A 60,948-nucleotide genomic window follows, 5' to 3' on the forward strand; every position below is an offset into this window, starting at 1 on the left:
AGGGCTCTGGGAGTGGTCGATCTGGAGATATTCAGCCCAAAAGTTGGTCTCTGGTGTTGATTAAGTCAGGCCAGGGCTTCTAGCCCTTGATCAGTGAGGTATAGAGATTTCCCGGTTGTTACACTGTCTTCTATTGAGTTCAGCTTCCAGGTGATAATTGCTGCCTGCTTCCATGTTACACAGTCAATCACTGATTCACTCACTCTTTCAGAGGCCAGCCTGATACAGGGAAGGGCAGTTTGATTCCTGCCTTTGTTAACAATGTTACAATGTATAACTTACTAAAACACATTTAGTTGAAAGTTGAAAGGTGAGGAGTATAAAATATAAGCTACAAATGCCATGGCACACAAATAGATAAAAATACCAAACTACAAGGGGAGATACAAAATGCACACATACAAATTTTAAAATACAATTCCTTATCTTAAAGTGAAAGAGAGAGGAAGGAAGAAAAGGTAGAAAAAGAGAAACATATCCAAGGAGGGGAGAGCAAATGCAGGCAAGAGGAAAAGGGGGCTTTCTGCTACATTAGAGGAAAAGGGGGATTTCTGTTACACTGTGAGAGGGTGAGGACCCTGCCCCAGACCTAACTGGGTCTGTGAGCCGCCCTGTGACACCCTCCACACCCTCTGAGACTGGATTCTGTGGAGGCAACATTGCACCCATGTGGGAAGTATGGCCCACTCATGGCTGTCAGGGACTGCCATCACCAGGAAGCCTGGTTTTCCCCGAAAAAAAAAAAATTCACAAATTTTCTGATAAAAACACCCAAATCTGTGATTAAAATTAAAGGCCCCCACAGCCCACCAGGCCCTGCTGGTGCCCTTCTTTCCCCTTTACAGCCCCCCCGAGCCGTGCTGGTGTCCCTCACCCCCCATCCACCGCTCCCTGTCCCCCCAGCTGCCAGGGTTATGGGGCCAGGGATCTGGGTCCACAGCTCCCTGCCCCAGCAGGAGGTGGCAGCTGCTGCGGAGGAGGAGGAGCCCAGCTCTACCCACTGCTGCCTGCCTGCTGCAGGCTTGGGCAGTGGGGGGTGGCTCCCCACCACTGTGCACGCGCCCAGGGGAGCAGGGGGGACCCTTGCCTCCAGATCTGTCTGTGGGACAGAGGCAGGGTGGGCTGTAGGGCCAAACAGATATCTCCTAGCTGCTGCAAGCTCTGTGCTTCTCTGGCAATGCATCCCTCATGCAAGGGACACAGACCTGAGCAGCCACCCCTGCTGCTGCCACACATTCAGGGGACGTGTCAGCAAAGCAGCATGGAGTTCAGTGTCAAGAAGCTTTCCTGTGCTGTTCCACTCTTCCCTGCAGTGCTAGGCTGCACCTGCCACGCTGTGCAGCTGCTGAAGGAGGGGAGCAGGGTGGGAGCCCGAGCCTGTAGTGGGCAGCCCATGCCCACCCCTGCCCCACACACAAATGTGGGGAGCACATCCCCCTGGTTCCCCAGGCATACATGCCTCTCTCCCCAACCCCTTGTATGAGTCTCTCATGGCCCTGTCCCACTCCTTGCTGAGGCCCTGCAGCCACGCATTGTGGCCCCAAGTCCCAAGCACCGCCCAACTCCCTCCCTCTGGGGGTCTCAGTCCCCCCCTCACCCTCTTACACGCAGGAGATGCTCTCCAGGCTTCCTGGCACCTGTGTCCATATAGATGCACATGGTACCTCCTGCCTAACAGCCCTCCTCCTGCTCCCCACAACCCTTGGCAGGATGGACCTCTGCCAGGCGGTAGAGACCTCTTTGCAAAACTGCAAAATCCATGGGTTTCTCAGCTCAAATGAGAAATACAGATTTCCCTTCGGTAACAGGGGAAATCTACGTTTTACTCTGTTTTCCTGTGGGAAACGGAAAAGCTGGATCCCAACCCAGACTGCCAATCATATAGGCCTAGTCTCCTACCCCAACTCAGACTGCCCCCTTCTCCAGGGCACTGAACTCTCTATGAATTAGGGAATGGATCTCACACTAACACAGTCACAGCCAATAGCCCAAGGCCTTGGGCTGTTTCCCCTTCAAGCCTGGTGGAATCCAGGTCTCCTGGTGCTACTGGTGCAGGAAAGAAGAGGCAGCCTCCCTCCTTCTCTCTCTCGCTACCCCTCTCCCTCTTCCACACACTTCTACTCCCTTAAAATTCAAAGAGGGGCACCTCTGCCTCCAGGCACAGCCTCGAGAGCCTAGTGCATTTGCAAGGGAGGACACAGACTGAGGAGATGCCTGGTGTTACTGCAGGAAAGGGCATGTGGGACCTGGCAGCCTGGGTGGAAGGCACCTGGTTACACAGTCACCCCAATTCTGATTCGGCTTCAAAAAGGGGTAGCCATTCCCAAACCAGGCAGCCGAGGCAAAGATGGAAACAGGTAGCTGTGCAATTCCAGATCAGTTTCTCTAGTGGGTTATGGAATAGAGAAGATCCCACACAACTTACTGATTCGTTTGATGCACTGGCTGGGGAAATTTTTAGCTACTTGCACGATTTCACAATGATTACACATTTAATTCATATAACACAATTTTATTTTAAAATTCTTTGCTACGCATATAACACTGCTTAGCTTTCAGAAATACCACAAACATTAAGAATACAATAACTACATATATCAGAAACAATGCTCCAAATGCACTTCTTTCCCAAACAATTACAACTAAAAGTTAAATTTGAATCAATACTGTTATTTTCATGATATACTTACAATCCTAGAATTCCGAGAAGCCAAACACCTAGATATGCTTGCATTCCTCAGTAGTACAATTTAATGGGCTCGCCTCAGCAGTACGGTTCAATGGGCTGGCCTCAATACTGATAGGACTAAGTCCCCTTCCTTCAGTCCCTTTCGGGCACTCTGCGGCTTCAGCGTGAACTAAGAGATTCGTGTTCACGGAGGGGGTGGTTCAGGTGATCAGTCTGATCCGGCCTACACTTGTGATTCTTCCTTTGTTGTTCTGCAAGTGAGGTCACCTCCAAATTGGGACAGTAGGTTACAGTTTTTATTGAGTGAGTTGCCTTCTTGGGTCCCTCCTACCCAAACCTGTTATTACTCCCAAATTTGGGCTTGGATCTTACTCAACAGATTCTTTTGCTTGGTAATCAGTTTATTTTCTTGACCATTTTAATTACTTTGGGGAATTTCGATATCACTGAATTGACTTTTATTTCCAATCTTGTCAAAGGCCCTAGGGTTTGATCTCTCAGAATGTGGGATGTTTGCTTAAGGGTCATTTTTATGTTAACTTTGTTAAAGGCCTCTAAAGATAAAATTCAAGAGTTAAGACTTTGAGGAAAGTCAGGACCTTCCGCACGTAGACCAAAACAATGGCCTAGATAAGAAGATGAATCTTGTCTTCTTCCTGAACTGGCTAATGGGCAACTATTACAAACATTCAAACTATTACATTCAATATGACAATAAGCAGGTGCATTTCAGACTGGGGTCTAACCCTGGCAGCGGCTCCTTTGCTACACAAAGCCCCTTGGGACCTGCAGGGCATAGGTTGCTCCACGGCTAAAGAAGCCCCACTGTGCCCCACTAGGAAACAAGGGGTAGAGGCCACAACAACCACCACATGAGACAGAAATAAAGAGAGAGGGAAGGGGAACCGTCAACAAATAGCACCTGGTCCTGGGCACTGGTAACCAGCTTACAAGTTAGCAAGGATTTAAAGGGAAATCTAATGTCTTCTGCCATCCAGGTTCCCCATCAGCATCTGTATTAAAACCCCTGGAGAGTAGGTTGTGGGATATGGGATATAGTGGCATCTGATACTGCCCCGTTCAGCCAGGACAATCCAGCACATCCGCACGCTCCCAACGCTGCCTCTGGAGATGAGGAGGCAGGAGAGAGGCCACTTCCCTATCACTGCTCTACCAGCCTCACTCCCCTAGGGCTGCCCTGGCAGTGACCATAACAGGAAAACCTGCTGGGGCTGCTCATGGTCTGACCCCCTCCACAGGGGAAACTGAGGCATCCTGTGCACTAGCCCTGCAAGGGAACAAGCTGGGATCCACCAATGGGGGGTGCAAAGGCTTTCTTATCCCCAGACAGCCCTGCCCAGCCCTGAGACTTTCCAGAGACAGTGGCAGACTCCCTGGCATTGCTGGAGGAAACAATGTATCACATTGTAAGGGGCTTTTCTGGGGCCTAATGGCAAATCCCCCAGCTACACCTGGAACCGGGCACCTGCACCCAGAGACATGACAGTTGTGGGAAACAACTGGAAACAACACATCGCTTTTCCTCTGCAGTGGTAACTGTGGTGGAAATGCCTTCTGCAGAGTCTGCAATGAAACCTTCAAGGGCCCGTTAGCTCCTGTCTCCAGCTGGGGGTGAACAATTATGGGGACTACATGGGATTTGGATTGAACTGAAATGACAGGGCTCAGTCTGCTTTTGTTGTGGGCTGCTTGCTCAGGCAAGTGCTGGAGACTTACAGACCTCTGGTTAGAACAGACACCATCTCAGGAGACTTGCAGACACCCCATCAGGAGATTCACACACTGAGGATCCCTCGGTTCCCTCCCAGGGAAAAGAGGAAGAGAATTGGAGTTCTCTCCAAATAATGAGGCAAAGAGCTACAACTCTCTGCCTGCTGTTTTCCCTCACTATTCCACTGCTTTACTCTTCATAATAACCTCTAGCAGGCCTTTGACTTGTCTTTGTATACAAGGTACTTAATTATTAATGGCCCACACTTGCTATGTACACACCTTGCATGACTTAACTGTTTTCCTTATCTTTTTCTCTCTTTCCTTTTTTCTTTTCCTTCTGTCACAACCCAAGGGTGTGATTTTTGTTTGTGTGTGCTTTGGCACTGCTGAATTATTTCCCGCCACTTGTAGCTTTCTTTGCAGGGTGCATTTCTTAGTTGCAGAAAGGAGATGCACGCTGCAAGGAGTTCCCACCATTTGTATTCAGATTCGTGCCCCACTATTGGCCAGTTCTAAATTATTCCTACGTGGCAGCTAGCGATTGGCTTGCTAGCCGTATAAGAGGCTTGAGTGGTTTCCGTCCAAGTTGGAGGACTCCACGACTATCAGGAGGAGGAGAACTTCACATCTCATGAAGATCTCTAAGCGCTGAGGAGCCTATCAGACCCAGCGTATATCTCAAGAAGGCTATAGGGGTCTGATCAGCCTCTCGCCTCTCCTCGTCACCGCCTGATCCCTCGACATACCCTTCCCTGAGCGCAAAGTTCCACGGAGCCTAGCAAACTTCGTGTGAGTGAATCCAGAGCTCTACCCGGGGTTCGAATCCTGCAGTTTTTTTCTTCCCGTCGCCGAAACCCCATTGCGACATACTCCTGAGGTTTTTGTTCATCTCCCGTCGCCAAAACCCCATTGCAACGTACCCTCATGTTCTGCAGGTTCGAGTTTTTGTTTTGTTTTGTAACCGCAACTCAAGCAAGTCTTCCTGCCTGCACCGCGACCATCTTCGGCGTAAATAAAATAATCTTAAATCAACCACTAAGCGTCCGTGCCTAATTCTAGCGTGCCGCTTGTCTTCCCCGACCCGGCGTGTCCAGGCTGCTGGCCACAGCCCGCCGCGCGAAAAAAGGGCCTCGGACCGCTACCGGCCCACACACCTTCTGGTTTACAGACATGAACTTGGGTGTTATCTGCATGTCTTGCATCCAGGGGCAAAAACTGGTGTTATTTCCAGCCTGCATTACAAAGTCCTCATTTTAATTTGCCATTGCTGGAAATTGGTTCTAGTTAGTTACAAAGGTAATAACTTCTAACTTGATTACGTATGTTACAAAATGGGAATGGGAAAAGCCGTACAAAACCAATCTTGTCCTATGTTGGAAGCCAAAGCCAGTATCCCTGCACAGCACCAAAAGAATTCGCTGTGGAGTTCCCCAAATACAAACTCTTATGTCCCATAAAAGATATCAAATTCACCCAAGGAACCTTGTCTGCCATGAATTGAGCAATGCATTGATGTAAAAAGCGGACCTGTCACATTGCAAAATAGCAGAATTATATCTAATGTCAAAGAGTACTGGTAAAGAGTATTCAATCAGGTTTGTCCAGCTAACAAAGGATGACAGCCTGAAACACCCTTCCTGATGCTTACAAAACTTACAGAAGGACAAAACTCCTTTCCACTGCATCTCAGATGCAAAAAACAAACAAATGAAAAAACAAACAAACCTGGCTAAGTATCCCAAAAGAATAAGTTACAAGATCTGAAGGACTTGGCAAAGAGAGAGATGAGTTTAGTCCTTCAAATCTTCAACCATTGGGAGTAGACCAGGGATTATAAAAAAAGCTCATTGTCAGCAGCCTCTTGGATTCAGGCAAGACCCAACCAAGGCATCCAAGGCCCATCTCAGCCTGAGGAGGTGTCAAAGGGCTCCTACTGATATAATGAGGGCACAAATTACTCAGCCAATCTGTGTCCATGAGTTAATATTAAAGAACTGTTTAAAGAGTCCACCACAATCATAGTAGGAGCTTTCAGTATAAAATATAAACCTGGTTTGTATACTTGCTTTTCATAAGCATAACTCCATGGTCAAGAGAAGAGAGAAAGACGATGAGACAGGTGAAGTCTTACCCCATTCTGCCTTTGAAGGAGAGGGCCCTCTCAGCATGCCTTAATTTCTGCCTGCCCTTCGCAGCTGCCCCCAGCTAGATTCCCCCCCCCGCGTGTGTGGGGCTGGGGGGCTGTTGTGAGGGGAGTACGAGGCGCAAGCAGGACTGGGGAGGCTGTAGCAGGGAGTGAAGGGCACTAGAAGGGCCATGGGGGCCTTTAATTTTTATCACAGATTTTGGACTTTTCCTCAAAGAATTTTCAATTTTTAAATCAGAGAACTTGTGATTTTTTTTTTTTTTTATCAGAGAAAACCAGGATCCCTGATCATCACTGCACCCCCCTGAAGTGGGGACCTGTTGCACGGAACACTTGATATGTGGAACTGAGGTGCAGGATGAGACTCAGGGGCAGAGCCAAAAGAAAGAGACCTTGGGCATCTAAAGTGGGGCTTAGGTTGCAAGCTGGGACCCCGGATCCAATACTGTTACCTGAAAACCCTGACTCAGCTGCTGCCCAACCCAGGAGGTGACCAGACATTACAGCCACCTCTCTCTCTCTGACCTTAAGGCTTCCCACATGGCAAAAATTGCATCTCAGTAAAGGCTGAAAAGTTTCCCAATCTTACTATGGCTCACCAGCCAGGCACCTGTCATAACCCAGTGAGTTTGGTGCCTCGGCACTATGGAATTTTCTTGACACATGAGAGCCTCTTGCACAGCGAGGGTTTCTGCTGCATAGAGAACCTGCGTGCAGGAGAGAGTTCCTGCCAATTTGCAGCTGTCTTTGCAGGATGCATTTCTCTTTGCAGCACAGAAATGCAAGGTGCAAAGAGTTCCCGCCATTCGGATGTAAATTCGTGCCCCGTAATTGGCTAGTGCTAAATTATTCACACGTGGCAGCCGGTAATTGGCTTGCTGGCCGTTTAAAAACTAGCGCGACTTCCGCCCAAGTCAAAGAGCTTTGAGCACGCTGCAGAGTGCCTCTTAGAGATCTGACTTGCGGCTAGCTGATCGATAGACTGATCACCTATCGATCCCTCTTCCCATCGCCAAACGCAGTCCCAGACGTACCCTTTTCCCGCCGGCTTGAATTACGGACGGATTTACTGGCATTGGCCTCGCCAGCTGGAGCAACTCACATTGTTGTCCAGACGACCGAACCGTTTCCGTCGCAGCCATCCACGACGTAAGTAAAGTTTTTTACAACCATTAAACCTCGTCTGCCTCTCCATTCACCAGCCCACCCTGACGAACGGGTAAATTCTTAATCACCTCGAGTCGGCTCAGCCCGGCCGAGACAGCACCCAACTCACCTAAACCCCAGTGAGCATTCAGAATATAAGCCTATTCCAACAGCCAGCCCTACCACCCCGTTGGAGCAGCACCGGCTCACACCACCCCACATCTCTTCTCCGGCCCTGCAAACACTGCATCCTGCAGGTTGGGCCCGCCACCGCTGCCAAGCCCTGCAGCTCCCAGCTCAGCCCCGCCCTGAGCAGAGTTTGCTTTCCATGGCTTCACCTGCAGGCCGCAATACAGAGCAGGCGACCCGGAACAACAGCACCGAGCGGGGGGGGTGTCTTTGGTTTTTTTAATGCTGTGTGCAGAGGCAGAACATCCCTGTTGCACATTCACTGCACAGATCAGTGTACAGGGATATGCAAAGTAATGCTAGAGGAAGGCCTGGATCCACTTCCCCCTGTACAGACAGTCCTGGGTTCCCTCTGTGCATTGCGGTCTGGACTACACATGCTGTGCACACACACGTGCTCCTTACACCTGCACAGATTCACATGCTTCACAGTGAGCACCAGGAGAAGCAGGGTCACTCCGGCATGCCCTGGTGGCACCACCACACTGTTTTCATAGAATCATAGAAGTAGGGTTGGAAGGGACCTTGTAGATCTTCCAGTCTGACCCCCTGCCTGGAGTTTTACAGCAAGGAGCCCAGTCTTGCCTCCAGGACCCAAAGGGTTTCTTGCAGTATTTACTGAACAGCAACAGGTTCTTCTTTTCTCATCCCTCCAAGAGAAATCCAACGCAGATTGTGTTGCTAACACCAACCTCAAGAGCACCTGCCAGGCACCATGGGCAACGTAGTGTCCCATATGACCCGTCACGGCACCAGAAGAGCTGCCGCAGCTCTCCAGGACCACCCGGGTGCCTGGGCCAGCAGCAGGAGGCGGGTTCCAGGTACACTGGACCCAGCAGCAGACAGACAAACAGCTGCACAAGGCTGCTGAGGATCAGAGTCGGACCAATCAGCACACAGAAGAGGGCACACACCCACCATGCCCTGGCAGCCAATCAGAATGTGAACAAGGAAAAGGAGCACCTTGGCCCACCTCCTCCAGCAGAGGCCAATCAGAGCAAAGATGGGTGGAATGGCCCTGACCCCGCCCATGCGGCCAGTCCACCCAATCACCTCACGCCTCAAATTGACCAATGGAAACGCGAGACTGCGATCCAGGCCCTGCTGCGATCCATGTTCGTGAATCGTGTGTCTGCCCTGAGCAGCGCGATCCCTGTCCGGTCCCAGCTCCATGGCTCTGAGCCACTTTCTCTCTCTCTCTCCGCCCTCGTCTCCTGGCCCCAAGGTCCTGTCTGTGCCACAGGACGGCAGCACTGGGCAGGTTCTTATTTCTCTGGCAGCATTTCCTGGCTACCCTGCCCAGTGCAAAGCTCAGGATTGTGGCACTGGCCGGGTTTTGCCAGGATCTCCAGGCCCCAAAGCCCGGTGAGAACCATGCCTAGGCAGCACTGAGCTATTTCCCTTATCTGCCCTTCTCTCCTGGCTGCAATGCACAGGGTGAGGCACTGGAGGGCAGCACTGAGGGTTTTTTAATACTACATGTATGCATAAGGTGCCACTTGCATATCTATTAACTGCACATATTAATATATACTAGATGCCCAGTGCAGCGTTGCTTGCATGAAAATCCAATGAGCCAATTTTTGCTTGAGATCATATTTTATTGCACTTCAACAGCTTCACAACACTTCCGCATACATAAAATCCTCAAACATATGACACTTCCTTACTGTAAGAGATTTACAACACTTCTGTACACACAACATTCCTGGTTTGTTACTCGAGTCAGCAGTCACTTCAAATCGAATGATTTCTGGGTGGGAGATTCTGGAAGCAGCCACATATAGTTGTCCATGAGTGAAGACAAGATCCAGAAGGAACACTCCTACTCTTTTTAATGTTTGCCCTAAGGCTTTATTGATGGTCATGCTGAATGCCACCTGCACAGGGAACTGTAGACGTGTCCACATGAATGGAAAGGTGTCGTCAGACAGCTTCAGTGCTACCCGAGGAATTAGTACTGTTCTTTCTGATCCAACAATTTTTGCCTCATGTAGTCTGCTGTTGATGATGGATTGCACCAACAGCCACGTTCCACTGCACAGACCTTAGGGGCAAGGTTTCGCAGAAGCATGATGAGCATCCCAGGCTTAAGGTGGAGCTGATGTGGAGGCAAACCTGACACCTCCATGGAATTCAGGTACTCAGTTGGCACAGCCATAACACGTTCATCCTCTGAAAGAGCACCTGCGCTTATACAAATCCATTCTTGGCCTGGAAATTTTGCCCCAGTAGCACTGATGATCTCCTGTACAATGGAATAATGCGGTGCCAAAATAGCTCTTTCAGATGTCCATCCTGGATTTTGATAGTTATCCAATAGATTTGGAAATGTCCATTCTATCTTTGCTGAGCGTATTTTGCACTTCGTGCATCAAAACCTTCCTTACATAGTTGCATGTTCTCACCAAGTTGGAAAACCTGGAAGTGGCTCCACAACTCAGATCACTTGAAGCATGCCTCTACTATTTGTAGCCTTGAGGCATTTTTCACAACAGGCAGGATTTGCTGAATATCATCCCCAAACACTATATCACCTTGCCACTAAAAGGTAAATTGGTCTGCAGTAAATCTCACAGCATCCGATCTAGTCTCCAGCATGTACCGATGAGCCATTGGTGCTTCATCACAGATGATGATAGGTGCTTCTCGAATCAGCTCAGCAAAGTCAGACTGGGCTGATATGCTGCAGGTGCTGGTTTTCAACACGTTCAGGGGTACCCTGAACCTTCGGTGCACAGTCCTGCCTCCCGTAAGCACGGTAGCAGCAATTCCACTGGATGCCACAGCCGATGCAATCTTCCCTTCCCAGTGCACTGCTGAAACAATCGTGTAGAAGCAGAATGTTTTTCCTGTACCACCAGGTGCATCAACAAATGCACAAAGTGGCTTTTGATTCTTCACTGCTTTCAAGATTGCACCTACCATTTGTCACTAAGCTGGAAGCATACATGGCAGTGAATCTTGAGCAATTTGGCGTTGCTCCTGCCGGTTATAGTACGGCTCCTCAGCTAATGCATTTGACATACATTTGCAGGGCTATGCCCTGCTATTATGTTCAGTACCGTAACAGCCTGAAGGGTAACGCTGCATGCAAGCCTAGCTGGCAGGCAGCGCCTCACCTACACAAACACATCAGTGAACTCGGTTCTCTCACCCAACTCCCTCTCCGAACAATTTCATCTATCGCAGTGAGGCTTCTTACTTACTAGGGCTGTGCGAGGATTTGGACAGAGCTTCGGATCCAGAAAACTTCGGATGCTTCGGGGTCGGAATCAGCACATCCAGGTCGAAGCGCTGGCCTCCTTAGGCTTCCCAAAGCGGTTTGGAACTACCGAAGAGCTTCAGAGCCGCCTCGGAGATCTGGCCGTAGGGTATAATGGGGAAACAATAAAATATAATTTTGTTGGGTTTTGTCCGATTTGGATGAGATTTTCCTGGGTGGTAGACTCCGCAGAGAGGATGAAGCCTGCCGAGTTTCAAGATCAGTGTAGGGGTTTGGCAGTAACAGCACCCCAAATTCTTGAAAACAAAACTCATGTCACATGTAGGCGTTACAACATAGCGGGGTGAAAACTGCAGGGGTGGTAGCTCTTACTGAGGCCACAAAGCTTGCCAAGTTTCAAGAACGGTGCAGGGGTTTGGGGGGGAACTGTCACCCCGCTGTGCCTTAATACACGCAGTGTCACCCGTGGCACGAGTTTTGCTTGTCGGCAGCTTGAGGTGCACTTCCCCCCAAACCCCTGCACCAATCTCCTTGAAACTTGGCCGGCTTTGTGGCCTCAGTAAGAGCTACCAGCCCTGCAGTTTTCACCCCCCTGTGGTGTGACATACAGTCGCGACATGAGTTTGGCTTTCAAGAATTTGGGGTACAGTTCCCCTCAAACCGCTGCACCGATATTCTTGAAACTTGGCAGGTTTCACGCTCTCATCAGAGGCTACCATCCCTGCAAGTTTCATCCAGATTGGACAAGAAACAACAAAGTTATAGATATTTCACTGATTCCTCATTATACCCTATGGCCGGATCTCCGAGGCAGCTCCAAAATTTCAGAGCCGCTTTGGCTGGATCGAGGCGGAAACCCAGTCCAGCACTCCAGATTGGATCACGGCCATCTGAAGCAGCCGGATCGGATCACTGCCGACTCGTACAGCCCTAATACTTACTAACGGAGACGGCACGCAGTCGACGTAACATTATAGATTGAGACCCAACTGTAGTGATATTTGAATACCTAAAGCGCTGTTATTTTAGAGAGAGAACGAGACTGCAGTTGGACCACTGTTTATTCTGGCAGGTAGTGTGTTCTACGCACACCCCGTTATTAGATGCATACCTGCGCAGTTTCAAATTCGTCGAGGCCTGTATACAAAGAATAACACTGTCACATCAACCTCTACTCTGAACAGTTTCCTATTTTACAACAAGGACCCCCAGCTCTCCCCTAGAACCGAACTGAAGTGACGTCTTGCAGTGCTTCCCGAACAGCGGGGGAGGCTTTCCTTGTAAAAAAGGGAAATTCCGTTCAAATGTGGGTAGCAAGGCACCGGATAGGCAGATTCGAGCAAAGGACCCGCTCTCCCGTCCCTGGCCCGCACCCTGCCAGCCGAATGGGGCTGCTGGGCATCGGAGTCGGACCAATCGCCACACAAGAGGATCCCAACAGCCAATCAGACTGCGGAGCAGCGGGACTGTCTCCTGGACCCCCCCCCCCCGGCAAGTCACAGCGAGGACTAGCGGCATGGCCCTGACCACGCCCACGCAGCCCTCCCCGCCAATCGTCACGCGCCTCCTGGCAGCCAATCGAAACGCGCGCTTGGCATCCCGGCTCTCGGGTCAACCCGATACGCTTCATTAGATTAGACCAGCCCCGGGAGTTGGCGAAACTCTTCCGTGCGAGTTTTGGGGCGCTCTTCCTGCGCATCTGCGGCTGCCCCCACAAAAGCTTGCAAGGCACGTCCCCCCACCCGCCCAAAAAGCACTCAGGCGGTCGAATAAAGGATGCCACACGTACCCGCAGACACCTGTGCGCACACATCCTCGCCACACACGTCCCTGCATCGCTCCTCAGGGGAAGTGCGGCACTGCCCCTTCACCCCCACCCCCCAACTGCTCTGCAGCAAGGACGACAAGCTCCCCTAGAACCGCACCTTTCTCATGTCTTTTTCTTTTGAAACAAAGAGACACCTCAGTTTTTACAAGCAAACGGCCCCGGCACACGGCGGTTGGAGCGCCGTTTGCCCACATGCTGCGCATGTCCCTCAAGGATGGGGCGCATTCGCACTGCTCCCCGGCGCGGGTTCTACTGAGCATGCGCCTGCCGCCGCGCATGCGTAGAGCGAGGCAGGAGGCTCGGCGGAGTGCGCAGGTGCGCGCCGGGCGCTCCGCGCGGACCGGGCTGCGGCCGGGGCCATGAGCAAGCGCAAGGCGCCGCGGGAGGGGCCCAACGAGGGCATCACCGACTTCCTCACCGGTGCGCGGGGCGGGGCAGGGTCGGGTGGGAGGGCGCGGGGCCGGGCGGCGCCGTGACGGTGCCGCTCGGTCCCGCAGAGCTGGCCAACTACGAGCGCAACGTGAGCCGCGCCGTGCACAAGTACAACGCGTACCGGTGAGTGCGGCCGGGCCGGGCTGGACCGGGGTGGGGTGGGCTGCGGGGGCCGGGCCGCTCCCCAGCAATCTGCTTCCCTGCAGGAAGGCGGCCTCCGCCATCGCCAAGTACCCCAGCAAGATCCGCAGTGGCGCCGAGGCCAAGAAACTGGTAGGTGTCTGCGCCCTGGGGCGGCCGCCCCACCTGCCGTGCTCGCGCGCTGCACAAAGACCCATACCTGCGCGTGCCCCTCGCCTGTGCTGCGCTCTTTGGTGCCTCTTCGCTCCAGGCGCGCTGCAGCGGCTGATGGTCATATCGCAACTCCCGCTGCCTGGCACCGCTGGGAGGCTTTGACGCCTGCCGGACCCTTCTGTCGCCCGCCACCACTAAAATCAAAACAGGCCTTCTTTCCTTCCCCCTGCCCCTTGCTTTGCAGGAAGGAGTCGGGGCCAAAATAGCGGAGAAGATAGATGAGTTTTTAGCCACTGGAAAGCTACGCAAGCTGGAAAAGGTCAGCCCTTTTGGTTTATTCTGTCTGACGCTTATTTTCTCTCCTCCGCCCCTGGAGAGAACGAGACTAGGAAGGGAATGGGTAAAAAGAGCAGGCAGAGAGAACCTAGCGTCCCTGGGACCACCATGGGGTGTGATCAGCTTTTACTGCCACCAAATGCGTGAGGCATTTGTCTGACGTAGACGCTTCCTGCGATACCTTTGTCACCCTAGTCCTGAGATGAAATGAACCAGGCAACTGCTTTGTTCCAGACTTGGGCTGTCCCAAATCTTCCAGTGCACTTAAAACCTAATTCCATCTATCCATGTATGTAGTAATGCACATTATGAAGCCTGAGAGTTTGCCAAATAATAAAATATTATAAGGCTAAGTATTTTGCCAGTACAGGGCACAGCAAAAATTAACAACCTATTGCCCTTCTTCCCCTGTACCAAACTAAAACTGTTGTCAGATTTTCCATCTCTAGCTAAGGCTTTACACAGTCCCCCAATTTTTGATAAATTCATTGTCAAGCCCAAGAAGGAAGTATATTCTGACATAAGGGCTCTCCCCTCTGAACACTGTGTTGAGGTCCCTTCCATGTAGATCTGAGTGAACTGCAGCACGCTTGTAGGTAATGTTGTCTTTTTGCTCTGAACTGTAACAAACCTTGAGTGCAGTAACTTGCTGAGGTACCTTGGCTTACCATGGCCTTGCAAGTGAATGAGAAATATCTGTCTGTAGATCCGACAAGATGACACAAGCTCTTCTATCAATTTCCTGACCCGAGTTAGTGGCATTGGGTAAGGATTTTTTCCTTGTGTACTTCTTTCTGTATGTTTTATGGAACTGACCTACCCATATGAAATGGTTCATATCCAGGATATCCTTTTCCCATGAGTTTCTTAGCTAGCATAGGTAAAATGTTAACTCCTAGAGAGCCACCTGCTTTTGGAAGCACAGCATTGCAGACAGGCATTATGTGCCAAAATCTGACTGAGGGGTGGTTTCGATACTGGCTTGGGCGGACACAGAGGCAAACAGCAAGCTCAGGCATGCTGCATCAGTCTCGCATATGCTGTGTGTGCTTTGCTGTCCTCTCTCTCTTCAGTCCTGCGGCTGCCAGGAAGTTTGTGGATGAAGGAATTAAGACACTAGAAGGTGAGTCTGTACTACGCATCTCCCTGATTGCGTGGTAGATACTTTGGAAAGACCTGCAATTTATGATGTGAACAACCTGCCCTCTGCAGAGTGATAAGTGATAGCAACAGCGTGGCTAGAGAGAGACATTCGGATGCTTAAGTCGGTACATAGAAGATGCGCTCTGCATATGTAGTATCAAGGGGGAGATAATACATTCGTGCAGGGGGTCACGCTAGGTGGTCCAAGAGGTCCCTTCCAGCCCCAACAATTCTGTGAAGTTTTCCAAGCAATGCACCCAGGCCTGAAATCTTGTTTGAGAGGCCAGGGCAGTGCATGTACCAACCAACCTGCTTCAGGAACCAGGTAAGTCTGAGACCAGTCAGGCAGACAGGTGACTTGAGCACCCCTTTTGCTTCAGCAAGTGCAGCGCAGGGTGTGGTAATGCAAAGATGGGTCAGGGTGCCTTAGGAAGTGCCTTACTTAAGGCTGATGGCTTAAGCTGCTGACATTTAGCAGCTTTGTACTTGCCAGGATGTGTTGTTTTGAGGAGTAGAGCTGTGTCCCCAATCCATGCCCTTGCAGGGAAGAGGGGTATTTCAGGGCACATAAGAGCGAAGGAGCTCTGAGCCAGGAGAGAACTGTCTCTGAAGCTAGCTTCGTGCTTCCCTCCATGTACTGCTGCTGGGGGTGAGGGGGCTGCCATGGCTTGTTAACACAATGCAGAATCTTATCCTTTACGTCGCTCTCTAAAGCTGCTATTCTTTAAACAATCTCTAAATGAACCTCCCTTACCATGCAGCTTTCTGTTTCCTCAAGTACTTTCCTTTGCAAGTGATCTTTGTGTCCGGCTTCTTCTAGATCTAAGGAAAAATGAACACAAGCTGAACCATCATCAGCGAATTGGGCTAAAGTAAGCATCATTTCTTGGACATAGTTGCTTGCCTTCCATATACACATCCCAAGGCCAGTTTCTTCTTTTAAGCAGCAGTGGCTATCTACCACAAAAATCCCCAGTTCCTGCCTCTTCCCAGCTTTAATTTGTGTTGTATGCAAAGGATAGCAAGGGCAACTTCTAAGGAGCATGAGACCAGCCGAGGGAATCCTGCAGTCATTAGTCTGCCACTGTCTATACCGTTGCGGGGGGGCAACTTGAACAATAGGAAGGCAAGATTTAAAAATAGATCGTGCATAGCTACCATTCTAATAGCTTCCTGCTATACAAAACACTTATCCTTTGTACATGCAGGTATTTTGAGGACTTTGAGAAAAGAATCCCCAGAGAAGAAATGTTACAAATGCAGGTAAAACATCCTTCCCCAAAGAAGCAGTGCAAAAAATAGCCAAAGAGGGCCATTCAGATGACTTAATCCTGTTTTTCTTTTTTAAATAGGAAATCGTACTTATAGAGGTAAAGAAACTGGACCCTAGATATATTGCTACAGTCTGTGGCAGTTTCAGGCGAGGTTAGTGCTCCACACTCCTTTTTTTTCCCCCAGTGGTAGGGGCTGGAGCTTACTGACTGTGACCTGTAGACTATTTCTCCATGTAAAGTTCACGACACTTCTACAATGTTATGAAAGAAGCACTTTAGCTAGTTGATCACATGCTACAAACCATCATGGCTGGTTTATGCTGAATGCTCTTGGCTCAGTACCCAGTAAAAAAGTATCCGTGTAGTGCAGGTAACTGCCACAGTTGGCACTAACTGGGCAGTCATTTCAAAAGGGCCCAGGACACAATCTGCTGTGCTCCAGCAATAATCCTTCCACATTAGGGTGGATACAAAACAGAGGCTGCACTGTTAATAACTATTCTGTGAACAAAAGGGATATGCTCTTCCTTTCATTTGCTCTTGGATTCAAGTGCAAAGCTTCCATTGGTTCCCACAGTCCATTCTTACCTGCTGCCAACACTTACAAGCAAGTACTTTCCTTCACTCTTTATTTTCCCAGGTGCAGAATCAAGTGGGGATATGGACATTCTCCTGACTCATCCAGACTTCACTTCTGAATCAGCAAAACAGGTGCCAGTTTTTCTCCAAAACAAGCATATTTGACCATCAGTCCTTTGTCCATGGGAACCACATACAAACTAACGTGACTTAACTCTAAGTAAGAAGAATGAATAAGACTAATATTGGGAAGAATTTTGCCACTATGTGCCAGACTAGGGATTGGTACAGATTACTTAAATGGTGGAGTCTTCACCATTGTAGGTTTTAACATTCCTGTCAGTGTCTTACCCCCCAGAGCACCAGTAAAATAATGGTCAGTCCCTGTCTGTCAGCAGGAAAATTCCCTCTCGCCTAATATTGCAGAACTGCTTCACAGTGCTTACAGTCCTTTGCTGGAAGGACATGGCATGGCCAAAGCCTAGAGGAGAAAGGATAACCAGGCAGCTGCTTGTTCAGTGCAACGTGCATGGTAATTTTTTGTTGTTTTTTAAAAACCAGTTGGATGTTACTAGAGCACTTAAAAGTAATCCTGATTTGTTTTCTTGCAGCTAGTCTGCTGCAAGTGTTTCACCCACCTTAAAACTAAATCTGCTAGCTGAAGAGACCGGCTTTTGTAGTTTTTCCACCAAAAATAGCCACCTTTGCACAAAGCGTTTGGGATGTTAAAATGGAAAACTCATGTCTGCCAAGATGCTTACAGCGGATGGTATCTGAAACTACAAGCCTTTTAAAAGGGCAGACTAAAAATCAAATAACTTACCTACCAGCAGCATCATGATACCTTGTCACTGAGACTAATTGTACAGAACCCAAGACACTTGGTTCCAGAGATACTAATTTCTACAGACAGGTTATACAGTTCAAGTAGAATTGACAGATATAAGACTTGAGAAGCAAATTTCCCCTGTTTATCAGAAACCTGTGTGTTTGATGTCTCCCTTCTCTGACCAGCAAAATTAATACTGAGAACAGAGGTTCAACAGGGGACAAGGGCACTGTTAATGTAGCCTGGGTCTTATTAAAATAAACACTCGCTGTTACTTAAAGTCTAAATGTTAAAAGTTTTCTGTTGCACTGGGAGAGATTACCACACCTGTCACGTACTTAAGCATTTTTTTTTACCTTCACTAAAAGGGAACTAGGAAAGTGTGTGCCTGGGACCACTGGGTAGAAAACAAGTCAGAATATGTTTTAGTTTACACTACAAAAGAGCCACGGGGTTTTACAGAATATTTCAAAGTTAGAGCAAGGTCCCTTGGACCTATAGAAACACTTAACCCACAAAAGGCAAGAAATAACATTAAAAATGGTCCGTTTTCTTTAAAACCAAATCTAATGAAAGAACTTTACATTCTGTTTTCTCTAATAACAGAGGCTTAAAAAGCATACTTTTTCTGTAGACCATTTTATATTAGTTATAATAATTTTATTTTTAGTTTTCCCCAATGCCTCCCTCTCATTCTGAAAAATTATGTTCTGCCAGTTAAAGATCAGATACCTGGACATACTGTATATACGCAAGTGTTGCTGGGAAAACACTCAGGATCCACCTTTAACCTGTCAAGTGGTTTTCTTTTGCTTTGACATGCTTGCCAGCCAAAACTCCTGCATCAAGTTGTAGAACAACTGGAAAAAGTCCATTTCATCACAGACACACTGTCTAAAGGAGACACCAAGTTCATGGTGAGGATTTTTTTTGTTTCATGTGAAGAGCATAACCTTGGTGATGCATGGGAACTGTGTGGGGTGTGCAACAGGTTTATGTAGTAACTGGCTTGTAACACTTTAGTGCTAGGAACTGTAACATAAGAGAAATCTAAAAGTACATTTGCGTGACAGAAATGCATCTTTTCTGTTTTCTTTTTACCTTATAACTTTCTATGGCATATTTAGCCTTTTACATTCTTATTTTATTTATAAATACGTATATACAAATAAACAATAAGCATATTTATAAATTTAGCAAATATATCTAATATAGGACAACTGTCTCCAATTCTTTTGGTTATGTCACTCTTCATCAATTTCTTAGGAAACCCTCTGCTTATGAAACCTTATGCTGTATGCCTGATTTAGTTGGTCAATAAGGTGCAAACGTATCCTTACCCTTCTGACTCACTGTTACTAGCATTCTCATGGCAAAATTGTGACATTATTATTTGGGTCATTTATATCAAGGCCTTCTTGTAGAACATTCCTGCCAAACTGCTGAATTTAATCTTGCTCCTGGTTTTACTGGACATGTCAACTTCTTGCTTTATTTTGCTGGCCAAACTAGTTGGAGCATCCAAAGGCCAGAAGCCAGGCATCTGGAGAAGGGATTCTACATGCCCAAACAGCAAGAAGCTGGCTTCTCCTAACTGAAAGCAGGGTAGAAATGCATCTTTAGAGACTAAATTATAGAGAGAGGGAGCACAAGCTTTTGTGAACCCAAGGTTTCCTTATTGACCACCATTGAACAGAAGTTCTTACTAAACTGCTGCACTCAGCTAAGTCGTGGAAGAATGCAAACAACTATTTTTGCAACTTACTTGAGAGTGGTACAGCGGGCAGGTTTTGTCAGTCAGCAAAACCCTTTTTCCACTTGAAATAAGGCAAATCAAAAAAACATGTGCGCGCTCATCTCTGTACAGCACAGGGGAGTCCAGGTTGATGGCTTCCTTGGCCTCACTACTGAGCTAGATAACATACATGGGTACACAGCTCCGTTCAGAGAAATGAAGAGACCTAACAAGTAAAATCAAATGGGTTCACCTCGTGGTTTAGGTTAGAACAGAGATCTCTCTTCTCATAACCAGAAGTGCAGATTGTGTGCTTTGTAGGAAGGGAAGTGGATTTCACATGTTCTGTATCAAATGCAGCCCTGACTGGAGAAATCAAAGGGATACTGGAAGCTTAGTTGTCCTGGCATTTTTTCCCTTGACTGCAATTTTTTTGCTCTGTAGTAGTGTTCTCGAGGTGATTAGCTAGGAGCATAACTCCAAATGATTAAAGTTTAACCAGCAAAAACCCGTTATTCACAAGAGGCAGCATGTGACTACATAGCTGCACAAATTTTAGTGCCTGCATTTAAAAGTAGAGGCTCTGCACAACTTTTCCATCTCATTTTAAATTTCTGCTTTCTTTCTGTCCATTAAGGGGGTGTGTCAGCTGCCAAACGAAGAAGATGGAACCACCTATCCATACAGAAGAATTGACATCAGGTAAATCCACAGGAGAGTAAATTCCTGGTATAGAATAAAACAAATGGTTTAAAATTCTGCATTTTGTACCCCCTTGTCCTCCAGAATTGGGAATGATTCCGCTTCCTCCTGTCGTGGGGCATTTTTGAGAGCAGTGTGTTCCAGCCCATGACTGCAAAATAAATACCGCTAGTCCTCCATCTCCAGGGCAGGGACTGGCATGATAATTCTTCCTTCCCAGAGAGCTTGAGCAGGAATGTTTGTCAGTGCATACCGCACTGCAACCACAGAATGGCCGAATAGCTGTAGTTCACGGGAAAGGGTAGTTGGACCTGACTTTGCTTGTGTGTGTTCTGGTAGGCTGGATTTTCAGAAACATGCATTCCACCCACAGCTGCGTTCAACAAATATTTAAAGTTTCACACTGTAATGCAGGGACGGGCAATTATTTTGGGCAGAGGGCCCCTTACTGAGTTTTGGCAAGCCATCAAGGGTTGCATGACAGGCAACCAGGGGCAGATAAATATTTTCTAAATTTTCAGAGGCCCTGAAGGCCAGATAGAATGGTCTGGCAGGCTGCATTTTGCCCACCCCTACTGTAATGCCTGCAAAAGCTTTAAGGTTCGCTGCAACAGGCAGTGAGTCTTGGGAAACTATGCGTTGGCTAGATGGCAAACTTTTGCCCTAAGAGTATTCTCTCTGATCTTTTACCCTAGGCTGATTCCCAAAGATCAGTATTTCTGTGGCGTACTGTATTTCACGGGCAGTGATATATTCAACAAAAACATGAGAACCCGTGCCCTGGAAATGGGCTTCACAATCAACGAGTACACAATCCGTCCCTTGGGAGTCACTGGTGAGTCTGGCTTCCACACTTGAGCGCTCTTTCTAGTTCCACCATGGTCTGGAGAGACCTCTACAAACAATGATACATCCGTTTGCTTCAATCAGTATTACAGTTAAGTCAATGTAGCATCTAACTCTGGCATCAGAAACCTTCCTTATCCCCAGTCATGCTGTCACAATATTTCCATTCTGGGCCACCTTAATTCTGTCAAGTGGAGTTTTGTGAGTGTACAGAAGACCTGGTCTTTAAGTGCTGTGCAAGACAGGCATCCTTTTTCAGGAGCTGTTACAAAGCTATCTGACTCCTTCATTTGGTTTGTGACGGGGCACTTACAAAATTGTTCACATGTTAAGAGCAGGAGGAGTTAGGCACTCAAATCCACCTCTGGACCTGGCCCCTCAGTGCTTTACAGCAGGACATTTTGCCCCTTATTGCATGAAAGGAAAAAGGTTAGCGCTTACATTTCTTTCCACAGCTGCTTGGCAATCAGACTTCATTCTAACGCTGCTCTGTTCACACTGAGATTCTTACTCCTGTAACACCTTGCCTAGTTACTGTCATTCTGTATTGTGTTTGTAGGCATTGCTGGAGAAGCCCTGCCAGTGGATAGCGAAGAAGACATTTTTGACTACATCCAGTGGAAGTATAGAGAACCCAAGGATCGGAGTGAATAACTTGCTCACATAGGTCTGTCACCTAGCACCCCCTTAATTTGTGGTTTTTGGGTTGTAGGGGATTTTTTTGGTTCTTTTAGGAGCGCTCAGGCCTGAGCCTAAGTGCACCATTTATTGCTTGACCTTAACTGCAGAAGGCAAACAGACATATCATGGATGCTGTTTTTAAATAATTCCATAGCACAAGTGTAGAACGAGCTGTAAAGATTAAAGTCACTTAATATTGCTACTTGATGTTCTTCCTTTTATTCCAAAGTATTGTCAGTGCAAATAAAATGAATTTGTTGGTGTTAATTTGGCACAGTACTAAGAAGTCTGCAAAGAAAAGGAACTGCTCATCTTTCTCTAAAGCGATCCCAAGAGAAAGTTGCTGCTTAAATTGGGAATTGATATATATTTACTTTTCCAATAAACAGCATTGTCATTTCTTCTCCCTTCAGTACCATCTTTGTTCAGAAGGATCAAGTTTTATTTCATTACTGCGTCTCTCTACCTTTAAGCTGGGGTGGGCAAAATGCAGCCTGGGGGCCGGATGCAGCCTGCCAGACCATTCTATCCGGCCTGCAGGGCACCTAAACATTTAGAAAATTAATATTTATCTGCCCTGGTCTGCCTGTCATGCAGCCTTCAATGGGTTACCAAAACTCAGTAAGCAGCCCTCTGCCCAAAATAATTGCCCACCCCTGCTTTAAGATGTGGTTGTTAAGCAAGGGCCAATATTATTCAATGGCAGCTTCTGCATGATGGTGCTTGTTCAGGCTTTCATTAAAATACATGTATTCATCATAAATGCATGTTTGAAATATTTACCACACAAATGGCTGCTTGGGTGCTCCAGTAAGTAAATCCAAAATAATGAAGCTCTCTCTGCGACATCAGCTTCAGACTGGGTGCTATTCCACCTACCCAAAACATGCAGCTTAGCTGGATACATTTTTCTGAACCGCAGCAAACAAAGTCTAGTGCTTCAGATTTCAAAATCAACTGCATGCTTAAATACCATCCAGGAAGAGCACACACCAACTGCTGAAACTTCCTTAGTCTGGCAAAGGGTTTTTGAACCCGAAAGCTTGCTTAATAAATATTCTCCAACTATTTGGGTTGGTCTAACAAAAGATATCAAATTCACCCAAGGAACCTTGTCTGCCTATGTTCTTAGACCAACATGGCTACAACCCAAACCCCTGCTTAAATACCCTGCACTTTAACATTTCTCTCCTTTTAAACACACTGAGCAGGTTCGGCACAATTTCAGTTATTTACTGTTTAACATGAAGTGCTGAGGAATTGCACAAGGAGACAATTTGGCATTCCTGCCTAAATATGTTAGAATCGGGGCTGTTAGAAGGGAAAAGGACTTGGCAAAGAACTGTATCAGTTTCCCAAGAGTTTTCCTTACTTACCCTGAACCCTTGCAGCATACTGTGAACTGGCTGCAATGTTCCCTCTCAGCACTTGCCTGCCATCGCTGCTAAGTGAAATATACATTCATTCATTTTAAAATGAATACGTTCATTAGTGTGCAGGCTTGCAAAGCAGCTGGCAATTATTCTCATATCGACTCCTCCATACACAGCTGTTTTCTGTACTTCCCTAAATCTCTCAACCCTACAGGACGCAAATAAATATTTATACCTATTTTTTTTTATTTTTTTTTTACAAGCGAGACACCTGAGGCTTTCACCAGACAGGGCTAAGAACAGAAATTTCTAACTTCACTTAATACCAAAACGCAGGGATTTAACAGGCCCAGTGCGTCAGGACTCCTTATCACTTACCTTTCACCTCTTCTGCTCACTTTGGTTTGTGCTGCCTTTTCTTGAATTGACAGCTTCTTTCCCAGAGATGAAGAGTGCGTACAGTCTGAAAACTCTAAAGATGGCCCAGATATCTCCATACTATTCAAGCTAGTCCAATAAAAGATAATATTTGCCTTAGTCCTGCATATCTCTGGATCATTGTGTCTACACCACTGTAACCATCATTTTTATTGTAATGTTTACACAAGTCTCTCCGGGGCTTAGAGGCAGTGCCGCTCGAAACCAGTCTACACAGAAAGGAGTGGGGAAGGAATGGAAAAATCCCAGCTTGGCAAGATGCATACATACTCATCATCACCAGTGGACTTTTATAGTCCTGATGTTACTTTTATCATCTTCACTCATTTAATGCTTATGGTAATAACAAGCTCAATAAAACTACCCAGCAATGGCTGCATGCCAACTTGGCCAGGTAGATTTTTAATGCCTCCAAACTAATAAAGCCTTTGACAACCAGTGCTAAAGCAGTAACAGGACACACCACGGAGCTACGTTTCAAATGACTGATTTATTTCACTTTGATGCAAAATCAAAGTTTACACTACAGCACAGAGACCAATTTTATAAAAGGTGGTGAGGTTCAGGACATGCAATACGTGATGTGCTTATGGGCAGGGCTGGATTTTTCTGTCTCAACAAGATGCTACCCTCTGCGAGGAACAAATTTTAAAACACCGAGGAACTGAAAGTAAATGTGGCACAAACATCACAACTTCCATACATGCCTTCTCCTGTTATGGTGAATTTTCACCCACTAGACTCCAGTGTTGAGTTACAACAATTCTTTGGAAGAATAAAAAGTTCACACTTTTTTAAATTTCACAGAATATTAAGGCCAAAATATGTTGGGGTTGTTTTTCCTTCATCTCCTGAAACAGATCTGCTGCATCACTGAAAACTGCATTAAACTTCCAGCTCAAACCCCAGCCCAACCTTGTGACCTCCAGCACTGAAATTCTTGCCATCAACCAAGCCGGAGAGCGTCAGCTTCACACCTGGAGAAACAAACAGACTTTGACAGTATTTTCAAAGTACAAATAAAAACAGTATAAATAAAACAGTCTAGAGCAGCTCCTGGTGACAACTCTCAACAGAGGTATGGAGGAGCAGATCACGCCTAAGCAGCTCTGGCAAAGCGCCTCAGTCTTTTGGCAATGACTTATGCCAAACAAGCAACAGCATGTTGGATATTGTGTCTGTGACAGGACCACTCTGCAGCTCCACAAAACAGTGGTACGATCGGCAGGGATGGGAGGTAGTTCCACCAGGACTTAGAATTCCTTCTGTGTCCCAATAATTTTCACGGTCTTACCCACCCACTCAACTCTATAGTTGTAGAGGTTACAGTATTACGCCCCTCTGGAGCAATTCCCTATAACACTTCTCAGTTTACATACCAGGTCGAAGGGTGTGAGTGTACCCAAGTCCAATCAGGCTGGCATTATTCACTTTGGCCTACAGGAAAATTAGCCAAAAGGTACAAAGTCAAAAAGGTGAATTTTAATCTTGCTCTTACTTCCTTTTATAAACCGTGCAGGCACATTGACATCCTAAGAGACCCTAGTGCCCCCTTCATTAATGTGATATGAAACTTAAGATGGGACAACCTAAAATTGGAACAATATAGTACATAAGCCTTGTTCTATGACATCATGCTTTGTTTTTCTCAGATATTAATGATGGTCACAGCCTAAAAAAAACCTAAATGCTGCTGCCTGATTTATCCATGCTGTACTGGTGGTACATGAATGCATGCTGACCCCGAGCCCTGTGTGCAGGACAGTAAGAGAAGCAGCTGAGGGAATTCCATGCGCTTCAGTACCAAGCCTACAAGACTCCCTTTCTTGAAAAGCTATTCAAGTTAATACAAGGCAACACAGTTTTCGTAGTAGTCTGAGCAATCCAGTAACAAAGTCAAGCTAACAGTGCACTCCCCGTCTATAACATTTGCAAGATAGCACCAATAACTGAACCTGTAAAATCACAAGGTCCTGCCAGTTCAAACAGTCACCAATCTGTGCCACTAGTTCACAATATTTAAGACACACAAATTGTATTGCAATTGTTCCCTTGGTAAACTTCTTACCGCAACAGAAGTTTTTTCATCCAGCTGGTACTTAGCAGCAATGCCAAAGCGTGTATTGTTACTGCCAGCAGTCCAGGCAAGATTTACTGATGTCTCAACCTTATCATTAACCTTCTGATAGATAGAGCCACCAAATTCAGTACCATCGTTCCTGTTAACAAGTAAAAAAAACATGTGACTAAACACTCTGCGTGGTCATATTAATTCTCAGATCATCACAGGGCATCTCATCTCTTCCCATTTCAAAGAAATTTCCTAGCAACACTCCCTCACCATCCCTGTATTTCCCCCTCCTCCAAGCCTAATTCCCACTGTCTCACAAATGGAGTCCTCACCCTGGCCCTATAGGCTCCCAGCCCTAAAATCTGGAGTCTGCCAAGGAAATGGGGGAGACTTTCCAAAAGCTGACATATCACACACACAGTCCTGGACTCTTGACAAAGCAGGTAAAGTAACTCTGCTTTCTCTTCCCAAGCTGCAAGTAGGGAATGATGCCAAGCACAAAAGAAGAGTCCACAAGCAGCAACAGGACACGCATCACCAGTTCGGTGAGGAAACTGAAAGTGAGAGAATTGAAACAATTCTCTCACAAAAAAAATCCCTGCCTTGAACACAAACTGCAAGAAACAGAGATGACTCCGCAGAGCAAAGCCAAAGCATTCCACCTCCTCCAAGACAGGCATGCTGTTCAAGTGCAACACCAGCTTGGAGAAGAGCAGATATGCTGCAGGACTCCTGGGTGGTTACGATCCTGGCAGTCTTCTGTGTAGCAGAGGGTACCTCACTGCAGGGCCTGGTTCCTTGGGGTGGAGCACCACCCACTAGCAAGTACATTCTGTATCTGTCAAGGTCTACTGACACTGCCATCCGGAACAAGGGCTAGCTCTGTTTGAAAATGCCTTCCACCACTGTACCTAGGAAAATGACATCACTTGGAAACCAAGCCTCAAACGATGACAAATCAGGACACAACCTTGCTTCAATGGGATTGGGAAATGAAAAGAAAGCAGGACTCTCTTACAAGCCAGCAACTGGCGTCTTCCCTCTCTCCCACCATCTAACCTATGTCCGATGCAGTCCTTGCAGTTTGCCCAGTTTCAGCATCTTTGATATGAGCCTTTTGCCAGGCTCAGCCAATACTTACACGTTAGTGTGCAGCTGGAAGTCTCCTGCCTTGTATCCCAATGCAAAGTTATTTTGTGACAGTTTAGATTTGGCGGTATCAAAAGCCATCTGATAGCCAGCAAGCCATCCTTCATAGCCTAGCACAGCCCAGCCATTGATGGTTGGTCCAGAAAGGTCAACGTCAATGTTGCAGCCTAAGTTTATGTACTCCCGTTTGTAGGATGTCTTCAACTTCCCACTCTTCTTTCTGTAGAGAGAAAGATTTCATTTTATGCCTCCTAGCAGGGACCCAACAACTATTTTGAGAATCTACTCAGTGAGCTTCATGCTTTGTCTGCCTTCAAGGAAAGCATGCACTGAGGCTGCTACTTTTGAGAAGGTCTTTGTCTATTATTATATTGCAATTAAGTTACATAATAAAAACCCACCACCCTGGCCAATACCCTTAGATGCATTTAAAACATTCAAAAATTAAGTTACGATCTTATTTAGTCAAAGTCCTCAACTGGATAGTAAAAGCCAGTTTTCCTCAGCTACTCAGGAAGACTGCTTATTACTGAGAATTAGTACTGTTAAATCAAGAGCAGAAAATATGGTGTGCTACACTTTTTTTTTTTTTTTTTAAATAGGCTTCCAGATCCATAACACCCACAAGTGATGGGTAAGATGTTCTGCTCATCTATTCCTCAAAAAGATCAAATTTAAAATGCGACTTCAGCCAAGGTTCTTATATTATATAGAACTCATCACCCAGTCTCTCTCAGCACCACCCTTGAGCTCTTGCCTTGTCACTTGGATTTTCAGTGACTTTCAGTCTATTCCTGTCAGTGTCTTCTGGCCTGTTCTCAGGCCCTCTGTTGCCCTCCCCTCCTTTCTCTCCGTTTCTCACCTTGCTCCAACCTAAAGTCTTTAGTCCACCTTTCCCGCCCGCCCTCCCAGGTCCATCCCAGGCTCTTTTCTTTCGTCCTTCATTCTCCCTGACCTACCTCTGTCAACCATGATGGAAATATCACCTTGCCTATAACCTGGCCCTCCTCTTCATTTCACACCTCCTCTAGAGATTCACATCTGGGCTATGTCCTCATCTTGCAGTCCCTCCTATCCACACACACAGCTAAAACACTCATGCAGCCTCTGTTCATCGCCATAGCTACAATGCGCTTCCCCCTTGCCCTGCTCATGTCCACTCAGAATACTTGGCAGAGCTCACTCTTCAATTTGTCACTGTCCACATGACTTCCTCTCTGAATCTCCGGACACCACAAATGTGCACTGCTTGTCTTCATTTACAGCTCTTTATATCCTATTCCCATCCAATCTATCAACTTGCATTCATTATTATAAATCTGACCCTGCCCCATAATTTTAGCCTCTATTTCCGACCTGTTAAAATTAGATTGCATTTTCGTTCATGCTGCTCAGACTTGGGAAGAGGTATCAGAGCTTTTTCACAAAACCCCATTGTTAACATGAGACTTGGAACATGAGTGGAATAAATAAAATTACTCAGGTGGTACTGTTGTAGATGGAAAAAAAGGCACCTTTGAGAGAGAGTGCCTACCATCCCAATATTCCAAAAATCTGATATGGTCTCTTTCCTTTAAACTTTTCACCAAGCTTTAGAGAATCAGAGGGTCTCTATTTTCATCCAAAAATACTGGCTGGGGATACAGGCAGTCCTCGACTTACAGCGTTTTGACTTACAGCAAATCGCACTTGTGGCGCTCTGCCGTTTACACCCATGTTATTACTTACGGCGCTGGATCCTCGCACTTACAGCACTACAGGGAAATTTACAATGAGAGAGGGCAGCAAAACAAACATCCCTGGATCAGTTTTTCAAAAAGCCATCAAGTGGCCCTAAGCCTCCCCAAAATCTCCCCAAACAAGCCCTTCTGAATTCCTTGACCCTGATGAAGGTGTTCCTTCACCTTCTGATTAAATAAAATTTTATGTGATTAGTTATTCTATTGCCCTGTTTAATCGATTTATATACACTACGCTTTAGAAAGCTTTGTACTCTACAGTATATAGCATGTATAGTTGATTAAACAGCTGATTTAAATATGGTGTTTATGGTCATTTCTATAAAAGGTTGGGCATCAAGCCCTCGGTTAGGACCATAACCCCCTATCCTAACATTGTTTCTATGGGAAAATCAGATTCAACTTGCATAGTTTCGACTTTACAGCGCCTTCTCCAGGAACTTAACCCGGCATAAGTGCGAGGACTGCCAGTATAGAAATACAACTAAACTCTGAACCGTGCCCCCTGAACTGAGTTACATTGTTCAAATGAGGAATTAGCTCGCCCAACTGTTGAATCCATTCCAGGAGTCTCTAGTTCAAACTGAAAGAAGAGATTTACCCTGTATTTGGTACAAATGTGGTGTCAAGTGCCAGCTTCAACCCGTCAGCCAACTGCAAAGGAAACAAAGAAGTCACGTTATCAAGACTGTTCACTGAAAAATTTCCTCGGCTGCAAGCGTTAACTACCTTGCTGTAATTCCCATGTCACAATACTTTTGTTCAGAAATGTAGTACATTATACGTCAAGTCTGTCACTTGACCCTTTGTAAGAAGGGTCAGTAGTTTCAAGACAACTCCATGTTGAAGACTGAGCTGGTAATTTCACTGTCTACTGTAGCATGAGTTCTGCACGTATGAAGTTAACGCCCTGCCTGTACTGTGCAGGGACCCTTTTGTTCTGCTTGTGTGCACTATGCATGCACCTTTAAGAACAAACTCTTGTAAAAAAGCTTCCACACACACTATCCAAAAGCATGTGATGTGCTGTCCTCTATACCATACTTCATGCAGCTGACATTGCTTAGTTACTTCTGATTTACCACAGCTCTATGCCTTTGACTTTCTATTGTTAATTCTTGACTAAGTGTTTTCACCTCATTTGCTGAAATGCTTTTATAGCCATCTCCTCCTCCTCTTACCTGATCCTCCATGGACACTTCTGTGCCCAAGGTGTTGTCCGTGTTCCACTTCTGGGTGAACGTAAGCCCATAGTCCTTGATCTTGTATTTGGTCTCCAGGCTACCTGTGGCTTTACCCGTGTCTGTGTTGGAAGAGCCAGTCGTGGTAAATTCCTGTCCAGAACACATTAGAATTACCACTCAGTGATTAATTTAAATACAATTTCTACACAAGTCCTGTCCCATCAAGCCATTTGTTTCCGTACCTCACACCCTCAGGATTTTTAACACAATCCCTCAATTCCTTTCTGCAAACCCCTTCCCTTCCACTCTTACCAGCAAACCTAATTCTTTCTGTATCAAATGATGACCTTTTGCCAACCCCTCTTCCTTGGCACTTCCTTCGTTATGATGCCAGGACATATCCCTAAAACTCCTCTCTAATCTGGAAAAGCCCTGCTTTCTTATCCTCTATTTTCTGAAAACACCAAAAGCCGTTGCTTGCTATTCAGCTACCATCAATTCATGACTTCATCCATCTGGCTCCCTCCTTAACTTTTCATGACCACCTACAAAGTTTGCCACATCCTTCCAAAACTGCAGGTGTCTGTAACAGCAACATCCACCAACTCCACCCTCCCCTTCCCCATGGATCTATTCCTCGCGCACCCAGTACCTGACCCACCCACACATTTCACTTCAGTGGCATCATGTCTCCTCTCCTCCCTCAGCCTCCAACTCCCTATATTTACTTGGAATCCATCATCTTGCTTCAAGAAATTAATCTCCGAGTTCAATACCACCTCACATTCAATTTACCCCTGCCACTAAACTCCGAGAGAAAACATCTTCTATTCTCCTATCTCTGTGGCCACCCTGCTGCTCGCAGCATCCTTCTCCTCCAGTCTGTTGTTCACACAGCACTGAAACGCCCTCGCTTTTGGATGGTCAGCAAAATGTTCTGCACTGCTGACTAAGGCTCCCTTACGTTTGTTGCCAGCACAGCATTTGGCATTACTGGTCACTCCCATCATCCTCTGTACACTGCATTCCAGAAGCCAATGCTGCAGGGTCCCTAACCTTCTGATCTGTCTCTCTTCCCACCAGCCTGTCTCTGCCAACAACTGCCCTCCCAGTGTTAGGCCTCTGCTTCCCAGGAACACCTAAAACCCTGCTCTTCAACCCTTTGTGGTCTATCTCCTCATTCTGTAGTGCACTGTGCATTCCTCACCCCCATGACAGTCCTCCACTCCCTCAAAAACCCTTTTTTCCTAAAACGTCAAGTCAACAGGCCTTGATACAAACATCTTTTGCAAAAGAGGCACTCTGTCATATCCACTTCCCAAGCTCTTTTCCCCCTTGTATTTATAGCCCTGTCCCTGTGCCAGGACTCCCTATTCCATAAGTGACTCAACATCCGTTTCCTGAACCTCGCATTCATCTCTTTCCTTTTTCACATCTGATTTATTGCAACAACTTCCTATATAGCCATCCAAAGGCATGCAATTCCAGGCTCCAGCCTTTTCACGGCCCTGTACCCACCTACTAATCTATGCATATCAGAGAAATCTTCCTCACCCCAGACTGGGCCCCACTGGCTCCCAAAGTAATCTGTCAGTCAAGGTACCACGCTGTCAAGGATCTCCCCTCCTCTCCTTCCACTCTGCAGGCTCTCTCTGTGCTCTCTTGACCCTGACCTCCTCTCAAATCCTGCCATCTTAGTCCTCCTTTCTGAAGTCATCCTTTGACAGTTGCTCTCCAGACGGCGAACAATCTACTCCTTTTCCCTGCCTCACGCGCAGTTTTATCAAGATATCTCGTCTTACTCTGCTTTGCAGACTAGCAACATGCTGTCAGTTCCTTGTACGTTGGCGCTTCCTGTTACCAAGATTTTATGCCTCTTTTTGTTGGATGCCCATACTATTCTAACAGTCTGGTAGCTAGGTCAGGAACTGATGTCTGTGCACCACATACTAAAAAACACCACTGTGTAGGGTATTTCTGGCAACAGTTATAATGCACCTCAGGTAAGTTTTAAGAAATGCCTCACAACTGACCTCATTTCAGTTGTTCTTTCACCTTTTGAATATCTTCCTCCAAGGAAGATAATTAATCTTCACCATTTAACTCCTAAACCACCCTTCTTTGAGGTTTACATATTTAAGTAACACAGTGCTTAACAGATTACAATCTTTAGCGTCCTGATGTCTTATAATTGAAACCTTAATTGTAAAGAGCAGGCTTGTCCCAAGCCTGTGAGAACCTGTATTCTTGAATGGTATATACACAATCTTCAGACTGCAGGGCCAGTGCACAGTGCTCCAAGACTTGGGAATCCTGTCTGAATAGTTTTGATGCGTTTGACAGAACTGGGTTTCTGTCACGTCATTTTGATTATGTCCATCTGTCACAACAGTCTTGCAATATATCCTGACAGAAGGAGCCACTCCACGTGTGCACGCACATCATCTCCGATTTCTTTAAGCTTGCGCAGGTGACTAAAATCAATCTGTCGCCAACTTTTAAGGGTGGATTTCCCCAATTCAGGGAGTCCATCCAAAGGCGCAACAGGTATCATCAATAAAGGAAAAGAGATTCCCAATGCCACGTTCACTAGCCATGGCGAAAGAATCTTGCTGCCATAAGATCAAAAGCAGCAGGATTTTCCTAGCAGCTGGAACCATATCTCCTCTGGACAAGGAGCACAAAGTCCACATATGTTACCACTCATCTCCAAGCTGTCAAAAGCAGAGCTGTGATTGGCTCAAGTCCCTCGAGGGCATTTCTGAAATCCTCAGTATGTGAATGCCCATTGACTTCATGTCAAGCACTATTCAGAATCACTTCTCAAATTCAACTTCTGGTCTGACCTTTCAGCCCAGTCTGGCTGGCATCCTTGGGGGGAAAAAACACTACCTGCTTCATAAGAAACTGAACTACTCATCTAAGATGCAAACACATTTTGACAGAGAAGCCTGGAAAGGTTCAACCTCTTGAACAAAAAGGCCAGGTGTCTTGGTACACAGTAATACTTTATATAAAAGGCAGAACTTCCATTTACACTCGGCTATGAGGTGCTTCCCCTTTGTGAATCAATACTTCCTTCCAAACCACAACATCCTAGTGTTGTCACAGTGAACGCAAAATATTGTTACTCAAAATGCTAGACTACTGATCTGAAGCAACATAATATATTAGTAGTAAACTTCTTCCCGGCTATTCTTGCGTTCCTATTTTGGGTTATTTTTCAAATGTTACACATGTTAGCTTAAGGCACAGTATAAGTTATGCACCCTGGTATGCTTCACGTTGTCATTGCTCAATTTTGGAGGCAAGACAAAAATGGCATGACAACAGTGTGTATCGCAGTCTGGAGATAGGTATGCAAAACTAGGATATCCACAAAAACATTCAATTGTTCTTACCAGCTGAACAAAAATCCAGACCAAGTTGCATGGAAAAGGGAGAAAACATTTTAGAAATTACGACGAATATTGATAGTTTAGGCACATCCCACTGCTTCCCCTATACAAGTGTACTGCCACTTTTTCAGATCTCTAAAAGCTGTAGTAAAATGTTCTTAGCCTTTAAAAGTCCCACCTGTCCATACGTTCTGAGATTTCATACTTGGCAGCTAGGTCATTTTACTAAAAAAGAACACCCATCCCCATACCTCCACTGAATAAAAAGCATTATCCAAACACTAGATTATGACAAGCCCTCAGCTGCAAGAACAAGTCAGATGTCTGTGAATTTGAGACGTGAATGCATAACTGGATCAGAGAACTGAAGGAATTGTGGGGATAGAAATAGTCAAAACACAAGCAAATCATGCACTAACATAGGCAAATCACACATGAATAGCACCATAAACAAGTACACACAGGAATGCAAGGGCTGGGACAAGAACAAGTCTGCCTAGGGGGAGATACTCCTGTGGTTAAAAGGCACAGTGAAGTCTATTCCTGGATCTGCCAAACTTCCGGGAGATCAAGTCACTTAAGCTCAGGTTCCCCATCTGTAAAATGGAGATTATGGTATTTTCTAGTTTTCAGAGAAGCTGGGAGTCTTCAACCTTTAAGGTCTATAACATGCTCTACAATCCCTGAATGAAACATGCTACAGAAGTCATGTTTTTATTATTCAGCTCTGGCACAAGAGTAGAACAGAGATCAGCCCAGTTCGAATGTAAGTGGAAAAAGAAGCCCCAGTATAGGAAGACCCCAGCTAAACATACAAGTTTAATTATGGCCCCCAGGCAGCAATGGTAGTATACAGTAACCAGATGAGAGCTGTTCCTTTTTAAGCCAACCAAAAACTTGTTAAGAAGGTTGAGTGCAATGTTGCCAAAGATAGCCAACTGGCTCTCATCCTCATCCAAAACCTTATTTAACTAAAAATGTTTGGTGTCTCTGTCTCTTCAGTAAACAGCTAGCTTGCAGGGGTGGGTGGGGACTCACAATGCTGTGTTAACTAGCAATGGAGGAAGATCTGGCCTCCATCCACAAGAAGGGATGTGAACCAAAACAAATATGGTTCTGAAAATGTAGGGTACAAAAGAACATGCATAACCTGAAGCATGACAACACAAGCATGTTTTAATGATTAGGGTCAATACATGGTGAGGATGTAAGAGTGAGCTGTACCCGACAAAAAACTGACATAATACAGGGTGGCGTGCTAAAATCTGTGCCCACTACAGAGACACTGACACTCATTCTTTGCACCACCCATCTCCATTCCCTTTTCTGAGAAATGAAACCTGCACTAATGAGCAACTCTTATTACAGGAAGTTCTCCTCCCCTTTCCAGTGCCAATGAATGTGCTCAGTACTCACCACTCCACTGGAGGACTTGGTCTTCAGCTCTAACTTAACCAGTCCAAATCCTAAAACACAAAAGCAGAAAGACACCTATTTCATTACAGCATACAAGAAAATGAGAGGCTTTTACTCCTACATGTAATAGTCTGGGAGCACTTACATGAAACAGCCCACCTTGTAAGTAGGACTTAATCTTACTGGGAAAGAATTAACTAGGTTCTGATGATCCATGGAAGTTAATAAACCATCTGCTTATCGGAGCACAAGGGAATAGTGAGTGTTCAAAAGTGTGCAAGTAGTTATAGGCTGAGCAGTCCTGAGTTAAATTAACACATTTTAATTCAGAAGGTACCACTTCTGAATTCAGAAGGTACCATCTGCTGTGGCCAGATGGTACCACCTTTGCGATTATCCAGCCTGAATTCCTGCACAGCACTGGCCAGAGAATTTAATCTAGTAATTCCTGCATCACATTCATAACTTGTTTGAGCCAGGACATATTTTTAGAAAGATATCTAATCTTACAAGTCCTCAAGAGACAGAGGATTTAACACACCCCTTAATATGCCATTCCAATGGTTAATCAACCACATGTTAAATATTTGTTCCTTCTTCCCACTCTCAAATGTATCCAAACTCGCACTCCCTCTGCATTCTATTTTGCCTTTCTTCCAGAGCCCTCAATCAGAGATTCGCCCCATTACAGACTGGGATCAAACTCACCTTTTAGTCTCTTCTTTTCAAAAGCTAAATAAATTGAGGCATTTAAATCTCACAGCAAGGCAGGCTCTCTCAAGACCTTGTCCTTCTTCTCTGTTTTGACATGATCTCACACTGACAATACCACTTCTTCCCTATTCCTACTTGACAGTCCACCATTTATGTATCCAAGGATAATTTTAGTTATCTTTCATCTTGAATGCTCCTAGATTTCTATTCTAAAAAGAGAAACCTTTTAGCTGAACTTTGCCACATTTTAGCTTGGCCTTTGTTAATACTACCAAAAGAGATTAAAAAAAAAAAAGATACCATGCTAAGATATCCTTGCCTCTTGCCTAATTTCTGGACTACCAAGGCTACAGCATCACACTTACACTACTGTATTAGAATCAACACATGATAATGCTACTTACCATAACCCTTGTTGAATACATCTCTGGCAGATTTCCCCAGGTCACAGTACGATGGTGGGACAGCCATTGGGTCTGAAGAGATAAGAAATGGGAAGAACCCATATTTCATGACACAGAAACAAAAAACATAGCTCACTAAGCACTTAAGGTACCCAGCAGAAAAGAAACCATGGTGCAAGGCAGCAGTCTTCTACTGTGTTCAGTGACCTCCCTTAGTCCAACACTGGTTTTGTCAGAAAGGTAGTGGGGTTTATCTGCACAGAACATTTAAAAAAAAACAATCTACACCCAAAACACCATATCCTAGGAGTGAAATTTAACTCCAACAGGATCCTTGTGCCTCAGTTAATACCATATTGGATAAATAACATACACACGCTCCAACATACATATGCTACAATGGCTGTTCCATGCCACTTCAAAATAAACTTTCTTTTCTCCCACCGGTGTTCTCAGCTCCTCCCCTCAAGCAGTCACCACAGCTTTGGGAAAACATAAAAAGGACTTCCGTTTATAAAACAGGGAGGCGACCCTGCTGATGTTTCTACAAAAATATACAGAAAAGAAAAGATGGCAGCAGTAAGGTCTAGATACGTAACTGTCTGAACAAAATTAAAATTAAGAGAACAAGATCCACAAACACATGAGGCACAAATCTAAAGAGAGAAGCGTTAATTTTAACACTGAATTACTTGGCCTTTTTGACTTGTCAAAATGTATCATTTCTTTCAAAAGTATGTAATACCCTTTTCCCCAGCAGCTAAATGCTTTTTTGACATTAAAGATGGCTCTGGAATAGAAGCTACAGACCCCAGAAATGCAGATTTAGACCTTAAGGTCTGATACCCATCATGCCACTGTGATGGGTGGTTTCAGGAAGAACAGACTAGCCCACAGGTGAACTTTGTTAATGGCAGCTCTCTGTCTCTTAATCCTTCCTAAAAGAGGCTCATTTGTTAAGATTCCTCTACTCAACAGCTCCACTAGAAACAGCTCTTGTTGATAAATTATGTCAGACAGAAATTCTTTCTTATCCAAGACAACAATGCAAGGATTTTACCTCCTAAAGTCACCAGTTCCCTTCAAACCATTTACCTTTCCTTGGATCTACACAGCAATGCTACTGTTTAGAAGCCTCTTTCTGATTTCTGGTGGACTTTTCTTCCTCATGTTCTTTCTAGAAACCTGACCATTTTTATTCTGACCTTTGTAGGATGAGAAATCAATTCTTGCACCAAGCAGCTTCTAACACTGCCCTCGAAAAGACAGGACTAATCAAATGCAGAACTGCTTTTGCTCTCTTGTGTCAAGGTTTCTGTATTAACTCATCCTTGCAACTGGACAATGTAGGCCTTTCACAGATGTTAGGGGCTGGAAGGGACCTTACAAGATCATTGGGAGCAGCCACCCTGCACTTGGGCAGGAAAGCCCAGCAAAGTGGGCACCAAGCCATTTTCTGAAGATCTCCAGGGTGGGTGACTGTACCACCTCTGGGGGGAGCCTGTTCCACACCTTCAGCACTCGACTAGTTTTTCCTTATGTCCAGTCTGAAGCAATCTTTAATCAGCTTGTGCCCGCTATTCCTTGTCTTCCCCTTTCCCTAGATGCAGCATTCAGATAACTTCCACTCCCCTCACAGATACCTTAAGGATGGCTTTCCATGCTGTATAAATATATACACACATATCTATCTGTATATACCTGTGGGTCTAGCAGGTCTAGAACAGCTGGACATGACTGCAGACTCCTTATATGAAGCTTTAGGTCATAAATTACTGTACTTCTTAACTGTCAAGTTATAAAATGCCTCTCTACCTGTCAAATACGGAAAAAAGATGCATGCGTTGTTAAAGATAAAAGACAAGCGACACTGACACTGCGCCGCAGGAATTGCGGTAACCGTTATGATGGCTGCATTTCTTTATCGACGCTACTGTCACCCAAATAATCTTCCAACTGAATACTCATCAAGCTCTACACCCAGCAACAAGAGGCATCACACGGTTTAAAAGACTGCCCGATGCTCTTTCATCTGCAAGTCTCTTGCTGGGGGATTGTTCGCTGCGCTTATTACAACACAGCTCCGTGACCTGGTCTGGACTAGATATTTAATAAAAAGGCGTAACCGAGGCAAGACCTTCACCCTGGGAAAAGTTTAAAAACCGGTACAGTGGATACGTGATAACGATGCTTATCATGTATCCCCCATATTGGTTTTTAAACCTTCCCAGGGTGAAGGTCTTGCCTTTGTTATGCCTTTTTGTTAAACAGCAGGCACTTTTACTAGCAAAAGCCAAGCCCAGAAGAGCCCCTCGGAGGCAAAAGCAGCAGCAGGATGAGACCTGCCGGCCCACCACCGTCTTGGAGCAGCATCCCCACTCCCACGCCCTGGTTCCCAGCACAGCCCCGCTTCCTGCCTCGGCCACGCGGTGTGCTGCCACCACTCATGATTTCTGGCGTTGCTCTGAACACAGCCATGCTTCGGGAATGTGAAAGCGTCGCTCTTTCTTTTACACGTCTATATGAAGATGTGTGTGGGGGGGGGGGGAGGGGCGGCACGGCTCCTGGCCCACAGCAAGGCCTGCTCTGCCCCGGGCCGGAACAGCCGCGCCCATCGGGGCCCCGCGCCGCGCGCCGGGACCAGCCGTTGGCCGCGCCCGCCACAGGCCGCAGCCGCCCAGCCCCCCGGGCCAGCCCAGCGCGGAGGCCGCGGCCCGTTCCCGGCCCCGGTCCCGCCCCGCAGTACCTGGCAGCGGCGCCCGTCCGTCCGTGTGACTGAAGGACTCCGCAAACGCCCGCGGCCTCCGCGTCGCGCTGCTGACGTAACCGCAGGCGCCGCGCAATGACGCGCCGGAGGAGGGGGCGGGAAGGCGAGCGCTCCACGCGGGCCAGCAGGGCGCGCTTGCGCACTAGGCGCCTCCAGCCCGTCCGCCCGCGGCACGTGCGGGCGCCCCCTGGCGGTTCGCGCGGACAGAAGCACGTGCGGCTGCAAGCCGGAGCAAAGCGACGCGCTTCCTTCCCTTCCCGCCGCAGCCTCAGCCTCAGCCCCGCGGCCACCATGAGTCAGGCTCGCGGAGAACAAGGAGCGCGCGGAGCTTAGCGCAAAGCGCTTGGCAAAGGGAAGGGCGGAAGTGCAGGCGATTAGCCGGGGAGCGCACCACATCCTGCCTCTCTCTCAGCCCTTTGAACTCCTGGATAGGCCGTAATTAGGAGGGCTCAGCCGGTGCCCTACCTGCTTGCTCCAGCTCTTGAAGCCTTGTTTTGAAGTGTTGATCCAACAGATTTGAAGAGCTTTGCTGAAGCTTGTGTGGGCTGAAGAGAAAGGAAACAAGGTGAGAGCGGGAGGCGGCGATGGGAAGGAGAGCGAGCTTAGGTATAAATAGCCCCGCAGTCCTGTCCACGGCTCCGCAAGTCTCTCTCTCACGGTCAGTCTCTTGCAAAGACTGCCTCGCTCGGCTTCAACGCTCCAGCACCACTTAACTAACAGCCAGAGCTGCAGCACCCCTTGGGCACAGGTTTGCCTGTCTGAAGGATGGACGCAGTCTGGCTGCTGGCACTCAGCTGCATCTGTTCCCCGCTGGTAGCCCTGGTCCTGGACTCCAACACCATCAAGAGCGCTGCAGAAGTGCACGGCCCCAAGACGGTGAGCGCCCAGGGGCTGAATTAATTTGGTGGGGAGGGCCGTGAATCTGGCTGGTTTCTCAGGCTGTAACCAGAGGAGGGGAGGGCCGTTTGGATCAGGGCCAGGCACAGAGCAGAGAAACATTAAGCAAGAGGATAGACTTACTTTTGCGATACTAACGGACCGACTTGTGCAATACGTGCAGCTGCATCTCTAGCTTAAGCAGACAAGATTCAGCTGTCGTTAGAGCACATCCAGCTGGACGCGGGGATTTCTAAGTGGAGAAAATTCTGAGACTGGGGGTGCATGGCTCTTCTCAAAAGACATGGGGAAACAGACTCCTTATATATACACAAGCCAAGTGGTGGCAGCAGCCTGTCTGAGCTGATGAGCTCCTTCCCGGAGCACTACATTAAGGGTCTGAGCCCAGGACTGCAAGCAAAGGAGGCTCAAGTCCTGTTTTCAGTTCAGAAAATGACCTGCTCTGTAGCATCAGGGCACTTACCAGATTGCCATGTGCTATGAACACCGCCCCTTGTGGGCAGTAGGAAATGTAGAAGGACTGCTACTTTTAAAATAATAATGCTAATACTATGAAAGAACTGCTACTTGCTGAGAGCCAGCACTGCACAAGGCCTAATGAAGAATGCAGCTGCAGCCCTTTTCACCAGACATGCTGAGCCAGAGCCAGAACACTAGCAAGTCTTATTTCTGCATTAACACGCACAGGAGGCTCAAGTCTCTTTCTGTACAAGCAGCAGAGCATTTTATTACTGGTGCTGATAAACATGAGTTTTTCCCTCTGAAGAAAATAAGCATTCTCCCTCCCTCCCTCTCTCTCTGTAGAGCTCACCATGCATGACAGACAAAGACTGCAATGCAAGCAAATTCTGTCTCACTCCTCAGGATGGCATGCCTTTCTGCTCTACCTGCCTTGGGTTACGGAGAAGATGCCAGCGCAGTGCTATGTGCTGCCCAGGGTCTATTTGTCTAAATGGTAAGCTCTCACACTCATGTATTCCTGGTACTTAAAAGGGATAGTGAAAGTAGAACAGGAAGGACCATGCACACTGCAGAAGTGATGGTGAGGTTTTGAGAGATTTACTTTTTGATAATGTTGAATCTAATCCCTATGGCCTTTCTTTACAAAGCAGTTTTCTTAACTGAGTCATGCAGCAGACTAGGAGCTTTTTCAAAACAAACTGCAGTGTTGTATACACAGCTGAATGCATTAAGAACAGCAAAGCTGATAGTAATAAGAACAAAGCCCTTGTTACGAAGCATAGCTAACTGAGGCAGATCTATAGCCAGCATGTTCAGGGGACTTATCAGAAGACTTATCTTCTTATAGCAGGAAGAAATTAAATTTTAACAAGAGGCACAAGAGGCTAGCTAAGAATACAGTGAAAATACTGATACAGCGAAGGAAAAAGCATTTTATAAGTCGCTCTGTATTTAGAAAGAAATGCAACATATTTACACCGTATAGCAATAAGGAAATACTTTGACTAAAAAGAAAGCTACAAGAATGAATTAAGATGTGGGGAATAAAAGTCTTACAGTTATAATCTGTGCAGAGTTTCCAAGAGATAAAGGTTAAGAGATGCAGTGATCAGTCTACCACTATTTCTAAGGGAAGCTTCTTTAATTTAACACAAAGCTTCTAATGGTTGGCAGCTGAAATTCAGACTAGAAATCAGATTGATACCTTTTAACTTTAATTCAAGTTAGGCTCACTTACCCAGGGGTCTGCTGGATTCTTCATCATCACCTGAAGTGTTTGAGTACAGACTGGATGTCTTTTCAAAGACAAGCTGTAACTTAAACAGAATCTGTGGTCTTAATGTCGATATTAACAGAGAGGGTCTGTGGCCTGTGTTTTATGCAAAAAAGTGAGACTGGCTGCTAAGAAAGTTTGGGGGGTTTTCCAGCCTTAAAGCTCTATGCAGCTATGAAAGGTCCCTCCAAACAGCAGTATCAGCATTCCAGCGCTCTCCATAGATATCCATAATTGTAGCCTTCTCCTTTTTGCACTAGACATTTGCAGCCGGGCTGAAGAAGTTAACCGAACGGAGGGAAGGAGGACTGATGAGCAGGATGGTTCTGAGCTGGAGTGGACAACCCAGCATCAGAGCCAAGAAAACTCTTCCAAGAAAGTAAATGTCACCTCTCAACATAGCAAAGGTAATGTGGGCTGAAGAAGAAGAGGGGAAATCATATTCCAGCAGAGGAATAAAGTATACCAAAATGGCAGGATGGGGAGGGGAAGAGAGAAAAGTAAAAGTCTGTGGAGATGCCTGGAATCTCCCATTAGGAAAGAGTGTTTGTACTTTACTTCGTTTGCATAAGAAATGTGAACAGACAGATTCCAGCAATCCTTAAAACTATACATTGGAGAGAGCCGCACTGGAGAAAGCTACATAGTTTCCTCCACTGAGATTAAAATAGCACCTAAGATAATTCAGTCAACATCTTACAAAGAGGGGAAGAACTGGGGTTTGGTTAGTAGAACATCCAGAAAAAAACACTGATATATGTACTTGCTCAGAAATAAAACACGTTCAATTTGTTTCTCTCTTCGTGAGCATGGGACCTCACATTTTGCATCATGTACAATGGCAAGCAGATTGATTATGCTTATGTAATAGGAAATAAGTTTGTTATTCATAACTAAAAAGCTAAGTGTGCAATGTTCCTTTAACACTAACCAAGGGATACTGCAATTTATATAATTAACCCATCGCAATACAGGAAAAGCAGTGGCAGGGGTTTCAAGAGTTTAAGGCTTCAAAAGCTCAGTTATTCAGCAAGCTTGAAGGAACTATTACTACTCCATTATTTTTACTAGCATAGTGCTTAAGTCACAGATAGCACAGGGGCCCATTGTGCTAATCACCATACAGACAAAGGACTAAAGCTGCAAATGTTTACGTGCGTGCCTAAATGTTTGCTCAGATCAGGACAGAGAGAGGAAGACTAGCCCCATCCAAATGAGCTTGCATTTAAAGAGTAAGCTACAAATGAGCTTATACTAGTGAAAAACTTCCAGGGTAGAAGATGGGTTATGTCCACAGTGGGGAGAGGGGGAAGGAGGGCTGTATACAACCTGTAGATTAATGCAACAGCAGCAGCAGTCCTGGCTGTGATTATCGCTCAGTAAACTTTTGTACGCAGGGCACTGACTCTTAAATTTCTTGCTGAGAAGATAAAGATGACTTTCAGGGTGGTGATGCTAGAGGACAGGCAGTTGAAACAGCACAAAGATCTTTGTGTTAGGAAAATATCACTTGTGTTCCAAGTGTCCAGCAGGCAGCTTGTACTTAGAAGTTTAACCAATAACCCACTTCCAGGTTTCTAAGCAGCTGGATCAGAGCAAGGGCTGTGTAGGAGATGGGGGTGGGGGTGTTCTACAACTGAACAGATCAGGACTCTGGCCTAGAGCAAGTCACACCTCAGTTTAAGGTCTCCTTTAGCTTCTTTGCCTGAGGAACAGGCAGTCAAGCCACACCCTGTCAGGAAGCTGCAGTGAGCCCCAAAGTTTTGCTGTCAATTGAGAGCATTTGAACAGGGCAAAAGAGCTAAAGGGAATTAGGAAACAGCCAGAATTGGGGTGGGAGGAGGAGGCGGCAATGGGTCCCCAATGGTGGGGCTGTGTTTTCTCACAAGGAAGAGTGGGTGGGAGGGATCTGTGAGCAAGAAATGGTGTTTGAAGGAGCAAAAGTATAGGGTGAGTTGATACATTTTGTGCAGGTCAAGAGGGAGACAGCTGCCTCCGGACATCAGACTGCACCACAGGGCTTTGCTGCGCTCGCCATTTCTGGACCAAGATCTGCAAGCCAGTTCTCCACGAGGGGCAGGTCTGCTCTCGACGGGGACACAAAGATGTTGCTCAAGGGCCAGAAATCTTCCAGCGCTGCGACTGTAGCCCTGGCCTGACTTGCCGTGTGCTGCTCGCTGGGATTCCCCAACGATCACGCTTAAGTGTTTGCCAGAAAAGCTAAATTACCATTAAAATGCTCAAAGCCAGAGGAGAGAGGAGGAGGGACTCACCCTCTAACTCCAGAGCAACTTGTGCACTATTCTGTAAAATCATCCCTAAACTTCCGCAGACAAACACTTAGAACATTCACTTTTAAGAGGTGGGCACCCTGTTCTCTCCTCCTCCGTTTCTATGCCCTGAGGGTCCTGCCATACCCACCACTAAACCCTGGTGGGCTGACCTAGAGCCCAGGGACATTTTGGGCGGAGTGGGGAAGTCCTTTGGTAAAGTTTCTGTTCCAGCATCTGACTCCAGGTGCCAAGGTAAGGAAATAAAAACATCATGTTCACCCAGACACTAAACATTTTCCTGAAGCTTTCCCCACCCCCCATTCAGTCACTGAACCAAGAACACAACTTGGCCTGGAGCTCGAGGTGGAGGCCAGGTGCTTACTGGCTGCTCTAGGGATCAGTGTTGCTGTCCTACAACATGGAGCACAAAAGGCCTACCCAAAGCAAGCATGAGGCTGATCTAAGGTCCTCATCTCTACAGTCCCTGTAGGGAGGGGTTCTCTGTAGCAGAGACCTTCCTTATCCCAACCAATTTCCAACTCTTTGGTTTCTTAACAGAACAGCTCAGTTCTCTCAAAGGAGCCAAACTTACCACCTAATACATAACATGCAAGAGCTGCAATTCAAGCACAGTGCCAGGGCTGTTGACAAAAACAGGACCACAAGAGTCAATGTAGAGATGTCATTCCCTGCCACCCTCCCCAGATGCCCAACGATTACATCTACTACTGAGAGGGAGTTCAAACGAAGTCCTGACTTTATCTTTTTTTACTTAAAAAAACAAAAGGACAAAAACGGCTAATCACCGATGGGAGAGCATGTGCCACAAAACCACAGCTCTATGCTGGCCCTCGCTCGTGATGCTCAAAGGAAAGCTACACAAGTCTTAGCAGGCAGACTGGGAGCAGAAACTCCCAACTTCACTACACTGGACATGAAAAGAAAAAACCTCATGAACTTAACACATTTTTTTGTTACACCACATTTTAGGCCCCTGATTGCATCTCCCATTAACTTCTCCCTGCTCTGCTTGATAACCATTCATGCCCCCTTCATAGGGTCAAATTCATTAATGTATTCAGGTTATGCTAAAACAATTGCTGTAACTTGAATTTAGCTCAGCCTGTCTACAGCCCTGAGGAAGGGCACTTAATGCCTCTCTCTCTCTCTCTCTTAACTGTACCAGGCAATGCAATTAGATATAGCCTCACTTCACAATGACGAGAAGGCAGTGTCCACACTCAGCTCACACAACTGCACGTGCAAACCAGGCTGTTTCCTTTAGAAGTTTTATTGAAGATATCAAATAGAGCAAACCAAAAGTTTACATATTTCATGTATTTCGTTCCCATACAGGAAACAAGTACTAGCTAAGTACAGATGTTACACTTGAGAAAAAGTGCAAATCAGCATGATAGGCAGAATCAGTGGGGTCAGTCATTTACAAAAGGCAGGCTTACCAATGACTGTGAAAGATGATTTGTATACAGTGGACTATATACACCAGTGGTTTCCAACCTTTTTAAGTAGGAGATCACTTTTGGCATTTAAAAGCAACCCAAGATCTACCCTGCACCACCACACCCCCTGCCCACCCAGCAGGTACATCTGTGGGGAGGCAAAGGGAGAAAAATGTATTGGGTCATGCCTCCCCAGCAGGTAAGTCCCACCTGGCTGGGGCCCCACTTACCCCTGCTCCTGCGACACTGTCCCACACTGCAGGGGGCCTCGATCTAGCCTCCGCTCCTTCCCTCCCCCACGGACTGACCTTCTGGGCTGGGGCATGTGCGTACGTGTACGCAGGCACTCAGCCCCCACCGCCCCAGCCTCAGATCTACTCCAAGAGGCTCCAAGATCTACCGGTGGATCGAGATCCACTGGTTGGTGACTACTGATATACACCATTTGGCATAGGGGCAGGGAAGGATGATTTCCAGCAAATACGCAGAAGCAAGGCAGCTTGGTGGGAAAGAAATGCCCTGAGCACCTGGCTTGGGGATTGTAAGGGAAGACAAACAATATCAGACAATAAAAGCAGCCTCATCCACTGTGCATTATGAGATAGCTACAGTCCTTCTTCCTAAGGCCCTCCCCCCCATACCTCTGCGCATTTGTGGAAAAAGCAAAACGTACAGAAATAAAGAGTTTTCAGTAAAAGCTATTTTAAAAGACAGAGCACATGCCTTAACTAACCACCAGGTGGCACATGGAGAGGCGCTGGGGCCTTCCTTTCCATCGCAGCAGCCTGTCGCGCTTAATACATTCTTTGCCAGGAGATTCTTTGTCTTCAACCAGCACCAAAGTGACTTTACATTTGGGTTTGTTCTGGACTATTTCTTTCTTCCACGTGAAGCTGCAACCAGCTCCAATCCAGAGACTAAGAAAGCAGCAAACACACTCGTTAATAAAATGTGCCACCCATAAAGCTGAATTTTGTTCTGTCACTTTGGTCCAGAAGAAAGTATTAATTCCCTCTCTTCCAGAAGTTCACCATGATGGTTGCCCTACGAGTCAGACAGTAACTAAAAAAGTCCCAGGACAAAGAAGTGTTATTTTGTTCTGTTTAAAGAGGGTAGTATCCTCAGCCCTCTATGTATACACTTCTTCGCTGATCTCGGGGAAGCCATTTGCTGGTCCCCCTCCCACCCCACACAGGCACACATGCTCCATTCGGCCAAGGACGTGCCTCTCCTCCGCCACATGAACGCGCATTGCATGCCCACGTACAACTGGCCAGCATCTTTAGCTTGCAATCTCTCTCCTCCTGTCACCACCCAAAAGGAAGTTTAAAAAGATGGAAACTCTTACCATGAAGCTCTGGTCCTGATCCTTCATCGTGTCATTCATCATGATCTCTAACTGGCTGCAGAGATCCTGTGATTCCATCAGCAGCTCCTCGCTACAACAGACAAGAGGAGTTACATCCACAACTGAGTGGACATGTCTGTTCCCTGTGCTACGTGGTGTCTAGCTCAGCTCATGGGTGGCTGGGTGTCTCAACGGCAGCCTGCTACACAGCAGTGACTGGGTCTAACTGGGATGGCAAAGGTTTGCCGTGTGACCAAAAGATAGCTGAGAACAAGGCAGCTAGCGACAAGAGAACAAACCCTATTCCTGCCCTTTGGTCCTGGGAGTTACTGAGTGGCCTGTGAAATGTAGTAAAAGCAGCATGCAGCATTCCTCTGTGGACGGCAGCGACGTGCATGGTAAGGTAACCTGGAGGAGGGCGCACCCCCAGACCGGGTCTGATCTTCTAAAGTTAAGACTGCACCCAGTCCATTTTTCTCCTTTATTTTCAAGAGAATGACTCAGTACCAAGGCCAGGCAGCCATCCAGCTGCAGTACTCGATAACATTGTCCTAGCATGCTCAATGGGTTTGGCTGGGCTTACAACTTCCCACTGCCTCTTTACAGCATAGCTTTATGGACAGCCCAGTTCTCCAGTTTCACTGTGTTACTTCAGATGCAGTTCTGCTCGTCTGCCCCTCTGACCTCTAACCCACCCCCACCATCCTTGTTGCTGTGCGAGACTGAGGAGCTGCAGAAGAAATGAGAAGGTTTTTTTCCCCTCAGCTACACTAGTCACCTGTGTACCCATGAAAAGAACAGAGGATTATACTGTTCAGATGGGAAGCAGCTGGACTGACCCCTCTCCCTGTCAAATGCCCATGGATGTGGCTTACAACTCCCTAGTCCTCATTCACGGTACCTTTTCTTGATTGCTTCTGGCAGGTTGTAGGTTACAGCAGGGATGTGCGACAGCAGCTGACCTGGGTTACTAAGTCGTGAGGCATTCATGCTCTCAGGGTTACTGCTGACAGGGCCGCGCACCTTGCTCTACAGTGAAAAAGGACAAAGCAGGTTCATTCCTACACAAGCCTGTTTCCATCAGCAGGCACTTGCCAAAGGCAGGAGAAGGGTCTGTGTTTGCCCCAGTCCTCACCCCCAAATTTCTAAGCTAAGTTTGACCCAAGGGGAGATGGTAATACAGACATCTGGTGGCCTTGCCCCCCCCACCACCACCATTGGAAAGAGGTCTGAGCTCAGGGCCATGCAAGATGTGTTCGGTGTGTTGTTCCTATAGCAAATGACAACAAAAGGAAAGCCTCACTCTGTGCAGCCATGCACCTGCCCTAAGAGCAAACATGGCTGAAGGAAGCCCCTGCTACGAAGATGAAAAACTCGCCTCCTGGGGAGCACTCAAAGGGGCTGTAAGTCAGGTGCAGAAGCCTGGAGGAGCAGCAGAGGCTTTTCACAGGGCTCTGAAAGAAGCCAGTTTAGCTGAGCAGCCAGAGGGCCCACACAGGCAGTCCCACGCAAACCTGCGCTTCACTCACACAGGCTATTTTCAGCAGGTTCCACAGTTCCTTCTGCCGCTTCTCCTGCAGCCTGACAACAGTGTTCTCATCCTCATTCATCAGACTCATCACCTCCTCCACACGAGGGAACAGCTCCAGGGCCTTCTGCTTGCAGACAACAGTCTTGCTATAAAGAGTAACAAGCAGGTGACATGTAAGTGGCTGTAGCAGGCTCAGATGCAGAGGGAGAAACTTCCGTGGACTACATGCACTGCAGCTCAGATCAGCAACTGCTGTCTGACTGCTCACTGGCAACATGCAACTCTTAACTGCCCCCCTGCCCCTCCTCGTATGCAGAGCTACAGCCAGAGCTGCCCAGCCAGGCCTGGTCTCTACATGAAGCCGGCGTTCTGAAAGTCACCTGAGTTGGGAATAAATGAGCCGGACCTTCTTCTCAAAGGTCTGGATTGCCTGCAGGAGCAGCCGCACAATCTCCTGGCTGTCGCCACTGGTCCTCTGGTCTGGGGAAGAAAAACAAGAATCAGAAGCTCAGCACAGGGCACAGGAGCCTCACAAGGCACATGGGGACACAGCCAGTTATAGTCTGTTCCCAAAGCACCTTTCCTTCTCCTGGACCCCAAGCTTTAGGCACACAGCCCCTAGATATGGGGCCACACAGGGCAGACATTAGCCAGCCCAGCTTGTGGGGGACAACACGTGCCCGACTAGCCAAAAATGTGGGCCAAATGCCCTGCTTAAATGTATGTCATTGTCCTGAGCCAGAGTCCAAGGCAAAGCTGGACTGGACTCTGAAAGGAGTTCAGCTGCTGGGAGCAGCTGGGGACAAGGCAAGGCTGGGGTCTGGCTTTGAAATGCCATCACAACTCCCCAAGAAGCTATGGGCTAGAACTGACAAAGAAGAGCCCTCAGGCCCTTGCAAGAGGCAGTGGACCCAGACCAGAGTAGGATTCCCAGCTTGGTTTGCTGCTCTCAGGCTAGGGGGTGCAGCCAAAGGGGCCATTACCTCTCGGCTTCTCCCGCAGCTTCCGGTAAAGCTCCCTGGCTTGTTCTTCCCTATAAAGCAGAGATGCAAGAGCTGAACTGTCATCAGCCCCTTCCAAATCCTTGCCAGATCCCTCACGCCTCCCCGCAAGCAGCCATGCATGGACAAAGGCCTATGGCTGCACCTCAGGGCAGCCACCAGGACGCTCCCTGTGACTCTGGGATGGGGAGGCTCCAATGTCCTGCATTCAGGAAGGAACCAAGCTGCCCCAGAGTTGCAACAAACTCCCCTGCTCAAGGCGGTGCCACCTACAAGTCCTCCAACGTGCCCCCCTGCTTCCAGCCCAGCGGGCTCCTCTGCAGGTCCACAATGTCGGTCTGCAATGCCATCATCCTCTTCACCAGCTGCTCCACGTCCTCTTCCTGTGGGAGGGCAGCCATTAGCAGCAGCAGCTCAGCCCGAAGGCTGCCAACACATCACATTTTATCCATCAGTTTTAGCCCCCCACTCCCTCAGCTCCTCCATCCCCTTCCCCTTTAGAAACAAGCATAGCATCTACAAGCCAGCAGCATGGGCAAACCAATGCAAAGCAGGCCAAGTACAGGGCTGGGTGCCTCCGAGAACCCCCCGAGCTGCCTCTTCCCAGCCAGCAACTAACCCTGAACGTGGATACATACCCGCCCGCAGAGCTTGACAGCCTGCTCCATCTCCCGCCAGGCAAGCAGCAGCTTCTCAGAGGCTGCAAGGCAAATGGAGATGTGAGTCAGTTGCTGTGTGTTTCCCACAGGAACCAGACACAGCTGCAGCCAAGCTAGTGGAAGGTCAGTTACTGGCTGGCCAGGGCAGCACTCACTGATGCCAAATTCAATTTGCTCGCTATACTTCTCGAGGTCAATCCGGATGCTGGTTTGGAAAAAATCCAGCTTGGCTTTCAGCTGCTGGGACAAGGAGGCCATGGAGTTCTTCATTTTGGAGAGGGTGCTGTTGTGCCGCAGCAGGTTCCGCCTGGGGAAGACAGTGAAAAGAAAGTCCTGCTTGGAGCTGCTCCTACCTGGCCCAGCTCTGTACCCAGCACCCTCCATCCACCCATCATGAGCCCCAGCACACCTGCCCCACCAACTGACCTGGCTGAATGCAGCCAACAGCACAACAGCAGCTAGGCAGGAGGCCACAACAAGAGCACTTCAGTAGCAGCAAACGACTCCCCCGCTCCCCAAGTCTCACCCCTGCCCAGCATGCAAATGCCTTTTCCTGCCCACTCCCCATAGCCAAGAAGCCAGGGCAGTGCCAGGCATCCCAGAGTGGACCCCACCATACATGGCTGCTCGCTGCCCTTGCTGGAGCCGGTTACAGTCCTCCTTCAGCATCCGGATCGTGTGCCAGACCTGGCCCCACACCTTCCGCAGCTGGAAGAAGGAGAGATTCCTCTTTGGGTCCTGGACTGGAGGGAGAGAGTGAGGCATCAGCATAGGGCAGCCCCTGGCCAAGCGTGGCCAAACCTTTGAGCCCTGCAGCACTCAGGACTGGCTCTGTTTGCCAAAGCCAGTGCAGGGCTGTCCTGCTCACATACCCAGCCCCACTCTTAGGGGAGGTCCTGCCCCATGTTGGGATGAACACAAGAGCAAGGAGCAGCGCATGCTGCCCCACAATGGTCTAGGTGCAGCACACCATGACCACGGACCCTCACTACAGCTGCAGGTCACGAGGCCAACTAGGCTGTTCAGGATCTTCTCTGCTTTCTCTTAAACCGCACATCAGGCATGAGTGCTGAGAGCTGCCACCACGGACAGCTCCAAGGGCCGAGTGGACCAGCTGCCCTGAGCTCTGCATTGCAGTCCCCACAGCCAGCCACCCTCTGTATGAATTCCCCAGCCTAGAGGATGCCATTACGGATGCAGTCCACGCTCTCCGGATGCGGCCGCTGGGAGATCTGAGCTTCATACGCAACTTTCCGGTTGTCAAACAGGAACAGGAGGTCAGAGTCCACAGTTGCAGCTTCATTCACCTATGGACACAGGAGGACAGCTAAGCTCTCCACCAGCAGCACCACTGACAGGTCCTGGCCTTTGATTGGCCATGGGTACAAAGCTGCCAGCTTCCCAACACTTATGGTGCAGGTAGGAAACTAGGACAGATTGCTCACCCCACCGAATCAAGAGTCAGACAAAAAGAAGGGTGGGAGGAAGCGCAGCAGGGACCTGAGTGGAGGCTACTGGTTGCGGTGTCATGCTGTGGGGCTCACCTTGCTGTCAGCCACACCTGGCACAGTCAGCTTCTGAGTGGACAGTGCGACCCCAGCCTCCTGCAGCAGCTCCTGGTCCTGCTGGGGGATGCCGGTGTCTGCCTGGATCCGGGCCTTCAGGCTTGGCACAGTCTCCTCCGCCATCACTGGGTATGTGTGCACGGTGCCCGTCACCATGTTTAGGATATGTACCAGCTGCAAGGGAAGCCGTAAGCAGTGCAGAGCAGCCCAGCCTCCGAACCCAGCAAACAGAGGGGCCAGGGTGTGAGTCCCAGGGACAGATATGAACCGCAAGTTCAAGCAGCCCCTCAGGCTTCTTACCAGTGCCAAGCTGGTGCCAGGCCCTGCACTAGGCTCCTGGATGCCCTTTCCAGCCTCCTTCCCACAGGCCAGCTATTGGCTGCATGGGGATCCCATCCCTAATACTCACCTTCAGGTTCAGGATGTCATCCAAGGCCCTGAAGCAGCCATTGGTCCCGTAGACAGGATGTGTGCCTCTTTGCCGGGGCTGCCACATCAGCATGAGCTGCAGCCATTTCTCCAGGTGCCCAGCCAGGATGCTGTAGGGTAAGCACAGGCAGAGGAGTTGGAAGGAGGAGCCACATTTCCCATCACTATCTCAGATGCCTTCTCCAGGAAAGAACAGTCAGCCCTTTCCCAGAACTTGGCTCTGCAGCATGGGCACAGGTAACTGTCTGCAGCAACTGACAGGCCCATTCCTGCTCTTGCCCTCCACATGCCTCTGGCACTCTGCCTTGGAACAGCTGAGCAAGGAGCAGACACTCCGACCCCAGCCAGCTCCTGTGTCCATGACCCCAGGGTGAGCACTGGTTACTCCTCACCTGTTCAGGTTGTTTGGGTAGGGCAAGCTGCTGGAAAACTTCACTTCTCCAACCAAGTCCTCATACACGACAATGTCTGATTCGCTCTTCTGCTGCACCTTCGTATGCCTGGAGGATGCAAACAGGGGCTGCGATGAATCAATCTTCCCACAGGGCCCCAGCCTGACCTCCCAGCACCATCTCCAGCCAGCTGCTCACAGCACTGTAGCCAGAGGGGGCCCTCCCTATCCCTCACTCATCCATATGCTGCCCTGCAACCCCCACCCAGAAGCTGTACCAGATGGTGCTTGGGTTTGTTCTGCCTGCCCAGGAAGTCAGTCATACTGGCTCTGATATAACCAGGCCTCCTCAGAGACAACTCCCAGGGAGTGCCGTACTCCCAACAGCTCCCTACTGAGGAGTCCGGAGGGAGAAGGGCAGTGACTTCCAGAGCAACCACTATCTTTGTAGGGCACCTGGCAACACACAGGGCCCCCCCACCGCCTGGAAGAGGAAAGGTGCAAGGGCACAGGCCAGTAGCACCACATCCTCTCTGCCTCCAAAACAGGTCACTGAAAGGCCTCAGTGCTAAAGGACTGGTGGCAGCCCTGGCTTCCTGGCCAGCAACACAAAAAGCACTCAGCCCATTCCATCCCAGGCAGGCCAAACCCCCTGCCAGAGAAGGAGGCCCTAGGGGAATCCTGCTGCGAACACTTGTTGCCAACACCCCCCCCCGATTGGTACAGGCTCCCCCAGTCACTCACCACTGCACAGGTTGCCAAGTGGGCAGAAATGGCCGGAAACCTGTGATGCACTCAAAGGTCAGCGTGCCAAAGCTCCAGTAGTCCACTGTCACTGTGTACTTCTGCTGCTCCAGAAGCTCCGGAGCCTACATGGCCAACACAAACTGGAAGCAAAGACCCTCTCCTCTCTTCCCTTCTCCCCTCTCTTCCCAGAGCCTTGCCTACCCCCATCCCTGAGAGAGACCCCCACTTGCACAGCACATCAGTGCACAGTGTTCCACCTCGCTGCACACACCCCAGAGCTACTACCACTCTCAGTGTCCCCACAGCAAGCTGCAGCTCACAACCACGTGTACATCCAAGCATTAAGAGGACAGCATGCAGCTGGCTTGCTTGTCGCAACCAGCATACACTCCCCACCATGCAGCTGCCATTCCCCCAAACCAGCATACACTCCTGGCTCCGGCCTGTTGTTCTGCCTAGAGACCAAGATGGCTAAATCCACTCCTTACCAGGTACTGCAGTGTCCCAACAAAGGATGTGCACAGGCTGCCCTGGTCCAACTCCTTGGCATAGCCCAGGTCAATGATCTTGTGTATTAACTGAGAAGGACACAGAGCAACAAGGAGGGTGAGGACATGCTGTCCTTCAGCAGGAGCACCCGATACAGCAAAAAGCAGAGAAGATCAATGCCTACAGATGTCGAGATGGTGCGAGATAAAGAGGGGAAGGAGGCCAGAAGCAGCAGGCTCTTGCTGGATCACGAGAACAAAGAAGCTCCTCAAGCTCAATGCAAGCAGGTGCCAGGAACTGAAGATGCTGCTATTGCCACCAATGTGAACAGAGAGAAACTGAGGAGAGCTGGTTCACTCCAACCCTTTTACAAGAGGAATCTGCTCACTGGGCCAGGGAGATATGAATCCACCCACTGGGAGAAGAGAGACACATCTCTGGTCGTCTCTTCTGGCACTAGGCTGCCCCAGCCCTCGAGCAGGGGGATCCACAAGCACCACCAAGATGAGCGCTCCCACACTGCCACCCCACTGCCCCAAGCAGCTCAGATATGGGGAATACACTGGCGGCTCAACGCTGCCTGCCTGGTGCAGGGTGTCAGAGATCCCCTATGACATCCTGCCTGAGCAAGGACAAGCCAGGCCAATGCATTCAGGCTGGACAAGTGCATCAGTGCAGTACAACAGCCTGCAAAGCTGGGCTGCTCTATGGAAATACCTCTGGCATGACAGTCAGACATGAGAGCAGAGACAAGTCTGGGTCAAGCTCAGACTGCAACCCAAGAATGCCATCACACCCAGTCCCCACACAGGGCTCTGACAGCCACTGAAGCTTATCCAGCTGCTCTCCTGGGTTGGGTTGTGGGGTCATTTCCACAAGCATCGCTGCTGCAGCTTCCACTCCCAGTCTGTCTCCTTCATGCATGCATGTGCATGCACATGCACTCCCAACCACTCATATACATGCTCCTCGTGCACAAAAGGCTCCTGGCTTACCCTTTGCTCTCCTTGCTGCAGCACAATGTTCTCTGGTTTCAAGTCTCTGTGGATGATCCTGTTCTCATGCAGGTACCTGAGAGCAGAGGCTGAGAGAGAGAGAGAGAGAGGGGACACCAGCTGGTACTCAGTATCACTTACAGCCCCAGCAGAAGCCCAGCAGTGGGCCACTGCAGAGAGGGGAAGGAACACGGAAAGCAAGGCACAGGGGCCAGGGCACTGAGAGGGTTCAGCCTATAGGTTACTTGCAACAAGCTGCTCCTGGAGAATCAGGGGCCAGTCTGCTTTGCAGACAGGACAATGCTATTGCTTGTATGCAAATTCCCTGCAGACTCCTTTCACACCCTGAACTCTGGCCCCTCCAGGGTGCCATCTGTAAAGGCAGATGCTGGGTGCAGCTCCCATGCAACAGGCAGGAACAGCAGCACCAAGGCAGAGATGCTAGAAGAGGCCAGGCTGCTATGGTCAGCATTTCTCAGCCCCCTCTGCACTTCCAGCAGCTGCTATACACAAGAGCTTACTTGATATCATCTGTCACCTTACAGCAGCTTTGGCTGGTCCCGGCTGCAAAGCACCTACCGGGGAACATCTCCACACTGAGATGGGCAGTGGCAACAGAATCATCTCCACACTGCCCCTGCTCACTGCCACCTGGGAGCAGCAGCGGCCAAGGGCTGTTGAACTCTAGCTATCGGAACCAACATCATGTTCTACCACGTGAGGAGCCGCCACAGGGGAGCAGAGATGCCCCCCACTATTCTCATGTAAACAAGGCTCGTGGGAAGGGAAACTGGACCCAAAGCTGCACTGTGCATGCTCATCCAGGCTGGGCCCTTGGCAGCTCCCCCCAGTTACAAGATACGGCCACACCTTCCCCATGGCTCCGGAACTAGCCAACTGTGCTCCTGAAGCCAGCAGCTGCGCTTCCCAGCACTGACACACCCTGAGCCAGAGGGACTCACTTCCCACTCCCTCCACACCCGCCTGAGGTAGTGCTGCGTCATGGGACCCCAAGGGAAACCCGGCGTTCCGGCCTCCTCCATGGCCTGACAGCCCTGCCTGGCATCAGGGGAGCCTCTAAAAATACCTCTTTGAAGGGACAGTGTTAATTATTTCAACACTAATTAACCTTGGGACATGACCAAATCCTACAGCGCTGGATGGGCCCCTAAGACAAGCTGCACCAGGAGCATGGGCTGCATCTAGCCAGGACCCAAGACTCTGCTCAGCAGCAGCCAAGGGGGCCAATGGCACAGACCCTTCACCTGCCCAATTCACACCCACCTAAACAGGTGGTTTCTAAATATCTTCCCCTGAAGCCCACAGCACCTGCCTTCCCCTACCCCACACAGGAGCGACACGTGGTTCACTTTATGCCAGTGTCCTCTCCATGAGCCCAGCCTCAGGAAGCCCCAGAGACAAGATTGTTCTTCCCACATTAGTTCACTACCAGGAGCCATGCGAGGCACAGCAGCAAGTTTGGGGAATGGGGACAGTTTAAAGCACACAATGCACAGTGAGCCCTGCAGTGTCCACCTGCATTCCCATACAGCAGAGGCCCAAGAGCCATGGTAATAATACAAGAAAGTATCAGCCTAGCAAACACTGGGAGGTCAGGGGCCAAGCCCAGCTCTGAGGAATCTAGGTGGTGCAAAATGGACCTCGCCCAGCGCTGTGACATCCTTCCTGGCACCCGGAAATCCTGCAAGCGAGTTCTCACCGGGAGAGGAAACACGCCTGACAGCAGAGGAGTGAGAGCAGAGTCAGAGGCTGCTTCCCTTCTGGGGAGCGCCAGCAAACCAAGGCAGGAAGGTGGGAAAGGCTATCAAGGCGCAACAAGTCTCTCACTGGGGTTGTAGAGAGGCAGCAGCAAGGCACCAGACTTCCATGCGTAGACCCTGAGATGGTGCAGAGTCACTTAGAAGAACTGGATGCCTTTAAGTCGGCAGGCCCAGATGAGCTCCATCCGAGGGTGCTGAAGGCACTGGCCGACATCATTGCAGAGCCACTGGTGGGAATATTTGAACGTTCGTGGCGCACGGGCCAAGTCCCAGAGGACTGGAAAAGGGCCAATGTGGTCCCCATTTTCAAGAAGGGGAGGAAGGAGGACCCGGGCAACTATAGGCCAGTCAGTCTTACCTCCATCCTTGGAACAGTCTTTGAAAAGAGTATTAAGGCTCATGTATGTGAGAGCCCAGCAGGAAAAATTATGCTGAGGGGAAACCAGCACAGGTTCGTAGCAGGTAGGTTATGCCTGACTAATCTAGTCTCTTTTTATGACCAAGTTACAAAACACTTGGATGCAGGAGTAGGGGTTCACATTGTCTACTTAAGACTTCAGGAAGGCCTTCGATAAGGTATCTCCCCCCATACTGGTGAACAAATTAAGAGGCTGTGACTTGGATGATTACACAGTCCGGTGGGTGGCAAACTGGCTAGAGGGTTGTACCCAGAGAGCAGCGGTGGACGGGTCGGTATCGACCTGGAAGGACGTGGGCAGTGGGGTCCCACAGGGCTCGGTCCTTGGACCGATACTCTTCAATGTCTTCATCAGCAACTTGGACAAGGGAGTGAAGTGTACTCTGTCCAAGTCTGCGGATGTCACAAAACTGTGGGGAGAAGCGGACACACCGGAGGGCAGGGAACAACTACAAGCAGACCTGGACAGGTTGGACAAATGGGCAGAAAACAACAAAATGCAATTTAACAAGGAGAAATGCAAAATGCTGCACCTAGAAAGGAAAAATGTCCAGCACACCTACTGCCTAGGAAATGACCTGCTCGGTAGCACGGAAGAAGCAGAAAGGGATCTCAGAGTCCTAGCGGACTCCAAGATGAACGTGAGTCGTCAGTGTGACGAAGTCATCAGCAAAGCTAACTGCACTTTATCGTGCATCAGCAGATGCATGACAAACAGAACCAAGGAGGTGATACTTCCCCTCTATCGGGCACTGGTTAGACCACAGTCGGAGTACCGCGTCCAGGTTTGGGCGCCGCGCTTCGAGAGGGATGTGGATCACCTGGAGAGGGTCCAGAGAAGGGCCACTCATATGGTTAAGGGCTTGCAGGACAAGCCCTATGAAGAGAGACTGGGACACCTGGACCTCTTCAGGCTCCACAAGACAAGGTTGAGAGGCGACCTGTGGCTGCCCATCCATTCATCCTGGGGGCACAGAAGGGCATCAGTGAGGCTCTGCTCACCAAGATGCCCCTGGGGGGGTTACAAGAAATAATGGCCACAAGCTAGCAGAGAGCAGATTTAGACTGGACATTAGGAGGAACTTCTTCACAGTTCGAGTGGCCAAAATCTGGAACAGGCTCCCAAGGGAGGTGGTGCTCTCCCCTACCCTGGGGGTCTTCAAGAGGAGGTTAGATAGGCATCTGCCTGGGGTCATCTGAACCCAGCACTCTTTCCTGCCTATGCCAGGGGTCGGAGTCGATGATCTATTGAGGTCCCTTCCGACCCTAACATCTATGAATGGGAACATCCAGGGTCACAGCTCTACTTCCCTCAGGTGGAGAGGGCTAGCAGGACAGAAATGCCTGCCTTCCCACACAGGGATTGTCACAGGCCACGTGGCCCCTTACCAATGTCTGAGAGCAGCGTCAGGATGGCTTCCTCCCGCAGGCCGCAGCAGTTCTCCAGCTGGTTCAGGTACTGGAGGGAGCAAGGCAACATATCACAAATCTGCCGCACCCAGCCTACACATGCTACTTGCAAGCAGGAGCTTCTGTAGGGTCGGGACCTTTGCAGAATGATCAACTCAGACGTGCTCCAGACCTACCCTTTCCCTTCTCTGCCAGCTCCTCCAGCCAGCAACCCCTCCAGGGCCCATCCCCATATCTGAACACACTTGGCCCAACCAGCTCAGGACAAGGTCCCCTAATCATGGCCCTATCCTCTGAGCAAAATCTGTGCTGGGGCTGCTCACAAAGATTAAAAAAAAAAATTAAAAAAAAGATTGATCCAGCCCTATGTGTTTTTCCGCCCTGTGACCGAGAGGGGTTTATCAGTTCCCCACAGGACCCCACCCACTGGCACAACCTGCTCCATGACGTTCTAGGCCCTGCTCACATCCTGTTGTCTGTCTCTTGCACACGCCCGTGTGGGCACCCCGCAGGCTGACCCACACTGCCTACCCAGTAGAAATGGGAAGTGTTTACAGACCAAGGAAGGGGATGAGAACTCGTGCAGGACCAAGCCTGCCAAGGGCAGGGGAGGTGGCAGCAGGCACAGTCCTGGTGAGTGCAGGAAGACATGATGGCAACAGTGCATGAAAACTCAAGGGAAGCCTTTCATTTCTGCAGTGCTCGATGGCTATCCCGCCCATCCAGCCAGGGGCCCCACCTTGCGGAGGTCTCCCCCCTGGCAGTACTCCATGGCCAGAGGCGGAAGGTCATTCAGTGCCAGATTTTGCATCCCCTTGGGGACCTCACGGGCAGCAACCACGTTGGCGTGATTCAGCCTAGGGGAGGACAAGAGGGTAGAAGTGTGTGATGGCAGGAACCGACTCACCACAGGTTGCTCCTAGACAGGGTGCACGTGCAAACGCCTGAGCAATAGCAGCTGCACAGCGGAGGCAGGTGCACCCTGGGACAAGGACCCTGACCTTTTCATGATCTGTATCTCCAGGCACCACCGCTCCCGGTTGCGCGGGCTCAGCTCCTGGCGGCATTGCTTGATGGCGATCTGCTCCCCCGTGTCCTGGGCGGCACAAAGCAAACGCGCGCAACAACAACGGGTGAGCGCCACGGCCGTGCCAGGGCCAGCCGCCGAGCCCGCCCGGGCCATTCGAGCGACACGGCTCGGCAAGCGGCGCTCGCACGGGCCCGGCGCCGCGCGGCGAAGGTTACCAACTCTCCAATCTATCGTGGGAGGTTTCCAGCGTGCCCGCGACACGACGCTTGCGCGCATCGGTTACAGGTCGCGGCGCGCCGACTTTATGCCAGGAAGGCAATCGCACGCAGCCGCTACTTTTTAGGACGCTCCTGGACTACCACGCGAATCGGACCCCGTGTTTAATGAACGCGCTGACATTTGTGATGCTGGGAGCCCCCGGGGGGGATACCCAGGTCCTGAGGGTTGGCGCACCTTGTTCTGCCAGCGGATGACGTTGCCGAAGCCGCCCGTGCCCAGCCGCTCCTTCATCTCCCACGAGCCGCACGTCTGCGTCTGCAGCGATGGCGGCCGGCTCATGCTGCCGCTGCCGGGACAGGGCGGCCCAGCCAGGCCGGCTCAGCGGGGGCCGCACTCGCGCCGCGGACACGCGTGGGCGGGACGGGCAGGAGGGGGGGGGGGGCCGCGGTCTGCGGGGTCGGATTCGCTTCGCGCGCCGCTTCCGCACTGTGCCTGGCTCTGACGTCACGGCGGGGCCCGGCCACGCAGGCGCCGTAGCGCGGGGAAGGAAGGCGCGCTCGGCTCTCGAGCGCCCCCTGCGGGCCGGAGGTCGCGCTGCGCCCACGTGTCCTGCAGGGAGCGGCGCTGGTCCGGGGGAAGCAGCTGCGGGCAGGGCAGGGCAGGGGCGGTGGGTTGACGACAGCGCAGGCCCTGCTGCACCCAGGGACCCCGGAGCCACACAGCCCACTGGGTGGGGTGCCATGCAGGGTGGGGTGCCAAGGCAGGATGCGGTGGCATGCAGGATGCAGCGTGGCACAGGGTGTGGTGCCAGCTCGCCCCAGGAGCCCGCTGGCCCCAGGCAGCTAGTGACATGAGCTGCCTGCGGCACAGCAGGAGCCGGACAGGGCAGGCCACGGGCAGCGTTATGCTCCTGCAGGCCTGCCCTGCCTGGGCATCCTTCCAACCCCCAGGGCTACAGCACAGGGCCTGGGTCTCGCTGGCGCTCAGAGGGCGGCAGGTCCTGCCCGGCAGCCACCCAGCACCTGCTCCTGGACTTCGTCTACCCCCGCTTCCCCCTCCCGCCACCCATCCCTGCCACTTCTCACTGAACCTAGCCCCGGAGACTGGTTACCTGGGGGCCATCCGGGGCCTCATTCCACAGGGGTGACCTAGGAGGCCTGGGAGCCGCAGCCCTGAGTCACAGTTTCTTTTCCTCCAGCTAGCTCCGTCACTTGTTTGTCTTGTTCACACCCTGCAGCAAGAAAAAGGGGAAGTGGAGAGTGGAGGCACTTAGAGCTTCTCAAATGAGCTTTCACAGGGACAAAGAGCCCACCTCACTTGGGCCACCAGCGGAGGCTAAGCTCCCGCTCCTGTGAAGGCCAGTGCCCCTCCACTGTCTTCTGGCCAGGTGAGCTCCACCTGAAGCCAGGCAGATAGCTAGGGCCAGGGTCTGCCACACCTGCATAGCACCTCAGTCATGCCAGCTGAGGAATTCCCCCTTGATGAGCAAATCGGATGTGATGTGTCCATTCATTTGAGGACCCAGAGGAATGCAAAAGGGGGTGGCTGATTATGAAATTAGGAAAGGTTCGGGTATAGTAATGGGTAGCATAGGCAATGCTGACTTACATCACTGGGTTACTGGAAGGATTAGCTATTGTCAAACGTTTCCAAAAGAAGTTTCTACTACTACCAACTACTGGTCTGGAGGGGGGTCCAGCACAGATGGCACCAGCTGCCAATTACTGGGGTCATATTGGTAACATGTCCAGGCATGACTGCCAAGAAAGCAGCATCTCTGCGGTGGTAGGATCCGAACCTCGGAGCAGAGGGTAGCCTCAAGTTCAAGGAGGCTGGTCAACAAGGGGAAGTGGCTGCTGTACTCGCATGGGAGCTCAGGGACTAATGACATCCACAGATGCCGGCGCCCACCAGCTGAGCATCTTCAGTGCTCTGGGACAAAGGATGCTCACAAGCGCTCCAAGTACACCAGTACACCAAGCAGGGCAGGCCCCTCTTGACCCATTTCTTCTATGGTCAGAGATTATACACAGGAGATGACCTGCCATAGGATGTGAAATCAAGGGCTAAGAAGGGTCAGGTGGAAAAGGAATGTCAGAGAGGACTCA

The 60,948-nt window shown here is 49.0% G+C and overlaps 4 protein-coding genes and 1 long non-coding RNA gene across 8 annotated transcripts; 2 read left to right on the plus strand and 3 right to left on the minus strand.

Moving 5' to 3' along the window:
• Nucleotides 1-9,484: 9,484 nt before the first annotated feature.
• LOC109284017 (uncharacterized) lies at nucleotides 9,485-13,206 on the minus strand. 2 transcript variants are annotated; one of them, XR_002091326.2, is made up of 3 exons: nucleotides 13,056-13,206; nucleotides 11,114-11,267; nucleotides 9,485-10,723 (listed from the first exon to the last, which is right to left on the minus strand). It is a non-coding gene; the product is annotated as an uncharacterized LOC109284017 (long non-coding RNA). The 2 variants fall into 2 exon arrangements; XR_002091325.2 differs by having other exon boundaries at nucleotides 12,920-13,206.
• A 36-nt stretch (nucleotides 13,207-13,242) lies between these two features.
• On the plus strand, nucleotides 13,243-22,210 carry POLB (DNA polymerase beta). 2 transcript variants are annotated; one of them, XM_006273527.4, is made up of 14 exons: nucleotides 13,253-13,378; nucleotides 13,456-13,513; nucleotides 13,597-13,663; nucleotides 13,929-14,003; nucleotides 14,727-14,785; nucleotides 15,094-15,143; nucleotides 15,984-16,035; nucleotides 16,372-16,426; nucleotides 16,516-16,588; nucleotides 17,078-17,148; nucleotides 18,676-18,762; nucleotides 20,218-20,282; nucleotides 20,978-21,117; nucleotides 21,688-22,210. In XM_006273527.4, exons 1-14 carry the CDS (start codon nucleotides 13,318-13,320, stop codon nucleotides 21,780-21,782), a joined length of 1,008 nt encoding a protein of 335 aa, XP_006273589.1. In that variant the 5' UTR covers nucleotides 13,253-13,317; the 3' UTR covers nucleotides 21,783-22,210. The 2 variants fall into 2 exon arrangements, with proteins under 2 accessions (XP_019346611.1, XP_006273589.1); XM_019491066.2 differs by lacking the exons at nucleotides 18,676-18,762; nucleotides 20,218-20,282; nucleotides 20,978-21,117; nucleotides 21,688-22,210 and adding exons at nucleotides 17,443-17,548; nucleotides 18,563-18,669 and having other exon boundaries at nucleotides 13,243-13,378.
• Nucleotides 22,211-24,091: 1,881 nt separating this feature from the next.
• Nucleotides 24,092-38,536, minus strand: VDAC3 (voltage dependent anion channel 3). Of its 2 annotated transcripts, none has more exons than XM_059730622.1 (9): nucleotides 38,442-38,536; nucleotides 35,696-35,767; nucleotides 34,578-34,627; nucleotides 29,761-29,913; nucleotides 29,181-29,233; nucleotides 26,833-27,060; nucleotides 25,689-25,839; nucleotides 25,000-25,057; nucleotides 24,092-24,597 (listed from the first exon to the last, which is right to left on the minus strand). In XM_059730622.1, the coding sequence occupies exons 2-9, from the start codon at nucleotides 35,760-35,762 to the stop codon at nucleotides 24,506-24,508; spliced, it is 852 nt and encodes a 283-aa protein (XP_059586605.1). In that variant the 5' UTR covers nucleotides 35,763-35,767; nucleotides 38,442-38,536; the 3' UTR covers nucleotides 24,092-24,505. The 2 variants fall into 2 exon arrangements, with proteins under 2 accessions (XP_059586605.1, XP_059586606.1); XM_059730623.1 differs by lacking the exon at nucleotides 38,442-38,536 and adding an exon at nucleotides 36,085-36,109.
• Nucleotides 38,537-38,614: 78 nt separating this feature from the next.
• On the plus strand, nucleotides 38,615-43,651 carry DKK4 (dickkopf WNT signaling pathway inhibitor 4). The gene is made up of 4 exons (XM_014602014.3): nucleotides 38,615-39,338; nucleotides 40,164-40,314; nucleotides 41,355-41,501; nucleotides 43,068-43,651. Exons 1-4 carry the CDS (start codon nucleotides 39,228-39,230, stop codon nucleotides 43,316-43,318), a joined length of 660 nt encoding a protein of 219 aa, XP_014457500.1. The 5' UTR covers nucleotides 38,615-39,227; the 3' UTR covers nucleotides 43,319-43,651.
• Nucleotides 43,652-44,642: 991 nt separating this feature from the next.
• On the minus strand, nucleotides 44,643-59,339 carry IKBKB (inhibitor of nuclear factor kappa B kinase subunit beta). The gene is made up of 21 exons (XM_019491067.2): nucleotides 59,075-59,339; nucleotides 58,593-58,687; nucleotides 58,331-58,448; nucleotides 57,571-57,640; nucleotides 53,983-54,071; nucleotides 52,987-53,076; nucleotides 52,496-52,620; nucleotides 51,753-51,860; nucleotides 51,341-51,470; nucleotides 50,911-51,105; nucleotides 50,559-50,673; nucleotides 49,986-50,109; nucleotides 49,522-49,673; nucleotides 49,346-49,407; nucleotides 48,981-49,090; nucleotides 48,690-48,739; nucleotides 48,087-48,186; nucleotides 47,705-47,852; nucleotides 47,077-47,204; nucleotides 46,176-46,266; nucleotides 44,643-45,744 (listed from the first exon to the last, which is right to left on the minus strand). The coding sequence occupies exons 1-21, from the start codon at nucleotides 59,177-59,179 to the stop codon at nucleotides 45,676-45,678; spliced, it is 2,274 nt and encodes a 757-aa protein (XP_019346612.1). The 5' UTR covers nucleotides 59,180-59,339; the 3' UTR covers nucleotides 44,643-45,675.
• Nucleotides 59,340-60,948: the final 1,609 nt, after the last annotated feature.

Source organism: Alligator mississippiensis, chromosome 7, assembly GCF_030867095.1.
Source record: "Alligator mississippiensis isolate rAllMis1 chromosome 7, rAllMis1, whole genome shotgun sequence".
In the NCBI taxonomy this organism is placed as follows: domain Eukaryota; kingdom Metazoa; phylum Chordata; order Crocodylia; family Alligatoridae; genus Alligator; species Alligator mississippiensis.

Excerpts from the sequence above, each read along its gene's own strand:
- IKBKB (XM_019491067.2), bottom strand. The coding sequence starts at position 59,179 with ATGAGCCGGCCGCCATCGCTGCAGACGCAGACGTGCGGCTCGTGGGAG. Across the intron at positions 53,077-53,982 it reads TGCAGCAAGGAGAGCAAAGG|TTAATACACAAGATCATTGA; the intron begins GTAAGCCAGGAG and ends TGTCCTTCTCAG. Across the intron at positions 48,740-48,980 it reads GGGGGCACGTTGGAGGACTT|GGAAGAACAAGCCAGGGAGC; the intron begins GTAGGTGGCACC and ends TCTGCTTTATAG.
- VDAC3 (XM_059730622.1), bottom strand. The coding sequence starts at position 35,762 with ATGGCTGTCCCACCATCGTACTGTGACCTGGGGAAATCTGCCAGAGAT. Across the intron at positions 25,058-25,688 it reads ATGAAAAAACTTCTGTTGCG|GCCAAAGTGAATAATGCCAG; the intron begins GTAAGAAGTTTA and ends ATTTTCCTGTAG. Across the intron at positions 24,598-24,999 it reads CACTCACACCCTTCGACCTG|GTGTGAAGCTGACGCTCTCC; the intron begins GTATGTAAACTG and ends TTGTTTCTCCAG.
- POLB (XM_006273527.4), top strand. The coding sequence starts at position 13,318 with ATGAGCAAGCGCAAGGCGCCGCGGGAGGGGCCCAACGAGGGCATCACC. Across the intron at positions 16,427-16,515 it reads AAGAAATGTTACAAATGCAG|GAAATCGTACTTATAGAGGT; the intron begins GTAAAACATCCT and ends TTTTTTAAATAG. Across the intron at positions 17,149-18,675 it reads CTTCTGAATCAGCAAAACAG|CCAAAACTCCTGCATCAAGT; the intron begins GTGCCAGTTTTT and ends CATGCTTGCCAG.
- DKK4 (XM_014602014.3), top strand. The coding sequence starts at position 39,228 with ATGGACGCAGTCTGGCTGCTGGCACTCAGCTGCATCTGTTCCCCGCTG. Across the intron at positions 39,339-40,163 it reads AAGTGCACGGCCCCAAGACG|AGCTCACCATGCATGACAGA; the intron begins GTGAGCGCCCAG and ends CTCTCTCTGTAG. Across the intron at positions 41,502-43,067 it reads CACCTCTCAACATAGCAAAG|GTCAAGAGGGAGACAGCTGC; the intron begins GTAATGTGGGCT and ends CATTTTGTGCAG.